This window comes from Silene latifolia, chromosome X (genome assembly GCF_048544455.1).
Source record: "Silene latifolia isolate original U9 population chromosome X, ASM4854445v1, whole genome shotgun sequence".
Lineage (NCBI taxonomy): Eukaryota > Viridiplantae > Streptophyta > Magnoliopsida > Caryophyllales > Caryophyllaceae > Silene > Silene latifolia.
The window spans coordinates 345287291-345357032 of record NC_133537.1 but is presented as its reverse complement, the minus strand read 5'-3'; the positions used below and the strand labels follow the sequence as shown (position 1 = coordinate 345357032).

At 39.9% G+C, this 69742-nt stretch overlaps 6 protein-coding genes across 13 annotated transcripts; 2 read left to right on the top strand and 4 right to left on the bottom strand.

Annotated features, from left to right (window-relative positions):
* Positions 1-20819: 20819 nt before the first annotated feature.
* On the bottom strand, positions 20820-36983 carry LOC141619813 (uncharacterized). 3 transcript variants are annotated; one of them, XM_074436837.1, is made up of 19 exons: positions 36692-36851; positions 36399-36572; positions 36132-36313; positions 35940-36045; positions 35434-35510; positions 34812-34934; positions 34333-34420; positions 33999-34188; positions 32706-32832; positions 31183-31263; positions 29136-29237; positions 28929-29024; positions 28676-28750; positions 27609-27728; positions 24409-24537; positions 23277-23354; positions 21828-21914; positions 21244-21330; positions 20820-21088 (listed from the first exon to the last, which is right to left on the bottom strand). In XM_074436837.1, exons 1-19 carry the CDS (start codon positions 36744-36746, stop codon positions 21038-21040), a joined length of 2028 nt encoding a protein of 675 aa, XP_074292938.1. In that variant the 5' UTR covers positions 36747-36851; the 3' UTR covers positions 20820-21037. The 3 variants fall into 3 exon arrangements, with proteins under 3 accessions (XP_074292938.1, XP_074292939.1, XP_074292940.1); XM_074436838.1 differs by having other exon boundaries at positions 34812-34868; XM_074436839.1 differs by lacking the exon at positions 34812-34934 and having other exon boundaries at positions 36692-36983.
* Positions 36984-38826: 1843 nt separating this feature from the next.
* On the top strand, positions 38827-45026 carry LOC141619811 (uncharacterized). 2 transcript variants are annotated; one of them, XM_074436831.1, is made up of 8 exons: positions 38827-38873; positions 40425-40951; positions 41031-41329; positions 41407-41535; positions 41830-41952; positions 43432-43539; positions 44502-44680; positions 44762-45026. In XM_074436831.1, the coding sequence occupies exons 2-8, from the start codon at positions 40549-40551 to the stop codon at positions 44883-44885; spliced, it is 1365 nt and encodes a 454-aa protein (XP_074292932.1). In that variant the 5' UTR covers positions 38827-38873; positions 40425-40548; the 3' UTR covers positions 44886-45026. The 2 variants fall into 2 exon arrangements, with proteins under 2 accessions (XP_074292932.1, XP_074292933.1); XM_074436832.1 differs by lacking the exon at positions 38827-38873 and having other exon boundaries at positions 40418-40951.
* Positions 45027-45358: 332 nt separating this feature from the next.
* Positions 45359-50067, bottom strand: LOC141619812 (peptidyl-prolyl cis-trans isomerase CYP40-like). Of its 4 annotated transcripts, XM_074436834.1 has the most exons (10): positions 49905-49992; positions 49643-49826; positions 49053-49553; positions 48885-48972; positions 48738-48790; positions 47556-47660; positions 46301-46376; positions 46122-46159; positions 45925-46038; positions 45359-45624 (listed from the first exon to the last, which is right to left on the bottom strand). In XM_074436834.1, exons 2-9 carry the CDS (start codon positions 49814-49816, stop codon positions 45985-45987), a joined length of 1089 nt encoding a protein of 362 aa, XP_074292935.1. In that variant the 5' UTR covers positions 49817-49826; positions 49905-49992; the 3' UTR covers positions 45359-45624; positions 45925-45984. The 4 variants fall into 4 exon arrangements, with proteins under 4 accessions (XP_074292935.1, XP_074292934.1, XP_074292936.1 ...); XM_074436833.1 differs by having other exon boundaries at positions 49643-50067; XM_074436835.1 differs by having other exon boundaries at positions 48743-48790; positions 49643-50064.
* A 4364-nt stretch (positions 50068-54431) lies between these two features.
* LOC141619808 (uncharacterized) lies at positions 54432-58919 on the bottom strand. Of its 2 annotated transcripts, XM_074436829.1 has the most exons (7): positions 58502-58919; positions 58248-58398; positions 57987-58161; positions 57831-57899; positions 57566-57741; positions 54757-54921; positions 54432-54544 (listed from the first exon to the last, which is right to left on the bottom strand). In XM_074436829.1, exons 1-6 carry the CDS (start codon positions 58756-58758, stop codon positions 54796-54798), a joined length of 954 nt encoding a protein of 317 aa, XP_074292930.1. In that variant the 5' UTR covers positions 58759-58919; the 3' UTR covers positions 54432-54544; positions 54757-54795. The 2 variants fall into 2 exon arrangements, with proteins under 2 accessions (XP_074292930.1, XP_074292929.1); XM_074436828.1 differs by lacking the exon at positions 54432-54544 and having other exon boundaries at positions 54546-54921.
* Positions 58920-59824: 905 nt separating this feature from the next.
* On the top strand, positions 59825-63037 carry LOC141619807 (serine/threonine-protein kinase SRK2E). The gene is made up of 9 exons (XM_074436827.1): positions 59825-60643; positions 60745-60819; positions 60902-61003; positions 61180-61233; positions 61331-61423; positions 61556-61648; positions 62034-62138; positions 62233-62331; positions 62558-63037. Exons 1-9 carry the CDS (start codon positions 60452-60454, stop codon positions 62849-62851), a joined length of 1107 nt encoding a protein of 368 aa, XP_074292928.1. The 5' UTR covers positions 59825-60451; the 3' UTR covers positions 62852-63037.
* A 281-nt stretch (positions 63038-63318) lies between these two features.
* LOC141619806 (uncharacterized) lies at positions 63319-66418 on the bottom strand. Its single transcript, XM_074436826.1, has 4 exons — positions 65713-66418; positions 64889-65059; positions 64683-64799; positions 63319-64389 (listed from the first exon to the last, which is right to left on the bottom strand). The coding sequence occupies exons 1-4, from the start codon at positions 66166-66168 to the stop codon at positions 63508-63510; spliced, it is 1626 nt and encodes a 541-aa protein (XP_074292927.1). The 5' UTR covers positions 66169-66418; the 3' UTR covers positions 63319-63507.
* Between the last annotated feature and the right edge of the window lie 3324 nt (positions 66419-69742).

The window sequence follows — 69742 nt, the reverse complement described above, 5'->3', positions numbered from 1 at the left end:
TCGGATTATCGTGAAAAATGTGTTAAAGCTCATTATTTGAGGTCAACTTGAACAGTTGATTCCGAAATCGAACAGGTTGATTCCTGAAATGAGCTCGGACGCGTGATTGAAAAACAGGAGAAAAAGAAATAGGTTAAGTACGACCTTCCGAACGGCTGAAATTGAAGTGTATAATACACGGTTTTTCGGGATTCCGGGGTCCCGGAATAAAATTCTCCGGAAATCACATAGAAAGTTCCTCGGGTCAGATAGAGCGGCCACGCAAAGTTTGAGCACCAACGGAAGAAATTTGGGGGTTCTGGTGTGCCACAAACCAGCATTCGCCGAAACTCGGATTATCGTTAAAAATGTGTTAAAGCTCGTTATTTAAGGATGAAATCGAACAGGTTGATTCCTGAAATCGAACAGGTTCATTCCTGAAATGATCTCGGACGCGTGATTGAAAAACAAGGAGAAAAAGAAACAGGTTTCGGCACGACCTTCCGAACGGCTAAAATTGAAGTGTATAAAACACGGTTTTTCGGGATTCTGGGGTCTCGGAATAAAATTCTCCGAAAATCACATAGAAAGTTCCTCGGGTTAGATAAAGCGGCCACGCAAAGTTTGAGCACCAACGGAAGACATTTGTGGTTGCCGGTGTGCCACAAACCAGCATTCGCCGAAACTCGGATTATCGTGAAAAATGTGTTAAAGCTCGTTACTTGAGGCTGAAATCGAACAGGTTGATTCCTGAAATCGAACAGGTTGATTCCTGAAATGAGCTCGGACGCGTGATTGAAAAACTGGGAGAAAAAGAAACAAGTTCAGGTACGACCTTTCGAACGGCTGAAATTGAAGTGTATAATACACGGTTTTTCGGGATTCCGGTGTCCCGGAATAAAATTCTCCAGTTCCTCAGGTCAGATAGAGCGGCCAAGCAAAGTTTGAGCACCAACGGAAGACATTTGGGGGTTCTGGTGTGCCACAAACCAGCATTCGCCGAAACTCGGATTATCGTGAAAAATGTGTTAAAGCTCGTTATTTAAGGCTGAAATCGAACAGGTTGATTCCTGAAATCGAACAGGTTCATTCCTGAAATGATCTCGGACGCGTGATTGAAAAACAAGGAGAAAAAGAAACAGGTTTCGGCACGACTTTCCGAACGGCTAAAATTGAAGTGTATAAAACACGGTTTTTCGGGATTCTGGGGTCCCGGAATAAAATTCTCTGAAAATCACATAGAAAGTTCCTCGGGTTAGATAAAGCGGCCACGCAAAGTTTGAGCACCAACGGAAGACATTTGTGGTTGCCGGTGTGCCACAAACCAGCATTCGCCGAAACTCGGATTATCGTGAAAATGTGTTAAAGCTCGTTATTTGAGGCTGAAATCGAACAGGTTTATTCCTGAAATCGAACAGGTTCATTCCTGAAATGAGCTCGGACGCGTGATTGAAAAACAAGGAGAAAAAGAAACAGGTTCCGGCACGACCTTCCGAACGGCAAAAATTGAAATGTATAATACACGGTTTTTCGGGATTCTGGGGTCCCGGAATAAAATTCTCCGAAAATCACACAGAAAGTTCCTCGGGTCAGATAAAGCGGCCACGCAAAGTTTGAGCACCAACGGAAGACATTTGGGGGTGTCGGTGTGCCATAAATCAGCATTCGCCGAAACTCGGATTATCGTGAAAAATGTGTTAAACTCGTTATTTGAGGCTGAAATCGAACAGGTTGATTCCTGAAATCGAACAGGTTGATTCATGAAATGAGCTCGGACGCGTGATTGTAAAACAGGGAGAAAAAGAAACAGTTCCTGATTTACGACCTTCCGAACGGTGAAATGGAAGTGTATAATACACGGTTTTTCGGGATTCCGGGGTCCCGGAATAAAATTCTCCGGAAATCACATAGAAATTTCCTCGGGTCAGATAAAGCGGCCACGCAAAGTTTGAGCTCCAACGGAAGACATTTTGGGGTGCCGGTGTGCCACAAAACCAAAGATTCCCAAACTCGGATTATCGTGAAAAATGTATTAAATTTCGTTATTTGAGGCTGAAATCAAATACGTTGATTCCTTAAAGTGAACAGGTTGATTCCTGAAATGAGCTCGGACGCGTGATTGAAGAACAGAGAGAAAAAGAAACAGGTTCAGGTACGACCTTTCGAACAGCTGAAATTGAAGTGTATAATACACGGATTTTCGGGATGCCGGGGTCCCGGAATAAAATTCTCCGGAAATCACATAGAAAGGTCCTCGGGTCAGATAAAGCAGCCATGCAAAGCTTGATCACCAACGGAAGATTTTTGGGAGTGCCGGTGTGCCACAAACCAGCATTCGTCGAAATTCGGATTATCGTGAAAAATGTGTTAAAGCTCGTTATTTGATTCCTGAAATTGAACAGGTTGATTCCTGAAATCGAACAGGTTGATTCCTGAAATGAGCTCGGATGCGTGATTGAAAAACAGGGAGAAATAGAAACAGGTTCCGGTACGACCTTCCGAACGGCTGAAATTGAAGTGTATACACGGTTTCTTCGGGATTCCGGGGTCCCAAAATAAAATTCTCCGGAAATCACATAGAAAGTTCCTCGGGTCAGATAGAGCGGCCACGCAAAGTTTGAGCACCAACGGAAGACATTTGGGGGTTCTGGTGTGCCACAAACCAGCATTCGCCGAAACTCGGATTATCGTGAAAAATGTGTTAAATTTCGTTATTTAAGGCTGAAATCGAACAGGTTGATTCCTGAAATCGAACAGGTTCATTCCTGAAATGAGCTCGGACGCGTGATTGAAAAACAAGGAGAAAAAGAAACAGGTTCCGGCACGACCTTCCGAACGGCAAAAATTGAAGTGTATAATACACGGTTTTTCGGGATTCTGGGGTCCCGGAATAAAATTCTCCGAAAATCACACAGAAAGTTCCTCGGGTCAGATAAAGCGGCCACGCAAAGTTTGAGCACCAACGGAAGACATTTGGGGGTGCTGGTGTGCCACAAACCAGCATTCGCCGAAACTTGGAGTATCGTGAAAAATGTGTTAAACTCGGTATTTGAGGCTGAAATCGAACAGGTTGATTCCTGAAATCGAACAGGTTGATTCATGAAATGAGCTCGGACGCGTGATTGTAAAACAGGGAGAAAAAGAAACAGGTTCCGGTACGACCTTCCGAACGGCTGAAATGGAAGTGTATAATACACGGTTTTTCGGGATTCCGGGGTCCCGGAATAAAATTCTCCGGAAATCACATAGAAATTTCCTCGGGTCAGATAAAGCGGCCACGCAAAGTTTGAGCACCAACGGAAGACGTTTTGGGGTGCCGGTGTGCCACAAACCAGCATTCCCCGAAACTCGGATTATCGTGAAAAATGTGTTAAATTTCGTTATTTGAGGCTGAAATCAAACACGTTGATTCCTTAAAGTGAACAGGTTGATTCCTGAAATGAGCTCGGACGCGTGATTGAAAAACAGAGAGAAAAAGAAACGAGTTCGAGTACGACCTTTCGAACAGCTGAAATTGAAGTGTATAATACACGGATTTTCGGGATGCCGGGGTCCCGGAATAAAATTCTCCGGAAATCACATAGAAAGTTCCTCGGGTCAGATAAAGCAGCCACGCAAAGTTTGAGCACCAACGGAAGACATTTGGGGGTGCTGGTGTGCCACAAACCAGCATTCGTCGAAACTCGGATTATCGTGAAAAATGTGTTAAAGCTCGTTATTTGAGGCTGAAATCGAACACGTTGATTCCTTAAAGTGAACAGGTTGATTCCTGAAATGAGCTCGGACGCGTGATTGAAAAACAGAGAGAAAAAGAAACAGGTTCAGGTACGACCTTTCGAACAGCTGAAATTGAAGTGTATAATACACGGATTTTCGGGATGTCGGGGTCCCGGAATAAAATTCTCCGGAAATCACATAGAAAGTTCCTCTGGTCAGATAAAGCAGCCACGCAAAGTTTGAGCACCAACGGAAGACATTTGGGGGTGCTGGTGTGCCAGAAACCAGCATTCGTCGAAACTCGGATTATCGTGAAAAATGTGTTAAAGCTCGTTATTTGAGGCTGAAATCGAACAGGTTGATTCCTGAAATCGAACAGGTTGATTCCTGAAATGAGCTCGGACGCGTGATTGAAAAACAGGGAGAAAAAGAAACAGGTTCCGGTACGACCTTCCGAACGGCTGAAATTGAAGTGTATAATACACGGTTTCTTCGGGATTCCGGGGTCCCGGAATAAAATTCTCCGGAAATCACATAGAAAGTTCCTCGGGTCAGATAGAGCGGCCACGCAAAGTTTGAGCACCAACGGAAGACATTTTGGGGTTCTGGTGTGCCACAAACCATCATTCGCCGAAACTCAGATTATCGTGAAAAATGTGTTAAAGCTCGTTATTTGAGGCTGAAATCGAACAGGTTGATTCCTGAAATCGAACAGGTTCATTCCTGAAATGAGCTCGGACGCGTGATTGAAAAACAAGGAGAAAAAGAAACTGGTTCCGGCACGACCTTCCGAACGGCTAAAATTGAAGTGTATAAAACACGGTTTTTCGGGATTCTGGGGTCCCGGAATAAAATTCTCCGAAAATCACATAGAAAGTTCCTAGGGTCAGATAAAGCGGCCACGCAAAGTTTGAGCACCAACGGAAGACATTTTTGGTTGTCGGTGTGCCACAAACCAGCATTCGCCGAAACTCGGATTATCGTGAAAAATGTGTTAAAGCTCGTTATTTGAGGCTGAAATCGAACAGGTTGATTCCTGAAATCGAACAGGTTGATTCCTGAAATCGAACAGGTTGATTCCTGAAATGAGCTCGGACGCGTGATTGAAAAACAGGGAGAAAAAGAAACAGGTTCCGGTACGACCTTCCGAACGGCTGAAATTGAAGTGTATAATACACGGTTTTTCGGGATTCCGGGGTCCCGTAATAAAATTCTCCGGAAATCACATAGAAATTTCCTCGGGTCAGATAAAGCGGCCACGCAAAGTTTGAGCACCAACGGAAGACATTTGGGAGTGCCGGTTTGCCACAAACCAGCATTCGTCGAAACTCGGATTATCGTGAAAAATGTGTTAAAGCTCGTTATTTGAGGCTGAAATGGAACAGGTTGATTCCTAAAATCGAACAGGTTGATTCATGAAATGAGCTCGGACGCGTGATTGAAAAACAGGGAGAAAAAGAAACAGGTTCCGGTACGACCTTCCGAACGGCTGAAATTGAAGTGTATAATACACGGTTTTTTGAGATTCCGGGGTTCCGGAATAAAATTCTCCGGAAATCACATAGAAAGTTCCTCGGGTCAGATAAAGCGGCCACGCAAAGTTTGAGCACCAACGGAAAACATTTGGGAGTGCCGGTTTGCCACAAACCAGCATTCGTCGAAACTCGGATTATCGTGAAAAATGTGTTAAAACTCGTTATTTGAGGCTGAAATGGAACAGGTTGATTCCTGAAATCGAACAGGTTGATTCATGAAATGAGCTCGGACGCGTGATTGAAAAACAGGGAGAAAAAGAAACAGGTTCCGGTACGACCTTCCGAACGGCTGAAATGGAAGTGTATAATACACGGTTTTTCGGGATTCCGGGGTCCCGTAATAAAATTCTCCGGAAATCACATAGAAATTTCCTCGGGTCAGATAAAGCGGCCACGCAAAGTTTGAGCACCAACGGAAGACATTTGGGGGTACCGGTGTGCCACAAACCAGCATTCGCCGAAACTCGGATTATCGTGAAAAATGTGTTAAATTTCGTTATTTGAGGCTGAAATCAAATAGGTTGATTCCTGAAATGAGCTCGGACGCGTGATTGAAAAACAGAGAGAAAAAGAAACAGGTTCAGGTACGACCTTTCGAACAGCTGAAATTGAAGTGTATAATACACGGATTTTCGGGATGCCGGGGTCCCGGAATAAAATTCTCCGGAAATCACATAGAAAGTTCCTCGGGTCAAATAAAGCAGCCACGCAAAGTTTGATCACCAACGGAAGATTTTTGGGAGTGCCGGTGTGCCACAAACAAGCATTCGTCGAAACTCGGATTATCGTGAAAAATGTGTTAAAGCTCGTTATTTGAGGCTGAAATCGAACAAGTTGATTCCTGAAATGAGCTCGGACGCGTGATTGAAAAACAGGGAGAAAAAGAAACAGGTTCCGGTACGACCTTCTGAACGGCCGAAATTGAAATTGAAGTGTATAATACACGGTTCCTTCGGGATTCTCGGGGTCCCGAATAAAATTCTCCGAAAATCACATAGAAAGTTCCTCGGGTCAGATAGAGCGGCCACGCAAAGTTTGAGCACCAACGAAAGACATTTGGGGGTTACGGTGTGCCACAAACCAAAGATTCGCCAAACTCGGATTATCGTGAAAAATGTGTTAAAGCTCGTTATTTGAGGCTGAAATCGAACAGGTTGATTCCTGAAATCGAACAGGTTGATTCCTGAAATGAGCTCGGACGCGTGATTGAAAAACTGGGAGAAAAAAAAACAGGTTGAGGTACGACCTTTCGAACGGCTGAAATTGAAGTGTATAATACACGGTTTTTTGGGATTCCGGGGTCCCGGAATAAAATTCTCCGGAAATCACATAGAAAGTTCCTCGGGTCAGATAAAGCGGTCACGCAAAGTTTGAGCACCAACGGAAGACATTTGGGAGTGCCGGTTTGCCACAAACCAGCATTCGTCGAAACTCGGATTATCGTGAAAAATGTATTAAAGCTCGTTATTTGAGGCTGAAATGGAACAGGTTGATTCCTGAAATCGAACAGGTTGATTCATGAAATGAGCTCGGACGCGTGATTGAAAAACAGGTAGAAAAAGAAACAGTTCCTGTTCCGACCTTCCGAACAATTTGAAATGGAAGTATATAATACACGGTTTTTCGGGATTCCGGGGTCCCGGAATAAAATTCTCCGGAAATCACATAGAAATTTCCTCGGGTCAGATAAAGTGGCCACGCAAAGTTTGAGCACCAACGGAAGACATTTGGGAGTGCCGGTGTGCCACAAACCAGCATTCGCCGAAACTCGGATTATCGTGAAAAATGTGTTAAAGCTCGTTATTTGAGGCTGAAATCGAACAGGTTGATTCCTGAAATCGAACAGGTTGATTCCTGAAATCGAACAGGTTGATTCCTGAAATGAGCTCGGACGCGTGATTGAAAAACAGGGAGAAAAAGAAACAGGTTCCGATGCGACCTTCCGAACTACAAATTGAAGTGTATAATACACGGTTTTTCGGGATTCCGGGGTCCCGTAATAAAATTCTCCGGAAATCACATAGAAATTTCCTCGGGTCAGATAAAGCGGCCACGCAAAGTTTGAGCACCAACGGAAGACATTTGGGAGTGCCGGTTTGCCACAAACCAGCATTCGTCGAAACTCGGATTATCGTGAAAAATGTGTTAAAGCTCGTTATTTGAGGCTGAAATGGAACAGGTTGATTCCTGAAATCGAACAGGTTGATTCATGAAATGAGCTCGGACGCGTGATTGAAAAACAGGGAGAAAAAGAAACAGGTTCCGGTACGACCTTCCGAACGGCTGAAATTGAAGTGTATAATACACGGTTTTTTGGGATTCCGGGGTCCCGGAATAAAATTCTCCGGAAATCACATAGAAAGTTCCTCGGGTCAGATAAAGCGGTCACGCAAAGTTTGAGCACCAACGGAAGACATTTGGGAGTGCCGGTTTGCCACAAACCAGCATTCGTCGAAACTCGGATTATCGTGAAAAATGTATTAAAGCTCGTTATTTGAGGCTGAAATGGAACAGGTTGATTCCTGAAATCGAACAGGTTGATTCATGAAATGAGCTCGGACGCGTGATTGAAAAACAGGTAGAAAAAGAAACAGGTTCCGGTACGACCTTCCGAACGGCTGAAATGGAAGTGTATAATACACGGTTTTTCGGGATTCCGGGGTCCCGTAATAAAATTCTCCGGAAATCACATAGAAATTTCCTCGGGTCAGATAAAGCGGCCACGCAAAGTTTGAGCACCAACGGAAGACATTTGGGGGTGCCGGTGTGCCACAAACCAGCATTCGCCGAAACTCGGATTATCGTGAAAAATGTGTTAAATTTCGTTATTTGAGGCTGAAATCAAATAGGTTGATTCCTTAAAGTGAACAGGTTGATTCCTGAAATGAGCTCGGACGCGTGATTGAAAAACAGAGAGAAAAAGAAACAGGTTCAGGTACGACCTTTCGAACAGCTGAAATTGAAGTGTATAATACACGGATTTTCGGGATGCCGGGGTCCCGGAATAAAATTCTCCGGAAATCACATAGAAAGTTCCTCGGGTCAGATAAAGCAGCCACGCAAAGTTTGATCACCAACGGAAGATTTTTGGGAGTGCCGGTGTGCCACAAACAAGCATTCGTCGAAACTCGGATTATCGTGAAAAATGTGTTAAAGCTCGTTATTTGAGGCTGAAATCGAACAAGTTGATTCCTGAAATGAGCTCGGACGCGTGATTGAAAAACAGGGAGAAAAAGAAACAGGTTCCGGTACGACCTTCTGAACGGCTGAAATTGAAGTGTATAATACACGGTTCCTTCGGGATTCTGGGGTCCCGGAATAAAATTCTCCAGAAATCACATAGAAAGTTCCTCGGGTCAGATAGAGCGGCCACGCAAAGTTTGAGCACCAACGAAAGACATTTGGGGGTTCTGGTGTGCCACAAACCAGCATTCGCCGAAACTCGGATTATCGTGAAAAATGTGTTAAAGCTCGTTATTTGAGGCTGAAATCGAACAGGTTGATTCCTGAAATCGAACAGGTTCATTCCTGAAATGAGCTCGGACGCGTGATTGAAAAACAAGGAGAAAAAGAAACAGCTTCCGGTACGACCTTCCGAACGGCTGAAATTGAAGTGTATAATACACGGTTTTTTGGGATTGCGGGGTCCCGGAATAAGATTCTCCGGAAATTACATAGAAAGTTCCTCGGGTCAGATAGAGCGGCCACGCAAAGTTTGAGCACCAACGAAAGACATTTGGGGGTTCTGGTGTGCCACAAACCAGCATTTGCCGAAACTCGGATTATCGTGAAAAATGTGTTAAAGCTCGTTATTTGAGGCTGAAATCGAACAGGTTGATTCCTGAAATCGAACAGGTTGATTCCCGAAATGAGCTCGGACGCGTGATTGAAAAACAAGGAGAAAAAGAAACGAGTTCCGCACGACCTTCCGAACGGCAAAAATTGAAGTGTATAATACACGGTTTTTCGGGATTCTGGGGTCCCGGAATAAAATTCTCCGAAAATCACACAGAAAGTTCCTCGGGTCAGATAAAGCGGCCACGCAAAGTTTGAGCACCAACGGAAGACATTTAGGAGTGCCGGTTTGCCACAAACCAGCATTCGTCGAAACTCGGATTATCGTGAAAAATGTGTTAAAGCTCGTTATTTGAGGCTGAAATGGAACAGGTTGATTCCTGAAATCGAACAGGTTGATTCATGAAATGAGCTCGGACGCGTGATTGAAAAACAGGGAGAAAAAGAAACAGGTTCCGGTACGACCTTCCGAACGGCTGAAATTGAAGTGTATAATACACGGTTTTTTGGGATTCCGGGGTCCCGGAATAAAATTCTCCGGAAATCACATAGAAATTTCCTCGGGTCAGATAAAGCGGCCACGCAAAGTTTGAGCACCAACGGAAAACATTTGGGAGTGCCGGTTTGCCACAAACCAGCATTCGTCGAAACTCGGATTATCGTGAAAAATGTGTTAAAGCTCGTTATTTGAGGCGGAAATGGAACAGGTTGATTCCTGAAATCGAACAGGTTGATTCATGAAATGAGCTCGGACGCGTGATTGAAAAACAGGGAGAAAAAGAAACAGGTTCCGGTACGACCTTCCGAACGGCTGAAATTGAAGTGTATAATACACGGTTTTTTGGGATTCCGGGGTCCCGGAATAAAATTCTCCGGAAATCACATAGAAAGTTCTTCGGGTCAGATAAAGCGGCCACGCAAAGTTTGAGCACCAACGGAAAACATTTGGGGGTGCCGGTGTGCCACAAACCAGCATTCGCCGAAACTCGGATTATCGTGAAAAATGTGTTAAAGCTCGTTATTTGAGGCTGAAATCGAACATGTTGATTCCTGAAATCGAACAGGTTGATTCCTGAAATGACCTCGGACGCGTGATTGAAAAACGGGGAAAAAGAAACAGTTCCTATTTACCTTCCGAACGGCTGAAATTGATAATACACGGTTTTTTGGGATTCCGGGGTCCCGGAATAAAATTCTCCGGAAATCACATAGAAAGTTCCTCGGGTCAGATAAAGCGGCCACGCAAAGTTTGAGCACCAACGGAAAACATTTGGGAGTGCCGGTTTGCCACAAACCAGCATTCGTCGAAACTCGGATTATCGTGAAAAATGTGTTAAAGCTCGTTATTTGAGGCTGAAATGGAACAGATTGATTCCTGAAATCGAACAGGTTGATTCATGAAATGACCTCGGACGCGTGATTGAAAAACAGGGAGAAAAAGAAACAGGTTCCGGTACGACCTTCCGAACGGCTGAAATTGAAGTGTATAATACACGGTTTTTTGGGATTCCGGGGTCCCGGAATAAAATTCTCCGGAAATCACATAGAAAGTTCCTCGGGTCAGATAAAGCGGCCACGGAAAGTTTGAGCACCAACGGAAAACATTTGGGAGTGCCGGTTTGCCACAAACCAGCATTTGTCGAAACTCGGATTATCGTGAAAAATGTGTTAAAGCTCGTTATTTGAGGCTGAAATGGAACAGGTTGATTCTTGAAATCGAACAGGTTGATTCATGAAATGAGCTCGGACGCGTGATTGAAAAACAGGGAGAAAAAGAAACAGGTTCCGGTACGACCTTCCGAACGGCTGAAATGGAAGTGTATAATACACGGTTTTTCGGGATTCCGGGGTCCCGTAATAAAATTCTCCGGAAATCACATAGAAATTTCCTCGGGTCAGATAAAGCGGCCACGCAAAGTTTGAGCACCAACGGAAGACATTTGGGGGTGCCGGTGTGCCACAAACCAGCATTCGCCGAAACTCGGATTATCGTGAAAAATGTGTTAAATTTCGTTATTTGAGGCTGAAATCAAATAGGTTGATTCCTTAAAGTGAACAGGTTGATTCCTGAAATGAGCTCGGACGCGTGATTGAAAAACAGGGAGAAAAAGAAACAGGTTCCGGTACGACCTTCTGAACGGTTGAAATTGAAGTGTATAATACACGGTTCCTTCGGGATTCTGGGGTCCCGGAATAAAATTCTCCAGAAATCACATAGAAAGTTCCTCGGGTCAGATAGAGCGGCCACGCAAAGTTTGAGCACCAACGGAAGATTTTTGGGGGTTCTCGTGTGCCACAAACCAGCATTCGCCGAAACTCGGATTATCGTGAAAAATGTGTTAAAGCTCGTTATTTGAGGCTGAAATCGAACAGGTTGATTCCTGAAATCGAACAGGTTCATTCCTGAAATGAGCTCGGACGCGTGATTGAAAAACAAGGAGAAAAAGAAACAGGTTCCGGCACGACCTTCCGAACGGCAAAAATTGAAGTGTATAATACACGGTTTTTCGGGATTCTGGGGTCCCGGAATAAAATTCTCCGAAAATCACACAGAAAGTTCCTCGGGTCAGATAAAGCGGCCACGCAAAGTTTGAGCACCAACGGAAGACATTTGGGGGTGCCGGTGTGCCACAAACCGGCATTCGCCGAAACTCGGAGTATCGTGAAAAATGTGTTAAAGCTCGTTATTTGAGGCTGAAATCGAACAGGTTGATTCCTGAAATCGAACAGGTTGATTCCTGAAATGAGCTCGGACGCGTGATTGAAAAACAGGGAGAAAAAGAAACAGGTTCCGGTACGACCTTCCGAACGGCTTAAATTGAAGTGTATAATACACGGTTCCTTCGGGATTCTGGGGTCCCGGAATAAAATTCTCCAGAAATCACATAGAAAGTTCCTCGGGTCAGATAGAGCGGCCACGCAAAGTTTGAGCACCAACGAAAGACATTTGGGGGTTCTGGTGTGCCACAAACCAGCATTCGCCGAAACTCGGATTATCGTGAAAAATGTGTTAAAGCTCGTTATTTGAGGCTGAAATCGAACAGGTTGATTCCTGAAATCGAACAGGTTCATTCCTGAAATGAGCTCGGACGCGTGATTGAAAAACAAGGAGAAAAAGAAACAGTTCCGTGCGACCTTCCGAACGGTACAAATTGAAGTGTATAATACCCGGTTTTTTGGGATTCCGGGGTCCCGGAATAAAATTCTCCGGAAATCACATAGAAAGTTCCTCGGGTCAGATAAAGCGGCCACGCAAAGTTTGAGCACCAACGGAAAACATTTGGCAGTGCCGGTTTGCCACAAACCAGCATTCGTCGAAACTCGGATTATCGTGAAAAATGTGTTAAAGCTCGTTATTTGAGGCTGAAATGGAACAGGTTGATTCCTGAAATCGAACAGGTTGATTCATGAAATGAGCTCGGACGCGTGATTGAAAAACAGGAGAAAAAGAAACAGTTCCGTCGACCTTCCGAACGGGTTTGAAATGGAAGTGTATAATACACGGTTTTTCGGGATTCCGGGGTCCCGGAATAAAATTCTCCGGAAATCACATAGAAATTTCCTCGGGTCAGATAAAGCGGCCACGTAAAGTTTGAGCACCAACGGAAGACATTTTGGGGTGTCGGTGTGCCACAAACCAGCATTCCCCGAAACTCGGATTATCGTGAAAAATGTGTTAAATTTCGTTATTTGAGGCTGAAATCAAACACGTTGATTCCTTAAAGTGAACAGGTTGATTCCTGAAATGAGCTCGGACGCGTGATTGAAAAACAGAGAGAAAAAGAAACAGGTTCAGGTACGACCTTCCGAACGGCTAAAATTGAAGTGTATAATACACGGATTTTCGGGATGCCGGGGTCCCGGAATAAAATTCTCCGGAAATCACATAGAAAGTTCCACGGGTCAGATATAGCAGCCACGCAAAGTTTGATCACCAACGGAATATTTTTGGGAGTGCCGGTGTGCCACAAACCAGCATTCGTCGAAACTCGGATTATCGTAAAAAATGTGTTAAAGCTCGTTATTTGAGGCTGAAATTGAATAGGTTGATTCCTGAAATCGAACAGGTTGATTCCTGAAATGAGCTCGGACGCGTGATTAAAAAACAAAGAGAAAAAGAAACAGGTTCCGGCATGACCTTCCGAACGGCAAAAATTGAAGTGTATAATACACGGTTTTTCGGGATTCTGGGGTCCCGGAATAAAATTCTCCGGAAATCACATAGAAAGTTCCTCGGGTCAGATAAAGCAGCCACGCAAAGTTTGATCACCAACGGAAGATTTTTGGGAGTGCCGGTGTGCCACAAACAAGCATTCGTCGAAACTCGGATTATCGTGAAAAATGTGTTAAAGCTCGTTATTTGAGGCTGAAATCGAACAAGTTGATTCCTGAAATGAGCTCGGACGCGTGATTGAAAAACAGGGAGAAAAAGAAACAGGTTCCGTGCGACCTTCTGAACGGCTGAAATTGAAGTGTATAATACACGGTTCCTTCGGGATTCTGGGGTCCCGGAATAAAATTCTCCTGAAATCACATAGAAAGTTCCTCGGGTCAGATAGAGCGGCCACGCAAAGTTTGAGCACCAATGAAAGACATTTGGGGGTTCTCGTGTGCCACAAACCAGCATTCGCCGAAACTCGAATTATCGTGAAAAATGTGTTAAAGCTCGTTATTTGAGGCTGAAATCGAACAGGTTGATTCCTGAAATCGAACAGGTTCATTCCTGAAATGAGCTCGGACGCGTGATTGAAAAACAAGGAGAAAAAGAAACAGGTTCCGGCACGACCTTCCGAACGGCAAAAATTGAAGTGTATAATACACGGTTTTTCGGGATTCTGGGGTCCCGGAATAAAATTCTCCGAAAATCACACAGAAAGTTCCTCGGGTCAGATAAAGCGGCCACGCAAAGTTTGAGCACCAACGGAAGACATTTGGAGGTGCCGGTGTGCCACAAACCAGCATTCGCCGAAACTCGGAGTATCGTGAAAAATGTGTTAAACTCGTTATTTGAGGCTGAAATCGAACAGGTTGATTCCTGAAATCGAACAGGTTGATTCATGAAATGAGCTCGGACGCGTGATTGAAAAACAGGGAGAAAAAGAAACAGGTTCCGGTACGACCTTCCGAACGGCTGAAATGGAAGTGTATAATACACGGTTTTTCGGGATTCCGGGGTCCCGGAATAAAATTCTCCGGAAATCACATAGAAATTTCCTCGGGTCAGATAAAGCGGCCACGTAAAGTTTGAGCACCAACGGAAGACATTTTGGGGTGTCGGTGTGCCACAAACCAGCATTCCCCGAAACTCGGATTATCGTGAAAAATGTGTTAAATTTCGTTATTTGAGGCTGAAATCAAACACGTTGATTCCTTAAAGTGAACAGGTTGATTCCTGAAATGAGCTCGGACGCGTGATTGAAAAACAGAGAGAAAAAGAAACAGGTTCAGGTACGACCTTCCGAACGGCTAAAATTGAAGTGTATAATACACGGATTTTCGGGATGCCGGGGTCCCGGAATAAAATTCTCCGGAAATCACATAGAAAGTTCCACGGGTCAGATATAGCAGCCACGCAAAGTTTGATCACCAACGGAATATTTTTGGGAGTGCCGGTGTGCCACAAACCAGCATTCGTCGAAACTCGGATTATCGTAAAAAATGTGTTAAAGCTCGTTATTTGAGGCTGAAATTGAATAGGTTGATTCCTGAAATCGAACAGGTTGATTCCTGAAATGAGCTCGGACGCGTGATTAAAAAACAAAGAGAAAAAGAAACAGGTTCCGGCATGACCTTCCGAACGGCAAAAATTGAAGTGTATAATACACGGTTTTTCGGGATTCTGGGGTCCCGGAATAAAATTCTCCGAAAATCACATAGAAAGTTCCTCGGGTCAGATAAAGCGGCCACACAAAATTTGAGCACCAACGGAAGACATTTGGGGGTGTCGGTGTGCCACAAACCATCATTCGCCGAAACTCAAATAATCGTGAAAAATGTGTTAAAGCTTGTTATTTGAGGCTGAAATCGAACAGGTTGATTACTGAAATGAGCTCAGACGCGGGATTGAAAAACAGGTAGAAAAAGAAACAGGTTCTGGTACGACCTTGCGAACGGCTGAAATTTAAGTGTATAATACACAATTTTTCGGGATTCTGAGATCCCGGAATAAAATTCTCCGGAAATCACATAGAAAGTTCCTAGTGTCAGATAAAGCGGCCACGCAAAGTTTGAGCACCAACGGAAGATATTTGGGGGTGCCGGTGTGCCACAAACCAGCATTCGCCGAAACTCGGAGTATCGTGAAAAATGTGTTAAACTCGTTATTTGAGGCTGAAATCGAACAGGTTGATTCCTGAAATCAAACAGGTTGATTCATGAAATGAGCTCGGACGCGTGATTGAAAAACAGGGAGAAAAAGAAACAGGTTCCGGTACGACCTTCCGAACGGCTAAAATTGAAGTGTATAATACACGGTTTTTCGGAATTCTGGGGTCCCGGAATAAAATTCTCCGAAAAACACATAGAAAGTTCCTCGGGTCCGATAAAGCGGCCACACAAAATTTGAGCACCAACGGAAGACATTTGGGGGTGTCGGTGTGCCACAAACCATCATTCGCCGAAACTCAAATAATCGTGAAAAATGTGTTAAAGCTTGTTATTTGAGGCTGAAATCGAACAGGTTGATTACTGAAATGAGCTCAGACGCGTGATTGAAAAACTGGGAGAAAAAAAAAAACAGGTTCCGGTACGACCTTCCGAACGGCTGAAATTGAAGTGTATAATACACGATTTTTCGGGATTCCGGGGTCCCGGAATAAAATTCTCCGGAAATCACATAGAAAGTTCCTAGGGTCAGATAAAGTGGCCACGCAAAGTTTGAGCACCAACGGAAGACATTTGGGGGTACCGGTGTGCCACAAACCAGCATTCGCCGAAACTCAGATTATCGTGAAAAATGTGTTAAAGCTCGTTATTTGAGGCTGAAATCGAACAGGTTGATTCCTGAAATCGAACAGGTTCATTCCTGAAATGAGCTCGGACGCGTGATTAAAAAACAAAGAGAAAAAGAAACAGGTTCCGGCATGACCTTCCGAACGGCAAAAATTGAAGTGTATAATACACGGTTTTTCGGGATTCTGGGGTCCCGGAATAAAATTCTCCGAAAATCACATAGAAAGTTCCTCGGATCAGATAAAGCGGCCACGCAAAGTTTGAGCACCAACGGAAGATATTTGGGGGTGCCGGTGTGCCACAAACCAGCATTCGCCGAAACTCGGAGTATCGTGAAAAATGTGTTAAAGCTCGTTATTTGAGGCTGAAATCGAACAGGTTGATTCCTGAAATCAAACAGGTTGATTCCTGAAATGAGCTCGGACGCGTGATTGAAAAACAGGGAGAAAAAGAAACAGGTTCCGGTACGACCTTCCGAACGGCTAAAATTGAAGTGTATAATACACGGTTTTTCGGAATTCTGGGGTCCCGGAATAAAATTCTCCGAAAAACACATAGAAAGTTCCTCGGGTCAGATAAAGCGGCCACACAAAATTTGAGCACCAACGGAAGACATTTGGGGGTGTCGGTGTGCCACAAACCATCATTCGCCGAAACTCAAATAATCGTGAAAAATGTGTTAAAGCTTGTTATTTGAGGCTGAAATCGAACAGGTTGATTACTGAAATGAGCTCAGACGCGGGATTGAAAAACAGGGAGAAAAAGAAACAGGTTCCGGTACGACCTTGCGAACGGCTGAAATTTAAGTGTATAATACACAATTTTTCGGGATTCTGAGATCCCGGAATAAAATTCTCCGGAAATCACATAGAAAGTTCCTAGTGTCAGATAAAGCGGCCACGCAAAGTTTGAGCACAACCGGAAGACATTTGGGGGTGCCGGTGTGCCACAAACCAGCATTCGGCGAAACTCGGATTATCGTGAAAAATGTGTTAAACTCGTTATTTGAGGCTGAAATCGAACAGGTTGATTCCTGAAATGAGCTCGGACGCGTGATTGAAAAACATGGGAAAAAAAAAAAGGTTCTTGTACGACCTTTCGAACGGCTGAAATGGAAGTGTATAATACACGGTTTTTCAAGATTCCGGGGTCCCGGAATAAAATTCTCTGGAAATCACATAGAAAGTTCCTCGGGTCAGATAAAGCGGCCACGCAAAGTTTGAGCACCATCGGAAGACATTTGTGGTTGCCGGTGTGCCACAAACCAGCATTCGCCGAAACTCGGATTATCGTGAAAATTGTGTTAAAGCTCGTTATTTCAGGCTGAAATCGAACAGGTTGATTCCTGAAATGAGCTCGGACGCGTGATTGAAAAACTGGGAGAAAAAAAAACAGGTTCCGGTACGACCTTCCGAACGGCTAAAATTGAAGTGTATAATACACGATTTTTCGGGATTCCGGGGTCCCGGAATAAAATTCTCCGGAAATCACATAGAAAGTTCCTAGGGTCAGATAAAGCGTCCACGCAAAGTTTGAGCACCAACGGAAGACATTTGGGGGTGCCGGTGTGCCTGAAACCAAAGATTCGCCAAACTCGGATTATCGTGAAAAATGTGTTAAAGCTCGTTATTTGAGGCTGAAATCGAACAGGTTGATTCCTGAAATCGAACGGGTTGATTCCTGAAATGAGCTCGGACGCGTGATTGAAAAACAGGGAGAAAAAGAAACAGGTTCCGGTACGACCTTCCGAACGGCTGAAATTGAAGTATATATATATAATAATACACGGTTTTTCGGGATTCCTGGGTCCCGGAATAAAATTCTCCGGAAATCACATAGAAAGTTCCTCAGGTTAGATAAAGCGGCCACTCAAAGTTTAAGCACCAAAAGAAGACATTTGGGGGTGCCGGTCTGCCACAAACCAGCATTCCCCGAAACTCGGATAATCTTGAAAAATGTGTTAAAGCTCGTTATTTGAGGCAGAAATCGAACAGGTTGATTCCTGAAATCGAACAGGTTGATTCCTGAAATGAGCTCGGACGCGTGATTGAAAAACAGGGAGAAAAAGAAACAGGTTCGGGTACGACCTTCCGAACGAGTGAAATTGAAGTCTATAATACACTGTTTTTCGGGATTCCGGGGTCCCGGAATAAAATTCTCCGAAAATCACATAAAAAGTTCCTCGGGTCAGATAAAGCGGCCACGCAAAGTTTGAGCACCAACGGAAGACATTTGGGCGTGCCGGTGTGCCACAAACCAGCATTCGTCGAAACTCGGATTATTGTGAACAATGTGTTAAAGCTCGTTATTTAAGGCTGAAATCGAACAGGTTCATTCCTGAAATCGAACAGGTTGATTCCTGAAATGAGCTCGGACGCGTGATTGAAAAACAGGGAGAAAAAGAAACAGGTTCCGGTATGACCTTTCGAACGGCTGAAATTGAAGTGTAAAATTCTCCGGAAATCACATAGAAAGTTCCTCGGGTCAGATAAAGCTGCCACGCAAAGTTTGAGCACAAACGGAAGACATTTGGGGGTGCCGGTGTGCCACAAACCAGCATTCGCCGAAACTCGGATTATCGTTAAAAATGTGTTAAAGCTCGTTATTTGAGGCTGAAATCGAACAGGTTGATTCCTGAAATGAACTCGGATGCGTGATTGAAAAACAGCGAGAAAAAGAAACAGGTTCCGGTACGACCTTCCGAACGGCTGAAATTGAAGTGTATAATAATAATACACGGTTTTTCGGGATTTCGGGATCCCGGAATAAAATTCTCCGGAAATCACATAGAAAGTTCCTCGGGTCAGATAAAGCGGTCACGCAAAGTTTGAGCACCAACGGAAGACATTTGTGGTTGCCGGTGCCTGAAACCAAAGATTCGCCGAAACTCGGATTATCGTGAAAAATGTGTTAAAGCTCGTTATTTCAGGCTGAAATCGAACAGGTTGATTCCTGAAATCGAACAGGTTGATTCCTGAAATGAGCTCGGATGCGTGATTGAAAAACTGGGAGAAAAAGAAACAGGTTCCGGTACGACCTTCCGAACGGCTGAAATTGAAGTGTATAATACACGGTTTTTCGGGATTCCGGGGTCCCGGAATAAAATTCTCCGGAAATCACATAGAAAGTTTCTCGGGTCAGATAAAGCGGCCACGCAAAGTTTGAGCACCAACGGAAGACATTTGGGGTGCCGGTGTGCCACGAACCAAAGATTCGCCGAAACTCGGATTATCGTGAAAAATGTGTTAAAGCTCGTTATTTGAGGTGAAATCGAACAGGTTGATTCTGAAATCGAACAGGTTGATTCCTGAAATGAGCTCGGACGCGTGATCGAAAAACGGGGAGAAAAAGAAACAAGTTCGATCACGACCTTCCGAACAATGAAATTGAAGTGTATACATAATACACGGTTTTTCAGGATTCCGGGGTCCCGGAATAAAATTCTCCGGAAATCACATAGAAAGTTACTCGGGTCAGATAAAGCGGCCACGCAAAGTTCGAGCACCAACGGAAGACATTTGGGGGTGCCGGTGTGCCACAAACCAGCATTCGCCGAATAGAAGCCATGAAGTCAGCAACCTTTTTGGCTTCACGAAAGCAACGTTAAATTATCACTTCATCGAACAAATGAAGGTCTAATTTCACATCTTTGATAATACAAGAGCTTTTCCAAGGAATTTGCCAAGTACTACGAAGTGAGTTAATAACACATAAATTATCACCCTCCACAATTAACTTTGAGATTCCTAAATGTTTAGCGGCTAAAACACCTTCTTTTAAAGCGAGAGCTTCCGCAGCAAGAATATTATTAGATCCGCACTTTTTTGCTCCTAACACAAGGACTTTACCATTATGATCTCTTATACAATATCCTAAAATAGCTTTATTGCCTTCTATTTCGAACCGTCAAAATTTATCTTTAGGAAATCATTTCTAGGTTTCTCCCACCAGATTTCTTCCCTACTAGAATTGATCCTAGTTGACTTGTCTTTTTCGGGATTGTTCAGATCCTTATGTCTAGTTTCATTCCAGATCTTAATGCTATTATTACATAAAATAATAATTTTACTAATATAATTGAAATGAACATTGTTAAAGATAATGTCATTTCTATAAAACCATGCATTCCACAAAATAAAGATAATTTTAAAGAAATCATCTTTTGGAATTAAATCTTTGAGATAATAGAGTTTCATAAGAAAACTTTGACTTGCAATATTATCATAATTTGACAAGAAATTATTAAAGCTAATAATATTCATGTCGAACGAATCAAGGGACATTCGGAAAAGAAATGATCTTTGTTTTCAATATGATGGTTGCACAAAACACAATTAGGTGGGACATTAATAGGACTTTTAAGAAATCTGCCTTTCGTTGGAGGACCATCAACACATGCTTTTCAAAGGAAAAACTTTAACTTTGGAGGAATATCCAATTTCCAAATCCAGTGAAATTCACATTTTTCAAGACTTTGATCGAACAAACCTTGAGCTAACCATGTTGCTGTTTTGGTAGAAAAATTTCATCTACAAACAACCCCAAAGGAGGATATCCGGAATATCATTATAAGGCAGTGGAATGTTAGTAATCTGATTAACAATATCGTTGTTTACTAAATTGGATAATTTACAAACATACCATTATTTATCAGAGGTAATGAATTAACCAAAAGATTAAGATCACACAAGTTTTTTCACACCCACTTACAAGTAATATGGTTAATGATGATAGTAACCGAGTAATTGATAAGTTGGGAGTATGTTAATGTGGAAGAGTAAGATGATAAATGAAAGTGGAACGAATAAATCTAGATGGCCTAAGGAGCAAAAGAACAGAAGGTGTTCACAAATCACGTATAAAATCTCATATATAGATCAGAAGGTTCCTAAGCATTACTCCCAATTATCTTTACAAAAGTCGTGCTGACTGCCTCCTCCAAGCTTATTACAGAGTATAGTATCTGCTGTTACGGCTAACAATGCAAAGCATATGTTGCATCTCATAGCTTTGTACATATTTCTAAATTTGAAAAATATTCTCCACAGAAGTTCCAGTTCTCATAACTTCGCTACAGCTTGACATAAGGTCGTATCGATGGAAACTACCACCTACAGCACCACGACATCAATCAGAAGTTTTGTACTTGCGGACAGCTACTTTCATCATAGTATGCACATAAATGGAACTTCGTGGCAGTTGCAAATGATAATACCTAAAAACAAAGTTGGAGCAGCGTTTTTTTTCTACAGACTTGAATACATACCTTCCCAATACTATTACCCGTGTGAAGATATTCAACAGCATCTGCAACAGAATCAAGCCCCACAAACTTTTTCGGGTCCAAACTAACCTGTAGCACAAATCAAATGTCAAGAAACAAGTTCTTATCTATACTAACCAGTACTACTGCTGAAAAGTAAAATGTAACTATGTTCTGAAGTTTATCCAACCAAAAACTAGCTTCTTTACTCTGGGATGAACATCCTCGCCCTTTTTTCCAAAGGAAATGTAGAATTTCATAAATTGTAACTTGATGAGATCCTCAATCAAAGGATACAGAGAAATGTTATCTGAGGATAATGCAATGCAGACGCAACAAAATACGGTTAACTATTCTTTACTCTTCAGTCTACCAATCCCGTATTAAACCAGTTGGGTTCTTGCGAGATCATCTCAGCTGCCAACAGTGTAACTGTGTAAGGCATACCATTTAAGGTATGGGTCCACCATTATAAATACAAAGAAAAATGGTTAAAAGCATAAATACACTAGCTGTAAATGGGAGGTCATAATAAATGAGGCGACAGATGCGGAAAAGCTAAGTTGTTAGACTGAAGAATTTAGTACCTTCAACATTCCAGAGGAGTATGCGTTATATAGCTTGTCCAGATGTTGTCGCCACAAATGACTATATTGCGGTAGAAAAAAACCAGCCTAAAACAGGGCAAGTTAATTCACATTTTATGGACTTTTAATTGTGAACTGCACAGCTTAGCAAAAAGAATCATAGTATGAGGGTGATAGATAATGCATAAGTGAGTTATGTGATGCTTTTGATGATAACAATGCTTATATAGTAGAGGCGGCTCAATCCCTTGTGTTAGAACTTAAAAGGCTCTGATTTGGTTTCTAAATGATATGTTTTCAAGGAATTCTGCTGTATGTATATTCCTTTCTAGCTTATTGTAAATGATATGACAGACACCGATCATTTGCATTCACAGAGCCTTTGACTTTCATATAGCCTTTGCATCAGCTTGCTACCCACTGAGAATAAGATTGTTCTTTGTGCTGCCCAATTGCAGGAACTATTCAGTACTCAAATCTGTGTGCTACTGTGCTCTAGTGCAGCTCGATTAGTCAGCGAGTGAGAGAGCTGAGAAACCTTGGGTAAAAAGCAGGCTAGGGCGCTTGGAACGGGACTTGAGCCAAGACAGATTAGTTTAAACTTCCAAGCGAGTTGCTTAAGAGTGGGCCGACTTAGAATTCTTCCTAAACAAACCAAGGGTTGACTTCGAATTCTTAACCGGGAGTTAGTGGTCTTATTTAAGCAAAAGAGTCTCCATGAAAAATCTCTGTGCAGTGTCATTATTTGGCTACTACCTTCATTTGTAGAATTAGCTCTGAATCAGTTCACACTAGTTACCAATTCATTCATTAAGGGTGTGTTTGGATAACAAAAATGGAGGGAAAGGGAGGGGAGGGGGAAGGAGGGAAGGGGAAGGGAGAGAAGGGAAGGGGAGGGGGAATGGAGTGTGGTTGTTTGGATACAATTTCCCTCCAAATCTTGCCTATTGTGGAGAGATTTTGATTAGGCTTGGAGGAGAGAAATTGGATCCCTACAAATCTCTCCCCCTCCATTTCCCTCTACCCTCATTTGCTATTCAAAGAAGGGATTTTAAATTCCCTACTCTCCCTCCCTTTCTTTTCCCTCCAAATCCTTCAATCCAAACACACCCTTAAGCATAGTGAGAAAAGGCAGCCTTGAACTAGTGGGAGACTATACGTCACATCACATGGAGGACATCCGATAACTTCAAAAATCAGAGGGGGAAAAATAACATGCTTTAGACACAGAGCAAGGCTTCCGACAAAGAGGATTATGCATAGCTTTAAATATTACAGGAAACAAAAAAAAACATGCTTTATTTTTTCAAGGGCTCGCTTTAAGCAGAGTAGTCAGATCTACTGAAGGAGTAATATGGAAGAAAAAATAAATATTTTAATGCACCATTCGGCATTCGGTGAACATACAATTCAAATGATATCCCCAAGTAAAGGAAAAAACACGCATACCACGGTTTGACTCTTTGCCAACAGTTTTTCACAAATTCCAGGATAATTTGAAGGCGTCCACCCATGTTCTCCTTGATACTGCACACAGAATGAATATCAGGCTATTTTTGATGTGAACTTAAATAAAATATATCTACTAGTTACTCTAACTCATCGAGTAATCCCATTTCTATTAGTTAATCTAACTGCACAAGCAGACAAAAGCTCTTGTGAGCATCTTGTTCTCATCACTAATACATTTCCAAATGAGACGGGCCTCCGGGAAAGGTGGAAATTTAAAAGGCATGCTAATATGTGTGTCATCACTCATCAGACAATACCCCAGTATCAACAGCATTATGTGTGTATAATAACACTAACTTTCGCTTTTGGGTGCATGTAGAACCAGAGAAAGGGGACTGTAGATTGAAGCTATCCAAGATACTCATCCCCAACAAGGATTTTAAAAGGGACTAAAACTAAAGAGGGGAAAAAGAGAATAAAAACAGCATAAAGAGGCAAACTACCATAGTATTTCGGTAATAAAATAAGATCAAATCAGTTAACATTTTTGAGGGGTTCAAAATAACTATCCAACAAGAACTCAGAAGTAGTCTTGAACTTTAAAAATTGCCCGACATCATTTAACCTCCCTCCATCCCAGAATAATCTTCTTTCATTTTTAATTCAACCAAAAATTATCTTCTTATTTTCATTTTTAAATCATCCAAAAATAATTTTCTCACTCTCCTGGTCCAATACTAAAAACTATTGATTTCGTGTAAATTTGTCCCCACTTCTCTCTATTTTCCATTATTCAATTATATAAGTTGGTTTGCGTCAACTTGTTAAATATAGGCGAACCTGCTGGAAATCGCGGAAATACATTACATATCCGAGTCATTATTATTCTCAACTAACTCAAATATAAAGAATATTAAATACTACAATTATTTCTAACAAATTACAAGAATATTTAATAATGTAGATGTTACTAAATCCCATCGTCAGCCTTGCCGTCTCGGACTCTCGGGTATTCATAAGATAATATTGGGATGCAGGGATTAAAATAAACTGACTGCAACTCTAGGAATAACAAAATCTAAACTGAAGATAGCAAGTACAACTGGCATATATTCAAACAAAAGCATACCTGAGATATCATTCCGATCACCACAAGCCGACCAAAGATTGCAAGAGCATTCAAGCACATGTCAAACATTTTACCACCGACTGACTCGTAGATAATATCAATTCCTTCGGGAAACTCCTTCTTTAAAACCTGGATAATAAAAATTTTCTTCTTTAAACACGCCCACGAGCTTCTTTTAGCAAACAAATGTATCAAAGAAATATATATGTGACAAGAATAGACAAATGAACAGTGCAATTCTTTGATGGAGAAAAGAAACATCTATCCCCCCACCCCGCCACACACACACACACACAAAATATAAAAGGACGTTGAAGCATCATTACAATAGGTGTTGCTTAAGTAAAATTAGTCGTGCAAGTAAAATTCCAGCAGCCGAGGTTCAATCAGTGTCGCTAATAATTTCTGTCATTGAAGAAAGATATTTATTTAAGACAAAATAAATCTGTCCGGGACAAGGGATTCTCTCCAACGGTTTCCAATTCATTAGAAGGAAAGTAACAACGGTTACTTCAACACAACCCATCACCCTCTACCTTTGGCTAAGTTAATCTAAAAGACAGCTCCGGAACACACTTGCAGACTAGAAACAACATAACCCAGCGCCTCAAAGGTTCCCACACATTGCCGGGTACGGAAGGTCAGATATGTGCAGCCTTAACTCTGTGATAGAAACACATAGAGGATATTTTTAGATGACCAGAAATGAGAATTGCACGGAGAATTGCGTTTAATGACTGCTACTTACGCATAGTCAAATCAGTAAGCCAATTTACAAGAGTGACTATAATCTGAAATTTCATGTATATCATTCTAAGACACATACACTTAAATACAGTTAAAGCTGCCCATTTCAAAAACAACTCCTCTTCTTCCCTCCCACATATACCAACACAGACAATCTGCAAAAACCCGCCCATGAATAAAACTAATACACAAATTACTTTTCTTGAATCTCAATTATTCTTTGCTGATAGCATACAAAAAAAAAAAAAACTCATAGTGAAGCAAAAGTTGTGATCCACAATTTCACATTCACTCTTTCCAACCCGTGACACAACTATTGGAGTGGGATCAAGCACCATACCAGGCCTAATGCTGTTGCAATACCTCATGTGCTTTAATCTTCTGCGATTCTTGTCTAAGTAAGTGCACTAACTTAAGAGAGGCCATCAGTTAACTAAAATCATTCATTGCCGGGGTGCGAAATGAATGGAGAAGGAATTGGCCTCATAAGGGACATAACAGAGGAGAAAAGAATCTCCAATGCAAACTTGTACATCTAAGGTTTCAAATGCAACGTATCAAGAATGGTAATTAACGCAATTGTGCTCTCATTGATATCTGGGAGTTGCAAATATGAGACGGCAAGGTGGCATTATGAAGATCAGAACAGACATATAGGAGAGCGAACATCGTAGCAAAACATTCATCACTCGCTCACATGTCTCACTTCTCCCCATTTCTGACTTTGTAAAGACCCAAATAGTAGGATCTTTGTGAATTTATAAAATAAACTTCAGCAGGGAAGCAAATGCTACAAAAGACCTAGCCAAAATAGTCTCATCCGTATGATTAAATATGTACAGTAACTCGTGGATTATAGAGGAAGTCTCCGAGGAAAGCATCACAACCACTTTCTCACAACGGCAGCATTTTAATGAACTATTTGACTAAACCCCAAACTCCTTTTAAAACCTCCTTCAGATTTTAGTCTACACACAGCTTTTCAACAAACAAGATCATCTCTTTTTTCTTACCAGTACCCAACTAGAAAACCAAGCTATTTGAGTATCCCCAATGTTATTTAAATAAATTGAAAGATAAAAAAGTAAAGAAGAGAGACAAAGCTTATTTAACATCATTACTCCTCACAATGAGAGCAGGTTCTGTCCACCCATCCAATCGGTTAAACGCCCTTGCTACTACCAGCACCTAAAAGGCTAAAAGGCTCAAGTCTAAGGATCTCCTTCTAAGGGTACAAACCAGCAAGTGACCAATTCATAATTTGGTAACCAATCATATTGCTAAATAACTCTAGCAAGTGTTCCCTATTAATTCCAGTAACCCGCATTTCAACGAATTAAATTTCATCCAAAACATCAATTTTAATTCATGTAGAATATACATCCATTAATAGAAACACAATATTTATTTGAGCAAACTACTAGTGAGTAATGTGGACCGTAAAGCCTCCTACTCTAAATTGTTGCTTTATCCATTATTCGTTCTAACACGTCATCAACCAACAGAACAAGAAAGAGGACAAGGGTCTTCTTATTTTAGTCCTCATGTGGAAGGGAACTGTTCCCTTGGAGCAACATTCACAAAGAAAAGTATCCATTATGTTGGAGCATCATTCCCTAAGAAAAACATGCATTTGACAAAAGGCCCCTCGTCCAATGTCTCCACACACCAGAACCTTTCATAACTAAGGAAACTCAACTCACCCAAATAAAAGCTTTCTCTCTCAAAGTCAAGCTTAAAGGATTATCAAGAATTTGTCAGCTTTCGCAAAGCACTCTGCGAGGGAGAAACCGCTAGATAAAAAAGGCTTAAACTTACTACCAACACTTTAGACATTTGTAAGCAAGCTTATAGGACGGCAATCATTAAATCCTTGCATCAAACCACTCTTCATATATGGTATTAAACCTCAATTAGTCTTGATCTCATAATTGGTCATAGTGAACCGAGCTCAGCTGTTGCATGACTGCATCATAAATGCAGTTAACAGTGTCCCAACAACACGAGTGAAAGCATGGCTACAGAAACAAGGTGAACATGTGTGAAAACATGATAATGGAGATTCTAAGACCTACTTCCCCACCACCACTCGAAATGAACAAGAAAAGGAAATACATTAAGATTGATGTAGAAAAAAAGAATATGATTGTGAACAGAAAGGTTACAATCCAAATACAACAGAACGTAACTCAAACAGGTGAAAACAATGGCAAGAGTATAGACAAAATGTATCCCATTGTTACGCGTTGCAACTCTGAAATTAAGTTGCCAACCCCAGCCCTTTAATTCATGCTTGAAATTCGGAATCATATACACATTAACCTCCCGCCCCTTTTTTTCTCACGATACAACCCAAAGAAGGAACAGAAATATATATAAACCACAATCAAACCTTAAATACATACTTGAAGTCATGTGGGTACTTCTAGAAAGAAAAAAGAAAGGTAGCTCACTGTTTTAATATCTTCATCTCTGTAGTTTATCACTCGATCAACTCCCAGGCTTTTTAAAAACATTGCCTTGTCTTTACCTCCACAAGTTGCTATAACCTTGTTCCCACCTAATTTTGCCAGCTGCACATTACACAACTGAGTATCACCAATAGACCTGGCCATTTTTGTGGGCGGGTTCAGGGTCGTTCTTTCCCAGCTCGTCCAAAACTTAAAAAAAAAGATAACCAACTCGCCAAAATCCTTCCCACAAGCCGGTTTAGGGCCTGTCAAAGCCAGCCTGGCCCGGCAGGACCCTAACTCGCCCAGTTGAGAGTCAGGTGACCCATCCACGGGTCAGCAGGGCCTGGCCAGATGCTGGCCCGTGGCCACCTCTAATTACCAAGTATATACCTGGAAAGATTTTCAAGAATAGAAGGGTTTATCTAGAAGAATTTCTAAGAAAAATTGAATATACATACTATCGAACTGATCATTAAATAACAATAGTATGCATAGATTAGAGGAAAATTGAAGGGAACAGATTGTTTTTCTTCTCTCCATCCCCTATATGCTAAGGCCTAAGAGAATAAGAAACTTGAAAAGTTTTCCCTCCAAAGTGCATTCACTTAAATACAATCTTTTCAACAAACTATAATCATCTCATTGAACTCTAAATTATAATAAAAACATAAACTTATATTATTAACTTTGTGACAAAAAAATATCATTGAACATTATTTGAGAAACTTTTAAAATGAAAGCATTAACTTTGAGATTAAATTTCATTAAAATACATGTTTCATGTCTTCAATTGTCTTGATTAGTTTTTCAGATCAAATTTGTTTTCTCAAATCAAAATACAATCAAATACAATGAGGTGAAATATGAAAATTATTGAGGTGCCAATATAAATAAATTTAGAAGTAATACACTAAAAAGTAAAACGCTATATATTCCGTGCATGCATTGCGCGGGATCTAAACTAGTTTAATATCAAGTGTTTAGATATGATGTTTATTCCTTAGTACAAATTAGCAACGGCGTGTGACCATGGCTCAAACGCCTTGCAATATACGAAAGAAAGAAACCTGCACAGCAAATTGTCCAGTCCCACCTGCAGCAGCAGTAATCATAACTGTCTTTCCTGAACCCATTTGTGCTGCCTACGGTTTCCCATTGAAACAATAACACAGAGTGAATAAATTGGCAAGCAAATAATAGCGCATAAAACAGAGTTATCACATTTTGACAAGCTTAAGTAGCAATTTAGCGGTTTAACAAATAAAAGGAGTAATTATAATAGCCATTTCAGATAAGATAGAAAAGTATGGAACGTTAGACCTGCTCAAGAGCAATTGAAGCTGTTAGTCCAGAGGTAAGCATAGCAACAACTTCAGGTTCAGGTTTGGCCACAGGAAGAATAAATTTGGATGGAACCTTGAGGGAAGAAAAAAATGAGAAATGTACATATAAACTAGTGCAAATCCAAGAAGAAAGAAATTGAATGAAGATTAAATGTTAAAAGAACAAATTAATGAAATGACATACAATCATAAACTCAGCATAGCTTCCATATGTCATTACTGCAGCAGCAGAACCAATTTTTAAGTCATTCACAGCGTCACCAACGGCAGCGATTATTCCAACAGCCTGCAAGGCATTACCCAATCCCCAAGTTTCATATACAATACAGGACTCAAATTCTAACACATCACACATGTGAAAAATTCACATCCTTTCTCTGTTCCTTTGTCGTGCCCTTTCTGAAGGAGCACAGCACACACCATTACCAAATGCTGGTGGCCATTATCAAGGCAGCAGAGTCAATGCTTAGCCTAGCAAAGGCTCTTATCCCACGAGCATTTTTTCAGCATGCAAAAAAACTTTAAAGAGATTGACGCTCATTACAAAATTGCTGAATAGATGACCAAGTTGTGAATGAACCTATAAATTTCTCAAATTCAACTTATTTAGCAGAATGATGCTTTCAAGGAGCAAGGATGACCCACAAGCAAAACTGCATTGAGAGTTGCATCAAAGACAGTTCAGTGAATCATTATGCTTTGTTCTATCAGAATCCTTAACCAAAGAGGCAAAGAATAATGCATCTTTGGCTCTATTTTGAAAAATCCTTAACCAAAGAATAATCCTTAACCAAATTTGGGGTGAAATTTTGAAAAAATTAAATGGCTTCTGAAAACAAAAAGATAAAGGATTAATTAACAAGAATAATCCGTACTATGGGTGTCCTTCCTATATTAATCCAAACTATACATTAACTTACAAAAATCCCAACTATTCTACACTCTTCCCATATTACACCGAAGTGACCTGCTGCCTGAATAAGAGGTAACCCTTTGCTTAAAAGATTTCAAGTCTCATTAGTTCCCTGTTCTCTTTCACGAATTACCATTCTTTAACCCAAAACACATGAATAACATGCCTTCTTCATCATCGCTATATCCATTACCACACCATTTTTACCACCATTCCAGTATTCCACCATTCACCCTTAACATCAGATCACCTCACCATCACTGCGCACGACTGCCTCACCCACCTAACCAGATTATTCTCCCACCACATCGCCATCCACCATCACGGCGCCCTAACCAGTAGACCGACAGGTCCGACACCACCACTTAATGCACCACTTTCCCGCCTCCTTTTAACTCCTCATATTTATAGCATCACCGTCCTTTCCTCTCCCATCTCCAAATCCTAATTAATAAAACAAAATTCCACATATAAATCACAAATTTAAAATTTCTATGTGGAATTTTCCAGATCTCTTCTAATTCCCAATTTTCTATCTCATACTAATCTTCTATACATAAAAATCGTTATTCATAATCACCAAAACCTTTGTTCAACTTTTTCTCTTCTTATAATTGGGTAACATCTATTTTATGGGTTTCTTATTTTCTGGGTCAATTTGTGAAGGACGGTGGTGGGAACGAAGGAGCGAGAGGCAAGGCGGTGATAGGCTAGTTAGGCGACACACCTGTGGTTCGAAAGTGGTTGTGGTTGAGGGGGTTGGGTGAGGTGGTATGGCTGGCGGTGTAGTTACGGAGGTGACTTAGGTTGAATAATAGGGATTACGGAGTATGAAGAATTATTTAGAGGCAGATATTAATCACTTGTATTATTAGGAAATTTTATTAGAATAACTACTATTAACAATGCCAGGTGAGCGCCACATCATGCCATGTCATTGCCACATATTTGTTAACCTGAAACAATAGGTCAAAAATCGAGGAAGTCTATTCTGAGAAAGGGATACCCAAAGTTGGGTTTATTTTGGAATTATATGTTGTTTGGATTATTTATAGAATATGGAGCATAGTTTAGATTATTGTTATGAATTAATCCAAAGATAAAAGGCCGAACATTATGAAACCCGAAAAGCAAAAGAATGGTGAGCAGTTTGTTCCAAATAATCATACAAAATAAAGGAACCATGAAAATGAACAACGATCGTTTTTCCCCCTCTTTCACATGAATAGCAGTATCATAGAAAACTGAATTTCTTGTCAACTATGCAACCTTCCAGCATCGAAAATGTATTGAAGCTCAATGAAAGATTCTTGCTCACCTCAAATCCAGCATCAAAGGGGAGGTTTCTAGCAATGTCTCCACCTTTGCCACTAAAATAGCGGCCTGAACTAAAATTGACCTGTACATCACAATGTTGATTAGGAAAATAGTAGTATAGTGAAACACATACATATGTTTATCTGAAAAACCTTAATCATAAAGGCCCATTAACATCACGAATGCACCAAATTTGACTATACAGGCAAGGCAGGACCGCAGGAACCACAAATTTCAAAAGGATACTAGAATTTGACGAAGTAAACTGCCAGTCACAATTAAGACAAAACAAAATCTGAATGCTATCAACTGAACAATAATCCAGCCCTCATCAAAGGAAGATTTAATCAATGAAAAACAAAATGAAGCGATCACGTGATATCCTCAAATGAGTAGAATAGGTAGGAATTTTCAGGACTGGAATGAAGGTAGCCACTCCCGTGGCGGTATCTTAGCAGATAAGACAAGTCAAAAACAGCATGGGAGTTGGTTACAAACAACCCAAGATACGGCCTTTTGGCGAAGCCATGTCAATTTTGAAAGTCCTTTTAGAGTATAGCCCACTCCACAGCTAACTAGGCTAGAAACAAATAGGTCGAAGTCAAATGAGTCGCTAGATTCTATATTTCAATGTAACCTCAGAAGGAGCAAGACTTTGCTGTGTATCTTAGTGGATGGGGGCGTGGGATAGGGCTTATCCTTTCTTACTTGGTAACTTCCCACCAAGATTTCTATTCAGCACATCTTATTGCAACCACTGGCTCTAGCTTGAGCATGTTCTCATCTCTATTGCAGATGAACGGCTGCTATAGGTGTGTGCTCGAATGGTTCTAGATTCTGCTGAGCCAACACTGACACTCAAAGACGACGTATGATTTTCCTTTCGATCTCTGGACACTTTCTTTTGTAAAGATTGCGGACTGTAAGAGCATGGAGGATGCTATCAGTTTTTACTGAAATCCAAAGAGCACAAACTAGCCACAGAGCTAATTACAGAAGCATACAGCCTAGAATGTTCTTTCCTTTTATACAGAGGCCTATGTAAGCTACCCACAAGTTTGCCTATCCGCTTTCTAGTTAGACCCGGCGCTATGCTCACATACAAAAGGCGAGTCTGTCAATTAGCAATGCCAAGATAAGAGAAAACGTCCAAATTGTATCGACGCAGAAATGATAAGGCTGGTGAGACTCCAAACCAAGCCTTCTTCAGATGATTACTATCACCTATCTTATCAAGCACCATCATCACATAAAAGTACAAGCAATCAATATAGAGCCTTGCACCAAAGAAGGAAAATTTGATGTGCAAATCAGAAAAGAATATATATACTGTGATCAATGTTATCACCAAATGAAAAAATCTGCACACTCAAAACCATACAAATAAAATTCTATGAATCACTCTGTTAGTTTATGTGGTGATTTCCGTTTGAGGAGAGCTAAAACCTAAAAATGATACCAAATGACCAGAGACATTTACAAGACTGAAAATGGAAAGCCAAAAGCACCAAAAAGAAAACTTACATCACTAGCATTAACCCCAGCGTATAAAATTTTCACTAGAACGTGATTTGGATTAATTGGCTGTGTCAATGGAGCACACCGTATCCTTGTAGCAGCACGGAAATTGTGATTCAAGGAGTCAACGACTCTGACAAACAAGAACATTCAGCAGGCATTAAGGTTCTAGCTATGATATTAATGTTCTAAACAACAATGAACTTGTTGAAAAATCACAAGGCACACTGAATCATGAAACAACTCTAGTCAAAATATGTAGGGTCCAAGATGAAAATGCTCACGTACACGGTCCGGTACTTTTGCCGGATCGTGGTGCACACCCTTGCGGCCTTGCCCACACCCATGGGAGAATGCAAGCAACAAAAGGTCTCGTGCTGTGAGGAATCGCCCACTAGCACACTTCTCGGGTGTCGAGGTGTGTGTCGGTAATCCTAGTCAGGATCGTGAAGTTGTGAACAGCCGACACATGAATGTAATAAAAGTAAGCAATACGATTATTGAAAGCAAGCAACAACGCCAACAAGCATTAACAAGCTTAAAGGTAGGAAGAGATTTTCATTGATAGTACATGACTTGTAGGAGGAAACATTGATGTGCATAATAGCCATACGTTTCCTCCGACTCAATTAAACTAAGTTAAACTAAGAATCACAGCCCATGATCCGACATATAGGAAGAAACCTAGGAGTATGACATTTACAAATCCTAAGAGTGCGAAAATAAAGTACGGAAATATAAATGCTGTGGGGCAGAAGTGTGCGGACCATCACACTTAGCCTCATAGTCTAAAGTAAAGGATTAGAAAGAAAATATTGGTTATTGAGTTTGGCTACAATAAAGCCTGAGATAGTAAGAAAATCACAATAAAGTCCTGAAAAATTGGTAATCCTAGTTTTTCCCACGTGAGTACGTGACACTAGATTGACAAAGGAATTAGTAACCATACTTAAAAATAAATAAGTCCACTGAGGTAAAGGAACCATACTTCAAAAGTCAACTCAACTTAAACAATCCTCAAGGAAGTTAGTGCTACGCCTACTATCCACCAACAACTTAGGAATCTGATGTACACAATATTTCAAATATTAAAAAACAGAGAAAATCGCCCTTTCGTATCAAAACAAACTTTCCATGGAAAGAAAGTGTAAATGGAAAGCAAACCAAGTGTTCACCGTATTTCGTTTTCGTACAAGTAGTAATTTACCAGCGCGGCAGCAGCATGAATATTCAGCCAAAAAACCTAATTACTAAGGATAGGAAACTTCCGTGCAGGATTGAAAGTAAGATAGTTCTCACATTTTTTTGAAGCTCTGAGGCAATTTAATATCCAATGGGTCAATTTGTAAGAATCTTCGACTCGATTTTGATGAAGATACTCGGTATTTTGCTTCTTCAGCAGGAGTTGGCCAATACTCCAGCCCTCTACGATTTGTTATCCATAAACAGCAACCGGCTTTAGTGTTGTCTGTGATGAGCTCTAAGGCACCTATATAGTTTAGGTGGATGATTGTCAGCAATTCAGCATAACCATACCTTTAGACTGATGCTAAGCTGAATTTCAGAATCAATAATAAGAAAAAGAAACATAAATATCTGGACATGTACTACATAGTGTATAATATATTAGTACCAGTCACCACCATTTTCATGGGTATGAAGCCCCCGACCAATGTTACAAATTTAGGATCCACCTTTGACCCTATATTAGTTTCAACAAACTGCACATACGAGAAACGTTAGCAAGCCACAACATCCAATGCAACCTAAAAATTCCTTGCAACTTGTAAGCATGTCAAAACTTTCAAGAATGGAACTGGCTGTCTGCCTGATCAGTGTAGTTGTTGTGCTGTAATCTCTATCACGTCGCATAATTATATATTTTTTTTTTATGAGAATAGATTATCTCACTTACGGACATCATTTCTCTGTATAATTATGCAAGGCTGAATAGTTGTGAATTTCTGTTCCTTCTATAACTTTCTATCTTTTCAAATGCATACTTCATAAGAAATCCTCTCACATACTTCACACATTTTTCAGCCACAATATTAAAAAAAATCATTATTGAAAGTAGAAGCTTAGAAAGACTCAACAACATTAGACTGGTACCTCGAGGTTTGCATTATCAGCTGCCACTTCACAGCACAGGTACCATAGCTGGTCAGCCTTTGCATTAAGCCATCGTATATCAAGGCCACATATGGTGTTACTAACCCATGTGTGCATATTAAGCTTTGCTAGCGAAGATTGAATAATCACACAACCATTATTCAGAAACGTTTTGTTGTCCGAATCAAGTAGGTAAGCCCGACACTAAATTAAATCAGCATACTACTTTGAAGCCTCAACAGGTCCATTAAGTGAGTTTCAGATGAGGCATGGACCATTTCTTTTTGCTGAGAATCAACCCATGTTGGGCACACAATTTTGTGGATCACCGACATGGAAATGATGGTATCTTTAATGCCCGGGGCTCAGGCATTTAACACATCTTGCAACCTACGTTACTTTGACTCTTTACTTTCAAGGCTAAACCCATATCCGACATGATACAGAAACAAACTCGTATCTCTCCAAGCAAAAACGGAGAGGCTCGCGTGGCAAACGTTAGAGAAAGAGACTAATATTTCACTTATAAAGTAATATGACATAAAGTTACGAGGATAGACTATTACATAGCTTTACGAAGTAAAAGTAATATGACGTAAAGCTACGAGGATAGACATCTTACTTCTGGGCAGAGTGCGTTCACACGAATTCCTTGACGTCTATATGGAAGAAGGGATCTGGTGAATAAAACTACACCTCCTAAAAGGTGAAGAAAAAACAAGTACTCAGGGTTTTAGTTGTTAAAGATTTCTTCAAGCACAACAAAGGAATCAACAAATAGTTAAAAAGTAGATGGGACGTGGGGATATCCCATAACATTAATAAGACAATGTCAAACAATCATCATATCTTCCAACTCTTTGATATTTAACCCCTTGTTTGGATAGGATAATTTAGGAGAGGAGGGGATGAGAATAGGGCAACAGAGCAAGATGTTTTCCCTTGTAATTTTTCCTATGTCTGATTTGGCTTGTATGAAGGAAAATCAACCAATTTGTTATCCAAACAAAAGAAATTACATCCCTCCCTTTCCCTCCAAATGAGAATAGGGCAACAGAATTATAAGCCCCTTTTACAATGACCTCGCTTAGACAGGAGTAGCAGTTTAATTATAGATGAGAAAGAAACCTTTAGAAGCAGAGTAAGCTGGATCCGCAAATGAGGGATAAAGACCAGCAGACGATGACATATTGATGATAACTCCTGGTCTTTTAGCAGCTTGCATTGCTCGAACCTGATAAAAACATAAAAAAATGGATGTGACGCTAGTACACTGAAATAGGAAGAAGTTGAGCTGGGGGAATGAAAAGGAAGAGGTACCGCTAAAATGGTAGAGTGAATGACGGCAACAAGGTTGACATTAATTGTACGTTTCCATGTAGCAGAGCCATCAGTTGGGTCGTTGTGTAATGGGAGAGCAGTATAAATTCCAGCATTATTAATGCAAATATCCAAGCCGCCATATGTTTGAAGGTGCTTGGCGAAAGCAGAAGACAGTTCACCTGCGAGAACAAATACTTCAATCGTATATGTCTGTCTGTGTTACTTCAAGGTTCTAAAATAAATAAGTAAATAAAATGGTGGTACCCGAATTGGTGACATCGCATCTGACGAAAAGCGCTGAGGGGAATTTAAGATTCTGATGAAACTTAGCATTTATCTTCTGAATCACGGCAGTCACTTGCTTCCCCTTCTCCTCTGATAAGTCAACCACGGTAACAAATATCCCTCTTTCTGCAAATGCTATGCTAATAGCTTCACCTGGATAATAATATTAATAATAATAATTGAACAAATCGATTTTATTTCAAGTATAAACCAAAAATAATGGATCCAGCCATAAGGGATATTGATTGATTGTATGAAAATAAAAACACTACCGATGCCTGAAGCCCCGCCTGTGACCAACGCTGAAAGCCCGGGTTTGAGTTCCATTACCACCGGCTACTAGTATCAATCAATAATTCAATATACTGATCCCCCAAGTCGCTTATGATTGCCAATCGCGTATTGCCGTAACTAGATATACTCGATTATTATAGACTTGTTATAGCCTATTGGGATATTTTATTAATGGTCCGGATCGCATTTTGGCAACATCTAACGCTTTTAAATTTACCTATAAAAATAAAAGCAAAATGGGAGTTAAAAGGTTTATTACTCCCTTCATTCAACTCCACATCACGGTATACTTTTTGCACACATATTAAGACAAGGGTTAAAAAATAATAAAAGGATAAGAATTAAAGTAAACGTGTTTTATTAGGGAGAAAATCAAATTGTAATAAGCATATGATACATTGATACCTGATTAAAAACCCCACCAAAATTTACAATGTTTAAAAACCCCCACCAATTCCCTCCAATAAACATCAAATCAGCAACTAGACTTTCACTTTTACAAAACTTGATTTCACCCTACATAATTACACATTCCTTCTTGAACAACAAAATTACACTTTACATCCAAATAATTTATAGTCTACAGTCCAAAAATTACACAAACATCAAATTATAAAGCCAAAAACAATTACAAATTCTTCATTCAGCAATGGTAGGCAAATGTCTTCAGAAAAAGGAAGGCAGGACGTGCCATATACTTGCTCCAACAATTAAAACAGGACAAGCTCAATCGTGGTGCATTAAAGGAAGCGGCTATGAGGTATGAAGTTAAGGATAGAACAATCTCTGATATTTGAAAACTTGCAAACAAACCAAGATTAGTTGGTGAAATGCTAAATGTCAAGAGCAAAAGAATTGGCAACAAGAATAGGAAACGCATACTACCTGACATGGAGCAAATAAAAGCACTGGAATGGGGTCAAAGAGACACCGTGGTCAGGGTGTCTGAAAACACATGAGTTTCAGTGGGAACAATCCACTCATGAGTTTTTGAAGGTTTGCTTAAATAGCACTCAAGCACACTACATCCTCAACTCACTGATGCAAACAAGATTCACATAATGAACCATGCTTTGAAGTGCTTAGTAGTTAAACAGGTAGTACAAAAATTTGTAGATTTAAATGCAATGCCAGTCACAAAGTTCAAATTTGCTGAGATAAACAACATTATACACATGGATGAGAAGTGATTTTACATTACCTATGATGGTCACAAGTTTTATGTGGTTGATGGTGAAGAGTTGTCATATATGAGTTGTCAATCAAAGAGGTATATCACAAAAGTCATGTTTATGTGTGCAGTTAGTAGGCCAATATATTCAGAAGATGAGGAGTTACTCTTTGATGGAAAAATTGGCATGTTCCCATCCACAAAACAACAACCAGCGGCAAGGGCAAGTAGAAACAGGCAAGGGGAACATTAGAGACAAAGCGAATTGACTCAATCACAAAACAAGTTACAAGAGAATGCATCATAGAACAAATGATACCAGCAATCAAGAGTAAATGGCCTGAAGGAGCAAGTAAACATATATTCATACAACAAGATAATGTAAGGCCGCGTATAAAGAACAATGATCCAGATTTCATGGTTGTTGCAAATGCAGATGGTTTCAACATTGAGTTAATTTTTCAACCTCCTAATTCACCGGATTTAAATTGTAATGACCTTGGGTATTTTAGGGCATTACAGTCAAAAAAAGCAGCTAGGTCAGTTGTTGATCTAGTGAATTCCGTTATGCAAGCATTTGTTGATTATAGTCCAATAAAACTCAACTACATTTTCACAACACTTTAATCAGTTATGGTCCAGATTATGAAATATAAGGGTCATAATGACTTTGCAATCCCCCATATGTCAAAGGAGGGTCTGTGACCCGTTTACATGTGACACGAACACGAACCCGACACGACCCGATCTGTTTGCCAGGTCTAATCACAATATTTACATACAAATGTTATTGATATACATAATCTAATGTATTTCTTCTTTATAAAAGTAATAGATTTAGGAGGTGAATAATTATACTTATACCAAACATGCAAAACGTACCTTATATATCAGTCTCCTATTCACTACTCCCCTTTTAGCCCCCATCTAAGCAAGTCCTTCAAAATAAGATATGAAAATTAACAACTTTACCCTTAAATTAAGAAAGCGCGAAAGTAGTAATTGACCCCCATAACTTTGTCTAATCGTGAGATTAAACCCCTTAAGTTTCAATTGGAGTGATTAGGCCCCTTAACTTATATACAAAGTGAAAATCAACCCCTTACTCAAAATCTCATGAGAAATTGATATCTCATACCACAAATACAAATATTTAACTTACTACATAATCAAATTACAGAAAATAATACAAATAACAGAATTATAATATATTCTTGTAGAAAAAAAAATTATATTTGGGAAAAAATGCTAAAAATTTAGAAAAGAAAATGAAAATTTTAAAACTCCTGAAAAAACTCTATATATATTTTTTGCATGTTATTTATGTTTCATACCGTTAACTTTTTTTTTTATATATAAATTTTTGTAGAAAGATCGTTATTTTTTGCCAAAATAATTAAACCAAGAAATAAACACTTTTGTAGTCGAAATAAAGTCTATTATAAGGGATTTCTCAAGTTTTTGGCAAATTTATTTTTTTTCCCCCTGATGGGGCATATTCTGCACCGCTGACCAAGTCAACATATTGAGCAAGGTCAAAGATGTCCACAGCAAGTCAACGACTTAGACAGCCTAGCCGATCGACCCATCGGCCATCGTCGGTCACTGGTCTCGGCATGACAACCTCGCCAAATGGGACACATACCCGCGTACTCATATCCAAAACCCCTCGGCGGCGGGTCACCAGCCGCCCGCCGGCCACCATAGGTCCCTCGGCCGAGGGGTAGATCAGTCTTTCCACCTGCTAGCCACTTGGCCACTTGGCCACTACGTGACAAAAGGTGAAGTCTATAAATACTCCTCAACCTTCATTGAGGAAAGGATCCCATCCAATCCAGAAATACACAACTTGACCTAAATACACTATTCATCTGGTATAATCTTCCTTATCTCTCTACAATATATTCCTAGCCAATTAGTATACAACTTATACATCTAAGTTTACTGACTTGGGCGTCGGAGTGGGTACGCTTGGCTCAAAGCCAAGCCCTCAGTTCGTTCATTGTTGCAGGAGAGGCCGAGAGGAACGATTAAGAAAGGGAGAATTCAACTCAAGACATCATTCAACAAGCCACGGGTGGTAACTATACTTGCTCTGGAATTACACCCGGAACACCCCCTTTTTTTTTTACAATTTTTGAGAATTGATAAAAAAATTTAGAAGAAAAACTCAGAAAGACCTTTTTAAAGAATTAGATTTTTAAATTTTTTTATAAAAAATCCTATGTTGTGTATTAGTTTCAAAATATATATTTTTACATTATTTTTTTCTTAGTTATCAATTTTTAAATTAAAAATATATATATATTCCAAAATCTAATTATATTTAAGGTTAAATATTTGTTTTGTAGTATGAGAAATTCAATTTCTCATGATATTTTGGAAAAGGGTTTGAATTACACTTTTTGTCAAACTAATAGGGCTTAATTACACTTTTTGTCAAACTAATGGGACTTAATTACCCAATTAAAACTTAAAGGGCTTAATCTCACAATTAAACAAAGTAATTGAGTCAATTATTACTTTCGCAATTAAGAAAGAGTTGAGATCCTAATTTTATTTTTGAAATTTGAGAAGTCATAGGACTTCTCTAGTTGAGCAAAGAAGAAAAGGCAAATAGAAGGTTGGGTGGGGTTGAATCGGTTGAGAGAAAGTACGGGGAGAATGGGCGGGGCGACAAGAGGGAAGAAGACGAAGATATCTCAAGAAGCGTTCGATGAATTAGTGAGAGAGAATGTTGAAGAATTGGGGTTGGATCGGAGTGAAGCCGTTGAAGATGCCATCGAAACACTTACTCTGCAGGGCGTGGATCTCTCTGGCATCATCACTTCCGATTCCGACACTCCTCATCCCGTACTTGAGACTCTAAATAAACTCAAGGAAGATGATTTATCAGTGACATTGCTCCACCATTTCTCTCTTCTCTGTGCTGCTCCTGACGACGCTGCTATCGCTTCTCGAAACGGCGCCGTTGAAACTCTCACTTCCATCTCTTCTAAGCTTTCCACCTCTTCCGATCCTAAACTTGTCATTTCTGCACTCTCCGCTCTATCTTCTTTGCTACGCGGTATGTATCATTTAATTAGTTAATTAATTAATTTCTTCTGTTTCATTTAATTGAATATACATACACTACTTACATACAGATGTCCAAAGTAATGAAACCTTTGCAAGGTGTGGTGGGCCTGATATTATCGTAGCTATTATCTTGTCAAAACAACAACAACAACAAGACTCAGTCGACTTGCTGAATGCTTGCTTTTCTGTGATTGCTGCCTCTGCAACCGGCTCTGAAATCCTCAAGGAATCCTTTGTTAACCTTAATGTCGACCAACTCATCATCAATGCTTTTAATCATATTCAACCGCCCACCATTCCCGCTGCACTTTATGACGCTATTCGTGTTTTACTGACTTCTGATGATCACCGTGTTGCTGCTTCTCAAGTACTAACACTTTTTTACTTTCCTGCTTTTTTTCTTTATTTTTAATACCAACAACTAAGTAATTCTTTTACTTTCAGGTCTTCGGATATGCTCGCCGATTTGCCAAGCTTGGAATTGCTGACGCTCTTGCCAACTCCCTTCGCCAGGGTCTTACTTCATCTAGCCTCGTTTCAGCATCTGTTGCTCTTAAGGCCGTTGTTGTCAATGTAATATATTCCTGTCTTTCATCATAATAACTCTTACTCCCTCTGTCCCGGTCATTTGTTGTCCTTTTCCATTTTTGGGTGTCTCAGTCATTTGTTGTCATTTCTATTTTAAGAATGAACTTGATGAGTAATTTGATCATTCTCATTCAATTTGTTCCACTTGTCATTTAGTTATTGACCCTCACCTCTTTCCTTGATCTTTGTGCCAAAACGAAAGGACAACAATTGACCGGGACGGAGGGAGTATTTTCAAACTTATTCTACAGATTTATACCTTGTTTTATGTGATCACAGGATGATATTTGCAGATCCGTCGCTGATAAGGGCGGCATTGATGCTGTTCTCCAATGTATTGATGACAGTGGTGAAGAATACAACACGGCTGTGGCCCGATCTTGTTGCTCTCTACTGTGTAAGGTATGTTGTACGCATACTTGGGTCATCCTCGTCACTAGTGCAAAGTTTTTTTGCCTCTGCAAAATCAAAATAATATCAGAGGCGCTTATTAAGGTTGAGAGACATTCCCTTGCTATCGTGGAATATAGGTACAGAAACTATGAAATGTTGCAAGTTTCCGTCTCTTCATATTGATCTAAAATCTAAACTAATCCTTTCTTGTTTCTCAATAAGCTAATTAATTACTCCCTCCATCCCAATTAATTGAATTCAACAAGCGCCTTCTTTATTTGGGGAGCATATGTGACTTCTGCGCCTGTATGAGTCCTACCTTATTTTTGCACGCAGTACTTCCCAGTTAGAAATGATTTCATCTTGAAAACATGTACTCTACCAGTCTCAGCTGATTAGGAATTCAATAGACCTTGTTGGATCTATACTTGTTCCATTAATTTTAATCTGTTTGATAGATTAAAGAAACATGGCTCTCTTAACTATCACTATGGGCTGGGGGCTGGGGGCTGGGGCTAGGGGAAGTGGGGAACCTCTTTTTTTTTTTTTTCATCAGAAGTAAACAGGAAAGTCTACCGTTTTTTTAGTTCTGTGAGAGAAGATATGAGCTTCCCTATTTAATTTACGAGGAATAAAACTAACAGAAAGATAACGAAAGGCATAGGAAAGATTAGGGATACACTTAATCACGCTTTCGGTGCTATGGTTTACGTCTTCAACCTAAAGAAGCTGCAACAGGAGCTGAAGATAGTCGGAGGAGATATCCACATGGAAGTCCTTCTCCCTATAGGCCCAGTCAAGAGTCAAGACACAACTTAATATCCAGTGCTTCTGTTCACAAGGGACCTTCAGCTCACAAACTGTGCCCTTATTGGAAAAAAATTCATTCCAGCCGTATCAAGCATAAGAAACCCTACACCCTCCCTCTTATCTTTTGTCCAAGCCGCATCCACTTTGATTCTTAAAGTTTGGTAACTCCCTTCGTTAGTTCCTTTCCTATAAGATAAGGAGGAAGACTCTCAGCGACTCTCTTTCTCTTCTTGGCAAGCTCACTAAAACCGGATTGCTTCCCTCCGTATTCCTAGATACGGGTATTTTCCTCCCATGCCCTGTATATATCAGCACAACTAGCTTTATAAACTAAAATAATACTACTGAAGGAAGCCATCCATCCTAGACCACCATATTTTCTAGACTTCTAGAGTCCAGATAATGTGTGGAAATGTACAGATCCCTCTGAAATCTTCCTTGAGTTTTAAAAGCTTTGCACAGACAACTTTTATTGTTATGATACAAGTATACAGCTGTTACTTTAACTGTTTAACGCTATAAGATCTAAATTGTGTCTGTGTTGTGTTCTATATTTTACTATGGCCGGACTGACTGGCTATCTGGCTGTCAGCCTATGATTTGTACATCTCTATTGTACCAATCCATTAATTGTATCATCAGCTTTATTCATCGTTATCTGATGTATGATGTGAATAGTTGGCAGGAAGTGACCATAACAAGAGTGCTATAGTGGAGAAAAGAGGTATAGATAGACTGATTAGACTCTCTGCTAGATTTGCAGATGATCCCTCGGTGATACAAGAGGTAATGAATGTGCATGTGCTACCTCTACTGATGAATTTGTTTTCTGGTCTTTCTTTGGCTGCAATCTTGTTCAGATTATTGGCATATAAAAATTATGTAGAATTTTGTTTTGGTCATCTTCGATTGTATGAAGGTCATCTGTTATCCTGCTTTAAAATTGCACCTTTTTTTTTTTTCATTTTTTAAGCCACCGATGTACTTGTTGAGCAAGGTTGGTACTGTTAAGTGAGACAGCAATTAGTCTCACTATAGACGGATATATCCGTCTAAAGTGAAAGACGGGTCAAATATGCTTAAAGTGGTGACATTTTTGGGCCCCACCATGCAATTTGTTCCTTGTCTTATGCTTAAAGTGGGTGAATATTTGGCCCGTCTATAACTATAGACGGATATCTCCCGTCTATAATGAGAATTTGTGGTCAGACAATATCACAATAGGAATGGAATTTAAGAACTCGTGGAAATGAATGGCATGAAAGAAATCCTTGGATATCTATGCACCGCTCATCTGCTTTCTTTATTACTATACCAAATTACTTATCATGTCATTTTCTTCTCAGAGGTCGCCAGTTGCTTGGTGATTACAGGACTGAATTGTGTATCAGGGTTATCCTCTATTAGATTCTGATAATGTGTCATTTTGTGCATACATATTGAATAACATGCTGTTCAAATATTAATGTACACCTCTGTCAAAAAAAAAAAAAAAAAAAAAAAATATTAATGTACACCGTTAAAGTCATAGTTCTCAATATATAGATTTGAAGCTTAGTGTGCTATGATAACGGAACCCTTGTAGTTTTTTTTTATTTGGTATCCCATATTGCATTTGGATACTCCCATGAAATATATTATTATGCCGTGCTCGACCTTATACTTTCTTGCATACTGGTAATGGTGACTTGTTTTTGCTGTTTAATTGTGGTGGATGGTAGAACAGTCATAATTATATGCTTGTACAGGTTATGTACATTATCAGCGTGCTTTGTCTAAGATCTCCTAATCACGCAACTCGTGCTATGGAAGCGGGAGCAGGGGATTTAGCAATACAAGTCATGCAGACATTTCCAGCTTCTCAGCAACTGCAGAAGAATGCTTGTCTCATGATACGAAATCTTGTTGTCAGAAACCCAGAAAATAGGTAAATGCCAACTTGTCCAGCTTCATTGTGATGCATTGGTAAATGCCAGGGTGCTTCATATTTCTTTCAATCTATAAACAGGAAAAATTTGCTCGACAACGGTGTGGAGCAAATCATTAGAAAAGCCAGAAAAAGCCATGGGAATTGCAAGGATGCTGCAACTGACGCACTTCGAGATTTGGGGCTTGCTAATTACAACTTATAGTTTGTACGGTTTACTAAACTTTGAATGATCACCTTCTTTTTCACTGGAACTGGTTGCAAAAATTTGTATACTACAATCTGAGCTCAATTATGCATGGTTTGCTGATATGATCAGAGAATTGAGATGCCCATTCATTTTAAATCTCTTTATGCTTTTTTGTGCATTTGATCACCCGCCACTAGAAATATCACTTCTTTTCCAGTGGTAAGAGTGGAATTCTGTCTCCTTGAGCATGAAACAAACTTCACTGCCCATTTGATTTGGCTTTATTAATGCTTTATTGCGAATTTGATCAAATAAAAATTTAATGGTCAAACTAGCTATTGTATCCTAATGAAATTTTAGAATCAATAAAAAATGTCACCAACTTCACTTTTAATGAATCCATTGTGCTACCTTGTCATTTAGAATGACTAAATTATCTTCACTCTCTTTCATCCGCTAAAACTTGCTGCTCAAATAACCCAAATGAATGAAATAAAGGGAGTACTTCATTCATCTGCCAGATGAAGAATAGGTCACATAAAATTTTGCAGCTCATTGGTTCACCAACATTCTACCAAAAGAAGCTTTAGACATGAGTTCAAAATGCTGATACAAATGGATTGAATAATCAAAACTCAAAACTGCATAAAATTCAGTTGATAAAAAACCGTTGTATTTTTCTTGTTTCTCCTTTATGTTTCGAGAGCTTGCGCAGGCGTCATCTGAATTGCCTCCATCGTTAGTTCAACGGAAACTGTACCCCACAACGGACAAAAAACATTAGATTTAGGCAAGCTAATGCATCATTATCCAACGCATTAGATACTGCTCTAAAATCTACAAAACACACAGAATTGTTCAGCATACAGGGTGATGCTGTTGGTAATGCGTTAATCTAGAAATTTATTGGACATCTCATAATAGCTCACAAAGCTGGATAAAAATACTGTAACCAAATTGCTCAAATCACTTGCTCTTTAGAAAAAATATAAATCAAATAGCATATATACACAAAGATTCAGATCACAACCTAATACAGAGTACGGAGTAGTACCTTTTTAGAAAAGGAATCTGACTGAGTCATGATCACACCATAGATGAAATAGTGGGAGAGTTACAGGAACATCTTAGAGTAGGCTTTTCGCTCTTGATTACGTCTATCAGCAATCTGCATTCAAACCAATCCCCTGTAAAACTCCTCTTACCTCCTCTGTTCTCTCTTTTAGTTAATAAGCTAGCTGTAGAATATACCTTCTTCTTGGTAGCCGCCAACTCCCTCTTAATTCCAGCTGAACACAGGTAGTTCTATTTAGTATTTATGAAATAAACAGCTCTTGATGCCAAATGGCACCAGACAAATTTTATGTATAATACTTCCTCTGAAAAACAGCAAACAAACAACGTAGGTTTATACAATCACTATCCCTTACCATCACTGGGCTCCAGCTCCAATGCCCTCTGGAAACTTTCTACTGCAGCATCTATGTCATTAAGTGCCATATGTGCCTGGGGAGTAACCACATACATATTTCATTCAAAAGTCAAAACACGAGCAATTCCAATTCCAATTCCTACGATTAGTTGAACAGCAAGAACCACAAGAGCTCAAAAAGCTACAGAGATAATAGTGTAGAAAATGTCAACAACCAGTACGTACATATGTGACACATACGGTCTTATTCTTGTTATATTTGATTTTCATTTTTGAAATTTAAAATTTCGTATACAATAACAAGAACATTACCCCGGTGCCTCAATGGCTCCCGCAAATTGCGGGGTAGGGGGAGGGGGGGTTCAGATGTACGCAACCTTACCCTTCTGTTAGGAACAAAAAGAGGTGGTTTCCAAATTACCGAAGATGAATAAATTTAAAATTTCATATAATTCATATTTGTATTCCTTCTCTTGTCTCTATCCTTCTAAGCTTTTCCTTTTTTTTTTCACCATATCATACTCATAATTACATTTGACGGCTAATCTTAGCGGCCCCAAATCAATTTGGACCAAGGCTTTGTTGTCGTTGATTCTTGACATGCCATATCCTTCATTTCTTCATTACAACTACTATTATAACTACTTAAACATGTAAGGCTCTAGGCCTCCACAAAATCATTGTTCATCTTGAATATGGCATTAAATCAGAGTATCGGTCGTGATCTTGTTAACTATCCCAAATCACGGTTGTGTGCTATAATGCGGTGGCAGCTCCAATCTCGCAGTTTATTGCAGCCTTTTTTATATAGGTCAAACAAGCTCTATCAGTCTACCGCCAGCTTTATTAGTCATGGGTGAACCAAATATCGCCAATAATCGGCCTTATCGGTCAAATATCTGCCGTATTGTGCAACAATTAACTACTTTTGGCAACCCCTTATAGATCGGAAAATATCAGCGCTAAAAGCTGAAAATCCATTACGCAATAGCCGATTCAATAGCATGATCTTGAATATAGATGCGCAGATAAGCACAACAGCATGCCGGTGTCATTTTAAAATATTGCTGCCATAGAGAAATGAACGGTACAATAATGCTACAAGGGTACGTCAATAGGGATGATGGATGTTATATTGGATGATTCATTTCCATTTCTTGAGAAACTGAAATTAAATTTGAGATGTAGCAATACAATCAGGGCCCATCTATGGCTCCAAAATATACATTATTCCTCATTTTACAAGAGCTAACCTGTCCTTGGCGGAACAAAGCTTTCACATTGTCATCACCATCACGCATGGCAAATTCAGTGTCCAATAAAGCGCCTTTTAAGTCCCCCAGCTTCAACTTGCAAGCCTAAACATGCCATAAAAGAAAAGAAATTGTGAGCTTAATACTACTCATTATACTATTTTTGTTTTTACCATGCCATAAAGGAAAAGTGGCTTTTTTTAATGCTATGAAGCTCTACATAACTCAAAATTCCATCAGCCTTGGGAGCGAAGAGGTAGCGGAACATTTTGAACGCAAGGGCCTTCCCTTTGAGCCGCTGTAAGCTTGCTTCGCATATGCAGAACAAATCAAACTCTTGTACGCCAATCACCCTATGTTCCTCATGCGTTTCACTTTCTTAAATTTTCTTTCAAGTACCAGGCATGGGTAATTGGGTACTGAACTACTGACACTATGAAATTTTAGGGCAAAAGCATGATTATCTAATTCAAAAATATCCGAGTCCTATCTGTCCTGTTGAAGGAAAAGTACCCATTATAGTTGTAGCCGAGTCCGAGAAACATAGTAATCACCTTTAAAGCTTCAAGCTTGTCTCACTAAAAGCGGACAGTTGGTTGGGTGACATTTCTCCCTTTTAGATAAACCATCAATGTAATTTAGAGGTTTTTCGTGTATTTGAAAACCAATTATGTCTCACAATTCTTCATCTAATAAACCACATAACTATGATGCCTTATCGACAATTATCATGAACATTTTAGATGTGTTTGGATGGAGGGATGAGAAATCCATTGTTTGGATAACAAAATGGAGGTGAAGGATTTGGAGGGGAGGGAAAATGAATCCCTTCATTTCCCTCCTCCAAGCCAAATTATTTCCCCTCCAACAAAGGAAAGATTTGGAGGGAAAATTACCTCCTCTATTCTCCCTCCCCTCCTTTTTTGGTATCCAAACAAGGCTTTTATGTTCACTGCAAGACCTTGTTTGGATACCAAAAATGGAGGGAAAGAGAGGGAAGAGAAGGGGAGGGGGAATGATGATAGAGTTTTCCCTCCAAATTTTTCTTTTGTTGGAGGGGCATTTATTTGACTGAGGAGGGAAATAGAGAGATTCATTTTCCTCCACTCCCATGTTGCTACCCAAACAAAGGGTAAAGGTACAAGTGAAAAGTGGACGACAATTAGCAAAATGACAGCTTACAGAACTGTTGGTGAAAATCTGGGACTTGATCTTTCTCAAGGCTGTACTTTTATCTGCAAGGAACAACATGCGAGTAAGACATATAAATGGATGTGGAAAATAAATCCTGACAGCAATATAAAAAGAGACGCTAGTAAAAGAAAAGACCTTGGTCAATGCCATCTTTTTCCCAGCATTCGTCTAAATAGCGTAATGCCTTCCTGTATTTCCTTAGAGCCATTGTGTAGTCTTGTTTCTGGGGGGAAATGAAACAAAGGGTGAGAGGGAGAGAGCAGAAAAAAGAGAAAGCAAAGAAAGGTTGATTAAAAAAGGCACCTTGAAAGATTGGTTTCCAAGGGACTTGATAGAATCAACAGCATGAGTCCACCAAGAGAGGTGAAGAGGGAGTTGGTCGAGATCAGCAGGCCAATCAGGAAAAGTGTCACCATCGTTGAAGAAATTAGAGGTGCCGTCATCGGAGCCAGGAGGAATGTATCCAGATTGAGAGATGATAATATCCTGAAGGGGACGCTCATTGTCAGCAGTATTAAGATGCTCGATAGAACGGACAACACCCATGCCTTTGATAACTCTGCCAAAGACGACATGCTTTCCGTCAAGATGTGAAGTGCGGGTGGTAGTGATGAAAAACTGAGAGGAATTGGTGTTAGGACCAGAGTTAGCCATGGACAAGATACCCTTGCGTTCGTGTTTCAGGTCAAAGTTCTCGTCATCGAAAGTCAAACCGTAAATGGATTCACCGCCGGTACCATCAGAAGCGGAGATATCACCTCCTTGGATCATGAAGCTTTTGATAACACGGTGGAAAGGACAACCCTGTGTTGTTGTGTAGGATAAAATGAAGCCAAGGTTGAAACAAGCTCATAAAAGGAAGCATGTATATATTTATATTTAAAAATGGAAACCTGAAAATGAAGAGGGACGCCGGTATGAGGACCAATTCCCTTCTCGCCGGTGCAGAGAGCCCTGAAGTTCTCCGCAGTCTTGGGAACGACGTCGTTGAATAGCTCCACGACTATTCTTCCTTCAACTTCTCCGCCAATGCTTACATCCAGGTAGCATCTTATTCTCTCTCCCATCTCTCTTTCTCTATTCAATCAATTTCCCCCAATTTTATTACAAACCCTAATTTCAACTAATTACTTACTTACTTACTTACTTACTTACTGGGGAAGCAGGGTAACTGAATTGGTGGAGAAGCAGTTGCTTTGATGATCGGTTCACCCTTAATCAACGACGTCGTTGAATAGCTCCACTACTATTCTTCCTTTTTCTGGCTTTTTCTTACGGAGAACTTCTGAACTTGCGTACTTGCATCTGGCTTGATGTCAGCTCACCCTTAATCAGCTTGTTCAGCTTATTTCTCACAGAATTAACTTTTACCTTAATATTAAGAGAAAATTGTTGATTACAGCCTTTTAAAAACCACTTTTTGAAAATTACAGTCTTATATAATTTTTTTTGTAAATTACATCCATAATAACACTTTTCTTCAAAAATTGCGCCAAGTTGAGGATTCCGGTGATTTTTTAAAAAATATGACCGATATACCCTTGTGTTGTGTTATAGCTTACTTACCCAGATTTTCTACCTCTCTCATATCATTTTACCCTGAAATCTTATATCTTCCTCATCACTCTCTAAAAATTTCCCCTAATTTCTACTTGGAAGAACACCATAATTATTTTCTATTTGAACAAAATCCATTCCCTACTCAAATCCATTCCCCATTCCCTTTATCGAAATCCATTGCCCATTTCCCCTAATTTCTATTACTAAAATTGAATTGAATTTTAGGGTTTATATCTAAAATTAGTTTTTGGTCTTATTTTGATTTTTCATAAGCATTTGGTAGGGCTGCTAACCCCGGATCAAAGCATGCATATGCGCCAAAGGATACCGGTATGTGTGCCAAAGGAGTAGTAGCAGAAAGGGCAATAGATTATTACGACTGTTTTCTGTAAGTCATCGGATTAAATAAATTAATCATTAGACCGACGATGGTTTAGGGGTAGCTGTATGAGTTGGTATATTCTTCTTTTTATTGTCTATATTTGAGGTATTATTCTTATCATTTGTCTCATTCAATTAAATTGATTAGAATAGATGTTGAAGAAAGGGGTAAATTGGAAGATTTATTAGGTAAGGATGTTGAAGAAAGGGGTAAATTGGAAGATTTATTAAGTAAGAATGTTGAAGATATGAAGAATTAAAAGAGATGATAGCCAAATGAAATGTGAAGAACATAAGAGAATATAAAAGATGATGGTAAGGGCAATTTCGTCATAAAAGATGAAGTTAAGTGACTCAAATTCAAATTTGCATCAATTTTCCGCCTGAGTATATGTTTTGGATGTAACTTCTGATCAGAAGTAATATTATGAATGTAATTTACAAAAAAAATTATATAAGGCTGTAATTTTCAAAAAGTGGTTTTTAAAAGGCTGTAATCAACAATTTTCTCTAATATTAATACGGTTTTTCTAAAATGTGCCTAAGGGCACATGTTAATAATCTTAATATGGTAAGATTAACAATATATTTTTACTAATTATGGTAACAATGAGTTTATAGTTAAATATCTCATGAGAATATGTTGTTAATCTTACCATATTAAGGTTATTAACATGTGACCTTAGGGCACATTTTAGAAAAACCCATATTTTAATAATACAGTTTTCAGTTAATTCTAAGTTTTGACCTTTTTCGTCTCAAATTTTGTAACGTTGAATTAATCTTTATTAACTTCTTTTATTCCAAATCTTTTAAATAACAATGAATAAAAATGGTGATAACAAAGCTTGTGAGTGTTGGGACTAGGTGATCATCTCAATGTGTAAACAAGTACTCCCTCCCTCATGGTCATTTAGAGCATCTGTAAAGGTGGGAAAATAGCTCCTCATATGCACCCTCTCTCCTCATATGGGCATCCTCATTGTTGCATCAACCTCCCCATTATTTGAGGCTCCACTGTTTTTAGGGAAGGTCCCCAAAAGAAAAACAAGACAATTTGTGTTACTTTTGGGGAGGTTCCCAAATGTTTGTGTGTGAATTGGGGAGCTTCATTGTTGCATAAATGTAGTTATGAAATGGGGAGGGTAAATGAAAAAGTTAGTGGAAAATGAGGTGGACGAATAAGAGAAGGAAAGAGAAAATATGGGGAGCTCCATTGTTGCGGATGCTCTTATTATCTATCCATTTCGGCACAAACACTAATAAAATGAGAAAAAGAAGAGAAAAATAATGATAAATAAATGAGCTATCTCACATGTCCACTTCCCCATATCATATACCCCACTTATCCACTTGCTTAAATTTACCAAAACTAAAAATAGATAACAATTGAGTAATACACCCCCAAAACGGAAATAGATAACAATTAACCGGAACGGAGGAAGTATTTACAATGGTCCTGGTAAAGTAAAACCGAGCCCAAGGGATCCTTGCGGGCCGCGCAGCGTAACCTTCAACGCCCAACTAAGAGCATCCGCAAAGGTGTAGAACTACCTCCCCATATGCACTTTTTCTCCTCATACGAGGAACCTCACTAATGCACCAACCTCTCCATAATTTGAGGTTCCGCCATTAATAGAGAGGGTTCCCAAAAAAAAGCAAGGGTAAATTATGTTCTTTTTGGGGAGGTTTCCAATTTTTTATAGGTAAATGGGGAACCCCATTGTTGCATAAATGTGATTATAGATTGGGGAGGGTAGATGGAAAAATTAGTGGGAAATGAGGTGGACGAATAAGAAAAAGAGAGATAAAATATGGGGAACTCCATTGTTGCGGATGCTCCAAGTATAGATGAAATAGGGTGTGAAAGTGGAGAATTCGCAAGCATCCGCAAAGGTGGGAAAATAGCTCCCCATATGCACCCTCTCTCCTTATATGAGCATCCTCATTGTTGCACCAACCTCCCCATTATTTGAGGCTCCACTGTTTTTAGGGAAGGTCCCCAAAAAAAAAGTAAGACAATTTGTGTTACTTTTGGGGAGGTTCTCAAATGTTTGTGTGTGAATTGGGGAGGTTCATTATTGCATAAATGTAATTATGAAATGGGGAGGGTAAATGAAAAAGTTAGTGGAAAATGAGGTGGACGAATAAGAGAAGGAAAGAAAAAATATGGAAAGCCCCATTGTTGCGGATGCTCTAAATAGCCATCTTCTTTTAGAGTTAAGCGCATATGACAAGAATTCCAACATTGTTGTTCAATTGGTCTCCCTTGTGACGGGTCACCATTTGTGGCGGATATTTTGTGAGTTAAAATGGTAACAAAATGAGTTAGTGGAGAAAGGGGACCACATGAATAGTGTTACAGAGAGAGAAAAAATGGGTACTTTGTGAGGTAAAATGGTATCCGTCACTCCAAAGTGACGGATATTGTTGGTCACAAATGAGATTTTGTGTTGTTTACTTCTTCCTAAAAAGACTTGGTACTTTCAAACCTTACAATTAAGGCATTAATCTTTTATTTCAGTCAAGTTGTTAAAAGCATCATCAGTGCCATTTTACAAACCGCAAATTCTTATTTCAGACCGTCATATCCGTCTAAAATGGTCAGACGGATACCATTTTCTCTCACAAAAAGCCCATTTAGGGTGTGAGTGGGAAAACACATGGGGGTGTCCCACCACCCATGTGCTTCTCACTTGTAAGAGGTCTTATTGTGGTCTGAAATAAGGCGGTTTTAAGCAAGACGGACTGTTTACAAACCAATTAATGCACCTATCTAAATTCAAAAGGAAATTAGAGTTTAATTACTACTCCATCCATACCAAACCAATGATAACATAATAAAAAATGGGACTTTTCAGAAAAAAGGGTAAAAATAGGGGCAAATATGAAAACTAAGCTGAATATAAAACGGTATAACCTCCTACATGGCTCAAATTAAAATGTATAATACACGATTTTCAGGATTTTAGGGCCGCTGAACAAAAATAACCGTAAATCATACGAAGAGTTCCTTAGGTCAGATAAAGCAGCCACAAACTTTGAAAAGTAATAGAGAATATTTGAGGGTGCAGTCAAGTATCAAACGAAAATCAGGTACTCCTTAAAAATAGACAAATATTTCTTCTTTAGGGCTGAAAAACGAATACAGTAGTCAGTAACTCATGAAGTAACCCAGACACGTGGTAGAAAAACTGAGAGGAAAATAAACATAACCCGGTACGACCTTCCAAAAGGCTCAAATTAAAGTCTACAATACTCAAATTTCGATTCAGGGTCCCGAAACAAAAATGTCCGTAAATCATACGGACGAATCCCCGGGTCAGATAAAGCAGCCACACAAATTTTGAGAAGCAAAAGAGGACATTTGAGCTTGCCGATATACGATAAGTTAGTCTCGGACGAAAATCGAATACTCCTTAAAAATAGTTGAATACTTGTTATTTGGGTTGAAATCGAATACTGTAACTCACGAAGCGACCTTAGACAAGGGGTAGAAAAACTGAGCGGAAAAAAAAACATGACTCGGTACGACCTCCCAAACAGCTCAAATTTAAGTGTATGAGTACATGGTTTTCGAAATTTTAGGGTCCCGAAACAAAAATATCTGTAAATTATACGGACGGTTTCTCGGGTCAGATAAGGCAGCCACCAAAATGTGAGAAACAACAGAGGAAATTTGAGGGTGCTGGTACGCGATAACAGAGGACGTTCGGTTACGGTTCGACTTGTAGCCGAACCGTATGTTCGGTTCCCCGTACAAATCTCGCAGTTCGGTTCATGAACACCCCTAAGTGATCTCACTTCATCGCTTCTATCCATAAAAAGTTCAAAGATTCCAAACACAGCTTTATCTGAAGTTCGAAGTAAAAGCAAAGGTGTAGAGAAGAATGGTTACATAATTTCATATAGAACCGAAAGTAAAAGAACTAATTACATCCATCCAGGTCACTAGTCAAGGTGAAAGAATATAACCAACACAACTAACCTACGTAAACCTAAGTTTTAGCAGACTAAAAGAAAAAAAAAAAGGACCTGTCACAGTTGAACAAAATTGCTCACCTACCTTCCAGGTGACTACATGAAAGGTCAGATAGAGCTCAGCTTATTGCTCCACCTTGCTCAAATGAGTTTTCAGATACTTGCTCATTGAAAACCCATGGAATGTATCCACTTCAAACAGTTCTTTTAGCTTTTCGTCACATAGTATTTGCCTCTTGTCTGACGGATCCTTCAATACAAGCAGCACAGAAAGGTCAGTCAACAGATCACTCAGCTAATAAACAACTACATCGTCCCGTCATTTGTTTCCCTTTAAATTCGGTATAAAGATCAATAGATCCCTTATCCACTCTTCCTCCCACATCATGACATCAACATGAAAGTACATCATTTGAGGGGTGATGGACATGGGGAGGAAGGAGCGGAATGGGGTTGTACGATAAGCATGGTGTAATTTGGCAATTTGATAATAGTGACAATCTTTTTCAAAGTGGAAAGGTAAACATATGATTGACCTATATCAAAGTAGAATTGGTAAATAATGGCTGGAAGTCCGGAACAGAGGTTTTATCTACACCTGAGTTTATTTGGTTCAACAACAAAATTAGCAATATTCTATTGGATGATTATAAGTTATAACTACATTCATTCCTTACTACCGAGACAGCTTGCACACATTACGCTCATAATCTGATCATTTAGTTGTCTACTTGTCTTCACCTCCCCCAATCTCTACATCATTACCACCACCATCACTAATAACCCTTCCTAAAACTTCAGCCCAGTCCTCAGAAAAGTACCCTTTCTCCGCTATGAAAATCCTTCAACCCTTCAACAAAGTACCACCATCACCACGCCGTACTCTTACGGAGACAATGATCCACTCCATCACCCACAAAAGCCACTGAAATAACCGACTCCATAAAACCCAGCTCAAAAATAGAGGATAATGGTGGTAGAGAACGGGCAAAAGTTGGTGAACTGATATGGCGACTGAGGGCTAGAGAGAAAGAAATTAATAATGAAGGTTGGTGCCTTGTTGAGTTGTTGGTCTGCATTGGAAGGAGGGCTGAACATATTAAAGAGAAGAGGGGAGGGAGTAGTGTGACTGACATACTGATATCCAAGGGAGAAAAAAAAAACAAGATGCAGAGGTTTATGCTATTGCTCCGTGACAACGGGCAACCAAAGAATGAGGAATAATGGAGGACTAAAGGGAGACGTACTGGATCTGATGACCTAATGGATTAATGTTCTAACAGCTTCAGATATACTGTCAAGTGTCAACACAGAGAAGACATAAAGAAATAAGGGTTTTTCTACGATGTACCCTCTAATTTTTTCATTTTCTATCATATACCTCTCCTTTTCTCATTTATACCATATACCCCTGTACTTCGTTAGTTTTTGTACAACATGACCCAAGTTAATTTTTCCGTCTAACTTCCTGTTAATGTGATGATGACAAGGACTGATGAGGTGGATTTATTTTCCCTCAATCTCACAAAAACTTCCCTTATTTTTTCTACTAACCTATGCATTTAACTTCATCTTCTTCTTACTTCCATTTTAGTTGATTTCTTCATGTTTTCTTGGCAATCGACACCCTGCTCAGCAGCTTTCACCATACTTGAAATGGTATTATATAGATAATTTGTTTCAGTTCCTTAAATTGATGTTCCAGAATATTCAAGTGGGTATTAACCAACCATTAGAATTTGCTTTCTCCAAAATGCAGTTGTTCACAAAGACACCATGCATTTCAATTTTCATCCACCAATAATATTGATTCCATTTGACAAATGTAGCTGACAGAGTAAGCCATTGGTTCCAACTTCGACAATAAACTAAAACTCATCCTATTCAACTTAGGAATTGTTAATTTAGATTTTAGACTGAGCTAATGTGCAATCACCTGTTTTCATATTCTACTTCTCCATCCTTCAAATCCTAATCTGACTCCAAAGTTTTAACCTTTCGCATAGTATATATTCAATTTCGAAAGAAATAATGAAAAAGAACAATATAAATGGAAATTATAAGGGCACAAAGTCGTCTTTAACGCACCGTGAGAAAATTGAATAAATTGAAAGAACACTAAAAACACTAGCATACATAGCTGAAACTTTAGAGAAAATGATCATATATGACTTGTAGCAGCTTATTTAGCGTGAAAATCATTCAACAATTAAAATAAAAAGTAAGTTAATCAGAGGAAGATGAATAGTTTACAAGGGTTTGATGAGGTGTGTAAATGTGTCTTTGGTGGATACTGGGTTGTACGTTTCATTAAAAAATGAACGGCCTTGTCATCATGTAGGAAATATCTAGTCATCATCTTTGTCATCAACTTAACCGAAAATTAAGCTTAGGTCACGTTTTATACTAGTAGGCTAAGTAAAGGTATAGATGATTTACACAAAGGAGGGGTATATAATAGAAAATGAAAAAATTGAAGGGTACACCATATAAAAACCCAAGAAATAAAGAGAGAAGACGGGTAGAGACCTATGGGGCAATGGCAGCTTCAAGTCATGGTATAAAACTTTTTTTTCCCTTTTAACAATAGCCTCAATGAAAATTTCAATGCAACCATTGACTAGCATTATACAGTTGATTAGTTAAAGCAGGAACTAATGGAGCGGGAACACCACAGAACCTTCTAGCTCGAAGAGAACTATTGCCATCAACTATATTGTGACCGCCTTACAGTTAATAAAGGAGCACACAATCACATGATAGTTTATCCAAAAAGGTTGCTTAATTGCATTGGTGAGCGGATGAATCCACGTATCCATGAGACAGCTAAATCATTTTTATGGGGCTTTTTTTGTTAATACAGTTTGTGAATCATTAGCAAGAGAAGAGAATACCTGGAGATCATTTTGCTTTATGTATCCCCAAATTCTCTTGACAGCTTCTGGGCGGGAAAGGGTAGTTTCGCCAGTACCAAGAAATTTGACAAAAGCCTCTGACAAGTGCAGTGGCATAAGAAGAGCAGAAGTACCCCCATTGTGTTGTTTTGCTTTTCCCTTAGTTTTTTGGACATCTAAAAAAGTAGGATGGCAGTAAATGAAGTTGTAAGTGGGAAGAAAAAGAGGAATTAGGAGTAAAAATGCAGTGGTATGAAGAGTATACCAGTGTCATGGTCGTCTGTCTGGCGTTTACGCTTCTTCTGTGGAGGAGGCGCAGAAGTGACAGAAGATTCTGCAAAAGAATGATGGTCATATACAAAAAAAAGAGATGAGAATGAATAGGGGTGGTAGGAAATAGGATGTGGGGTGGTAGTGGTACCGTTGGGAATCTGTAATGGCCAGATATGTTTGGAGAGAACTTTATTCATTTGGAACATATTGATCTTATCAACACGGAAAATGGAACGTAGCTTGTCATCACACTTGATATTACGCCTGTTACTGGGGTCTTGCAAATCGTTCTCACGGATATATTCCCACAGTTTCTTAACAACCTATGAATGAATTAATGAATGAATGAATAAATGAATGAATAAATGAATGAACAAACGAATGATAATGAGATAAATGAAAGAGTGACCTGAGTTCGAGCCATCTCGGAAACTTGGAAGAAATCTTCAAGGGAAGGGGATAGACTGCATAATTTGGCAAAACCCCCACCACCTCTCTTCTTCTCCGTCTCCTTCTTGGGGGTTTCCTCCTCCTCATCCTCTTCCTCCAAGCTGTTAGATCTATAAATGAATTTGTGAATTAATAACTACTCAATCAATACAACAAAAGGTACTATTGCTATTGCTGATACCAGTATATGAATTCATATTGCATGGTACCTACCTTGGACTGGTGGTAGCTTCTTCTTCTTCATCATCATCATCACCATCATCTTTATCTTTATCTTCATCATCTTTATCTTGATGTTCCTGGTGAATAATATCGTCAATGAGTTGGGATATAAACTTCTTCCTGTCAGACAAATCAACACCAAAGTCGCTCTCTAATTGCCGCCGCACTGCTCCAGCCGACGTCGTATTCAAGTCCGACTTCCTCAATATTTCCCGTAACCTATTCACTAGCTCCGACTCCTCTACCATTTTCCCCCTTTCTTCCTTTTTCAGATTATCATTAACATTAATTTTTAATTAAATTAATTAAGGGGTTGGGTCGTCAAGGTTATACTTCCAATTTTCTAATGGGTTTCTTTGGTTACTTACACCTCTCACACACACATTTGTAATCCTAAAAATCATGGATAATGGCCCATCAACTTCTCACTTTTCGGATATCTTAAAACACAAATTCAAATTATACACGGAGATATCCGTCTATAATAAAAGACGGGTCGAATCTTTCGCATAGCGAGGCAAGTCGGAGGGAAGTGAAAACCACTTTAAACTTACTAATGTTACTCGGTTTCGTCAATCTTCACTACTCACTCGAAAAGTATGTCCATGGTAATAAAAACTAGACATCCAGAGATATTAGGTGTACTTTACGAGTTCTGTCATAAACATACAAAATGAGTTGTATATTATTCTACATCGTTTTAGGGAGTTTTAAGCACCCAATAATCACTTTAAGGCATACTCGCCCTATTGACGAGATTGTTGCAAGAAAATAAAACTTGATGATAGCTTCAAAACTCGCCGGATCTACAGGCTATTAGAGTATTAGCCATGGTTTACATGTCAACTAGGCCTTGGAATAGAATGCCTCGAAATTGCATTGTCGTCCGTTTATCCAATAAAAAAAAAAGTGTCTCAATGGAACATAAAAGACATGCTTTTGTAATAAGGACATATATAGGCTGATTTGAATACCTAGCAGTCATTAATCATTATAAGGGCATAACCGCATAAGGCATACTATGACAATGTTTTGGCAAAAATTCTCATCAAATTCGGAAGAACGGAGAAATGTAACGATTCTAAAGGTTATTATCTACATTTTCTTGGTCGACTGGTTCCAAATTAAAAGGGCATAGTCTATAAAAATGTACATAGTAATAGATAAGTATATGGTTAAAAATTGAGACATGTAGATATTTAAAAATACTTTTCTATCCGTGTCGAATAAACAAAAGAAGCTACTATATTCCAAGTTATTTTAAAAATTTGATTAAAAAAAAATATTTAACAGAGTGTTGGGCACGTGTTAGTCATTTTAAGGCATATTAGCGCGATTGAAAAGATTTTGGGAAAAAAAAGTCAACGTTTTAGAAGAATGTAAAAAACTGTGAATTCTTTAGTTAAAGGATTAATTTAGGTGTAATATGGCCTTTATCCTCTTTGCTTGTTTATTTTCCGTTTGAGGGGTATTAGAGGAATAAATTGGGAAATAAGGATAGAAGAATGAGGTGGGAGTTTATTAGCAGAGCATATCAACTGTCAGTGACAGAGAAGCAGGAGACCCCAGGGTTTCCACATAAAAAATCTTGCTTCAGAATCTGACATCATTTTCTATTTTCAGCATCCTCCATTGATCCCAATTTAAACAATAAAATGCAGAGACAGCAGGTAGCTGACGTGATGGGCTAATTTGGTTTCAGACATTCACGAGACCCCCCAGACAAAGTTGTGTAATTAATTTCTAAGTTTGTTTAAAGTGGAGTTTCACGGGATTCCCTTTGCTTTCATATTGAACTAAGCACAATACCCCCAGGTTGTGATCGATTTCCCGACACGTACACTCCTCCATCACGTCAAAAAGATTTCTACTTTTTTGCTGGGTTTGTTTGAATTTGATCATTAGTAGTAGGAGGTTAAGTTGAGTCGGTGTGAAAGAGCAATGGAGCGTGGCCCTGTAGAAGGCGGTAACATTAACCATGTTACAAATTCAGACATGCCCATCATGCATGACAGTGATCGTTATGAGCTGCTTAAAGACATTGGTTCGGGCAACTTCGGGGTTGCCCGTTTGATGCGAGATAAGAACACTAATAACCTTGTTGCTGTCAAATACATTGAGAGAGGTGACAAGGTCTGTCCTTTAATTTCTCCTTTCTCCTTTGTTTGGATGGATTTACTTGCATTGCATTGCATACTACACATGTTGAATTTCTTATATATGTGCAACTGCAGATAGATGAGAATGTGCAGAGGGAGATCATTAATCATAGGTCATTGCGACATCCCAACATTGTCAGATTTAAAGAGGTATGTATGTATGTATGTACAACAACACTCAGTCACCTCACTCTTGTTTCTATTTCCTTCTAACTTGATGATGCTTCTTCAGGTTATATTAACTCCTACTCATTTGGCTATTGTCATGGAATATGCTTCTGGAGGGGAACTCTTCGAACGGATATGTAATGCTGGAAGGTTCAGTGAGGATGAGGTTACTCTTTATTTGCCTTTTCATCTCTATAATACTCCATCATCCCCAATCATTTGTTTACCTTTGACTAAAAAAAAAAAAGAAAAAAAAAAAAGGTAAACAAATGAATCGGAGACAAAGGGAGAATCTTTTTCTACAAAAGTCGGTGCTCATGCTGATTCTCATCAATCAAGTAGGCACGGTTCTTCTTTCAACAATTGATTTCGGGGGTCAGCTACTGTCATGCTATGGTACGTCTACAACACTACTAATTGACTATTTGTGTTCTTTGTTTTGTTTAAGCTTTCATCTTGACTGACTACTTGTTGTTACATTTTCACTTGTTAGCAAGTTTGTCATCGAGACTTAAAGCTGGAGAACACTTTACTGGATGGAAGTCCAGCTCCTCGTTTGAAGATTTGTGATTTTGGGTACTCAAAGGTAATTGCTTGAACCCTCTTTTGTTGGTCGGTCTACTCCATGTTATCTCAGTCCAAAGTATAGCCCGACACTATAGTCTATGGGAAACTTCGATAAAGGAAAAGACACTTATTGGTATTTGTTTATCTTCAGTCCTCGGTTCTGCATTCCCAACCAAAATCAACTGTTGGAACTCCTGCATATATTGCACCTGAGGTCTTACTCAAGAAAGAATATGATGGCAAGGTGAGATGCTCTCGCTAACTCAACATATCTTGTGTGATTATGGTGTTTTATTCCATGATTCATTTCAAACGTTTTTTCAAGTTAAGAATCACAATCTAGCTTCTACTTGGGTACTACTTTGACAACAAGGATGATGCTGGAAATATCACTGAGACACCACCCACCCCCTGTATGGCAGCTTATCTGAACAAGAGCTATTTAGTTGTTAAACCATTGTCAAGATCCAATAATTCAAAAGGTACCATGTGTATTCAGCATCAAACAAATGTCTAATTGAATAAATCTTATGATGGCGCATGGTGTGCACAAGTGTGGAAAGAGCTTGCCTAGAATATACAGTATCAAAGTAGATTTCTTCTCGGTTGTCATTTTCCCTTGTGATCAGATTGCAGATGTGTGGTCGTGTGGGGTGACCTTATATGTTATGTTGGTTGGGGCATACCCATTTGAAGACCCAGACGAACCTAAGAATTTTCGTAAGACAATACAGGTTGGTCATTCACCAAAATGACTATATATTACACTCAGGTGGCTGTTTGGTTGCCTCTCTGACTCTTACTGGTTTCTACTTTCTACTGGTGCAGCGAATTTTAAATGTCCAATACTCTATTCCTGATTATGTCCATATATCTCCAGAATGTCGCCATTTGCTCTCGAGAATATTTGTCGCTGACCCAGCAAAGGTAAGTTATTGATCTGATCCAATCAATTTCTTGTCACCTTTGTATGTGTGACTCTGTGTCTCAACATATGCTAGTTTGATAATGGTTACCAAATTATGATTCCTGATGCTTTTACAAAAAATGACACTGGCCTTGTACTCCTAAGTTACTATCAACAGAATGATTGTCATCAAATACTAAGTTACCAATGCTAATATATGCTGACAATGCCTAACCTTTGTCAAAGAGGATCACCATTCCCGAGATAAGGCAGCATGAATGGTTCCAAAAGAACCTACCAGCGGATCTCATGGATGAGAAGGCGACAAATGGTGAGTATGAAGAACCTGATCAGCCAATGCAAAGCATAGATGAGATAATGCAAATAATATCAGAAGCAACTATACCTGCAGCTGGATCTCAAAGTCTAAACCAGTATCTCACTGGCAGCTTGGACATCGATGATGATATGGAAGAGGATCTTGAATCTGATCCTGAGCTCGACATGGACAGCAGTGGAGAGATAGTATATGCTATGTGATCACGTAAGAAGACGCTGGATGTAATTGAAACAACCTTCAAAGAAGGGACGGCATTAGCTACCAAGAAAGCTCATTTCTCTTTTCTTATTTTTTTTGTAATGCAATGTACTCTTGTATCATGTGTTGAACATTACCATGCTCCACTGGGACGAAAAAAACCTTTACCATGCTCTGCCCATCATCTCAGAACAAGAATGTTATACTGTTTGCCTTTTCCCTATTTTTGGTTGGGTAGAAACTAAGAGATATAACGACTGTTTTCATATGAAAAACAATATATAGTGTGATTCTTTTATGTCAATGAAAAAAAAAAAAGCATAGATGGGAATTTGCTGAAGGGTTAATTATGATAAGACGATTTCGATTTCATCTCAATGTTTCAGTTCAATTTTCTGAGTAACCTTTCAAAGAAGAATCTCAAATTGTACTGTATTCTTCCTCTATATCATTCTGCTGGAATGGGCAATAAACTAATAATGTAGAATCATTTTTTATACCCCATTGGCAACATCAACTAGATCTAAAGAGTTCCAAAAAGTGCAGGTAAGATCAAGTCTAAATCACAAAGCTACAGCCGCAGAATAAGACTGTGCCACAAAAAAGTCAACATTGATCGACAAAAACTGGGGACAAATACAGCAATCAAGGGAAATGATCAACTTTGCGGTTTTTCTTTTTCATCTGCAGCAGCAGCACCACCACCATCTGTTTTCTCAACTCCGTAAGAAGATGGCTGAGGAACCCCATTAGTTCCTTGTGGCTGGATTTGAGGAGGCGCCTGGGGTGGGGTAACAGCTGGATATGCATCTTGATAATAACTTGCTTGGGCAGGTGGAGGATACCCACTTTGACCATAATAAGAGTAAGACGCCTGGTTTGCCACTTGACCCTCTTGTTGCTGTCCATAAGCTGTTTGTGGATAACCAGTCTGACTGTAAGGTGGCTGAACAAGTGGTGCACCAGAATAGGTAGGAAAAGCGCTACCACCATTAGGTTGAGCAGGTGTTGCCTGATCATAGCCAGTAGCATATGCAGGTGGAGGCTGAGACTGAGCCACTGAACCATCAGGCTGTCCAGACACTACTGGGCCTCCATACCCTGATCCGTCAGGCTGTCCAGACGTAGCCGGAGGCCCATAGGCAGAATTTGTAAAAGGTTTAGACTGATCTGGTGGTTGGACTTGTCCTGATATGTCCTGCCCATAACTTAGCGGCTGCTGTGGGTATGCTTGATTATAATTGTAGCCTGCAGTTGATGGCATTTGGCCGTAGTTGTAGGCCATACTTGGCGGAGCTGAAGCAGGCAGAGGCTGTCCATATGTGTTATAGCCAGTAGAGTGATGCTGGGGCGTGTTTGTCTGGTGAGGGGGGTAGCCAGCATAATAAGGTGGAGGTGGGACTGCGTATGTAGCAGGCTGTGTATAGCCGCCATATGCTGGTGGCTGTTGTGCAGGGGGTTGACCCGGGGGAGTCCAAGTTGTAGCGGCGTAAGCAGGGTGTGTGTAGGCATTAGTAGCAGACAAAACCTTCAACCGATTCTGTGATTCACATTTTGACACAATAAGAACATATTGAGGCGTACATATTGAGAGAATCAAAACCCTAAAAGCGTACTTGGTTCCCAGTGAAGTAAAGTGAAAAAAAACGAGTAACTAGCAAGAGTTGGTTAGAAAGTGTGATTATATAGGGGTTGAATGATTTAAGTATTGAGTAACTAAGATAGGCAATACATAGAAAACATTGTAATGTGTAATTAAAGCAGTTGCAAATGATGAATCCAAGACAGAGCAGAGTATGAATGAAATGGGTTAAAAGGGAGGGAGCAGCTTACTCCGCTAATAACTTCATTGACCAACTCTTTGGCAGAGTCAATCTGATCCTGAGTTCCGTTAATATATACGTTTCTTTCGGTGGAAGTATCACCCGGGGGAAGGTGAAGAGGAACAACCTGGAAAAGCAGGAGAAAAGCAGAGTTGAAAAGGAAGTAGACAAGGGTAGAATGAAAGGAAGAAAGTAAAGTAGAAAAGTAAAGTAAACCTGGATGCGAGCACCGGAGGTGGATTGCATGGTTTTGATGGTTTCACCACCTTTGCCAATGACTAAAGCAACCTTGTCATTAGGAACTTTGATGACAAACTGTTGGGCACCTGACTGGAGAGGAGGGAGGGGGACTCTATTACCAGACGGACCAGAAGAAGCAGCGTCCGCCTGCATATTACATATAATATAATAAAATAAAATAAAGGGATATTCTACCGTGTACCCTCGTGGTTTTCGGTTTTCTACGTTGTACCCCTCCTTTTTTTATATTCCATAGTGTACCCTTAAACTCTATACATTAGTCTATACCATGACCTTATTTATTGTCATTGCCAACTTAGTTTCTTAAATGACCTATTAAATCGTCTATTTATAATTCCAGTTACTCAATAACCTACTCATTTACTTATTAGTTCGCCGAATTACTCATTAGCCCAAGAAATAGTATATGAAACTAACTAAAAGTTCAAAAAATCTCCATTATCATGTCATGAATCATAACAGATGTTTTTAATAGCAGTTGGTGCTTATTAAAGGTCATCTGTGATATTTCTCATATAAAATGGCGATACAACATTAATAGTCGGAATAAAGGTGAAAGTACGGTCGTTTGATAGTGGTAAAGTTAATGGAGAGTTAAACGAGGTTATGATGGAGAAATAAGGAAGAAGTTTAGGGGTACACTGTAGAATTAAAAAAAAGGAGGGGTACAACATAGAAAACTGAAAAACTCGGGGGTACACCGTAGAATATCCCTAAAATAAAATAATGGAAGACACAAGCAAGCAAGCAACAATAAAAGAAAGAAAGAAGAAAAAGACCTCTGCAATGGTTTCAGTAATAAGGTGTTGAGCACGAGCAATCTGGTCAGGAGTACCCATCAATTCAACATCACGAGTCAAGGCACAAGGATCAGCGTCATTGTCTCGAGTTATCTGAATACGAGCACCAGAACGAGCCTGAAGGTTCTTAATCATATCCCCACCACGACCAATAATCACACCTACTTTCGCATTTGGGATTGATATTTTCTGACTGCTGGGGTTGATGTTATTATTAGTCATAGGAGTGTAGGATACTGCAGCAGCCACTGTAGAGGATGAGGATGAGTAGTCAGGTGTTGCGTCTGTGGTGGTTGTTCGAGGTCTTTTAGTATCACCGCCACCGCCACCGCCGACAGCCGCATCCGATATTAGACGAGCAGCGATTGCCTGAGCTTTCTGCTTCGCCAACTCTATTTCCTCATCTATCTTCCTCTTTCCTCCTACGGATTCCATTCTATTCTATTTCTATTCTATTCTATTCTATAGATAATAGAATAGATCTCCGTCACCCCCTTTACTATTTCCGATATCTCTATCAGGAGAAGATACAGATTGATTGATTGATTGATTTAGGAGGATTATGATTTAATACATTGACGACGTTGTACTTATGGCCTCCCTCTGCGCTCTAACTGTGTTTTAGGGCTCAACCTCTATTTCAATTGGGGATCCCACTCCACCCCCAATTTCACCCCTAAGCCCCTTACTCACTTTATCCTACCAACTTATACTCCCTCCTATTTCCGATAAAATATGGTGATTAAAATAAATATTGTGGATAGAGTGATTAAAATAACTGTTCCGGGTGTAATTCCAGAGCAGTTATACGTTACTACCCGTGCTTGTAGAATGACGTCTTTTGTTAACTCCTCCTTGCGATCTCCTGAAACAATGAGCAAACTGAGGGCTCGGCTTTGGGCCGAGCGAACTCACTCCGACGCTCAAGTCAGTAAACTTAGAAAGATAAGTTGTTGTTACTTGGTGAAGTATATATTGTAGAGAGATAAGGAAGATATTACCAGATGAATAGTGATTCTTAGGTTAAATTGTGGATATCTTTGACCTTGCTCATATGTTGGTAGTCGTGGTGCGAGAATATGCCCCATCAATTTGCCCCTAGCGTAGTCTATGCCGTGGTATGGGCTCCGATGTATGTTGAGCGTATATTCTGCGCAAGACAAATTTTTTCTTTCGAAACTTCTTCTACCTCGGCGTGGCCCTGCTTAGGCCGTACCATATCCCCCCTCCATATGGTTGTGTAATGGACATCCGATGTGGAAAAGGCAATGACGCCGGCTGAGACCAGGGTGGAGAGTGCCGGTTGTTTCTGATTGCCCCCTGGCCGATGCTGACAAGCTTGGTTGATCATGTGGCCGGCGGAGAAACGGATACCTAGGAATTTGTTGAGGAAGATGAACAGGCAGAGAGATATGAAGGGGCGTGTTGAAGACGCTTGGTCACTGTTGCATTGATTGACGTTCAACTGTTGCAACGATTGACATTCCGTGGCTGCATGCCTGACACGTGTCTGTTTGTTGATTGGCTGACGTTTCATGGCCTGTGCCTTGATTGGTCCTTCTTCATGGGCTTTCCTCTATAAATAGGGTACTTAGTCCCTGAAATTGGGCACCAATTTCATTCTCTCTTAAAATTTTCTTTCCTCCAAATTTTCAAGGGCTTTTCTCTTTTCTAATCTTCAGTGTCGTTACTTCGGCTAGTGTTTTTCTTCAAGGTAAACAAACAAACTTTTTTCGATCTCTTATTTTGTTGAATAACTGTTGCTACCATGTCTTCTACTGAGGCCGGACCTAGTAATCGTGCGCCGGGGGGTTCCCTGTCGCGTCTGGATGAAGAGGAGGCACTGGCCGCCGTCCCGCTAAGGTCCGGGGGTCTGAGGTCTCCTTCTCCCGAGGTCGACCAAAAGGTTTTGGAGGACTGGGAGGATGATGACGACGATGATGATGATGGTGTTGGGAGGACTCGTCCTAATGAGGGGAGGCAGTACGTCATGGACCACGGCGAGGCCTGTAAGGTCCGTCTGGACCGTGTCTGGACTCATAAGTTCGCCAGTTGTTCCGGCGAGACATTTTTCGAGGGCCATTTCCACTTTGGCAGGGGGTACAAAATTGTTATCCCTGAGGAGGGCCAGGCCATCTGTTGTCCTCCACCGGGTTGCACCGGCGTATACATCCGGCACTTGGAGTACGGGCTCCGATTTCCGCTGAATGATTACGTCATGGCTATCATTAGAGCCATGAACGTCGCCGTGGCCCAACTGCACCCGTTGGCTATTGAAAGAAAATGAACTTAGCTGATCCGAAACAACCCTTAATCGAGACGCCGTGTAAGACACTGCCCTAAATCAGTTAGACCCCCACACAGGTGCTCCTTGGGTTCCGTGGTCACCGATTCCAGGGTTAACGCCTCCTTCCGCACAATGTTGCACACCAAGGGCGGAAGCGGGAACTGTTCTCAGTATTAATAGTATAGAAAAGGACGAAATAGAGAAGGAGAATTTTTTAGTTTTATGTGTGTATAAAACTGAGGAGGAAGAGGATTTATATAGTAGCCAAGAGGCTCCTCCAACAGTCGAAAAGTGAATGCCATTGATTCTGCAATTTAATTGTCATAAATCGTGTAATGAATTGTATTGATTGCGGAATAAAATCTCAACAGCTATAAAAAAGAATCCGAGGAGAAAATTCGGACCAGTAGCAAAAAGGGGCCCCACCACACCGCACACGTGTCACGAGCCGGCCGGACGGCGGCGGCGGCGCGCGCGTGGGGAGACTATAGTCTACCCACTATAGTCTAGTTAACTCTAGTTAACTCTCTTCCATATATAAATACAACACTCCCCCACTATTCTTCCAATGTGGGATAAGTGTTGTTTTACTTAAGCTTTGGAGCAACCAAAACTCCAACAATCCCCCACTTGGTCCAAACTTAAGAAAACAAAAGAAATATAAGAAAAGCTATAATCAGGTGAACATAGTCTTGAACCTGAAAAAGGATGAAGATGAGAACAGTTCCCTCGAGTAACTTATGGCCCCATGAAAAACCTTGTCTCATGATTGCATTAGAGAATAGCCTACATCTATTCTCATAGGAGGCGGCCAACACTCCACAATCACGTAGGTGAGTCCATCAAGTGTGTACTGCACACACCACTCAAACCGTGAGATATGGAACTCATTAAGGACTACCACCGTCCAACCTAACCTGCAGAAACAAACATGCTAAAAGGGATAAACTGAATAACCTCCTTTATTCATCAAGTAAAAGAATACAAGCAATGCTCGACGATTTCGTTTGACCTCATTGAATCTGTAATCCAGTTGGGTATCCATCGTAAAAGCACTACGTAGGTGGGCTCAATCCCATCTTTTAGCGGTTTACGAAACTAGTTTCTGTTTAAGGCCTTTGTCAGTGGATCGGCAATATTACTTTCCGACCTCACATAATCTAAAGAAATAACACCAAACTTGATCAAGTTACAAACAATATTATGCCTTAGGCGTATATGCCTACTCTTGCCATTATAAGCCTTATTCTTGGCTACATGAATGGCGATTACGAGTCACAATGTAGGGGCACAGATGGCACGGGCTTTGGCCAAAGAGGAATGTCCGCTACTAAACTTCTCAACCATTCTGCTTCTCGACCAGCCAATTCGAGAGCTATAAATTCCGATTCCATTGTTGATCTCGCAATACACGTTTGCTTGGATGACCTCCAAGATACAAATTTGCTCTGCTAAAGTAAAAACATAACCACTTTGGTAGAGTGTATATCCTTACTCTCCGAGATCCATTAGCATCACAATATCCCTCCAAAACGGAGGATAACCACAATATGATAAACCAAACTCAAATTTGTACCTTTAAGATATTTAAGCAAACGAACTAATGCACTCCAATGATCATGACCGGGATTATGAGTATATCTACTCAATCTCCCAACAGAATATGCAATGTCAGGACGAGATGAACACATAAGATACATGACACTACCAAGGATTTTAGCA

Bases quoted from the DNA above. Each gene is read 5' to 3' on its own strand.
- LOC141619813 (XM_074436837.1), bottom strand. From the start codon at position 36,746: ATGGAACTCAAACCCGGGCTTTCAGCGTTGGTCACAGGCGGGGCTTCA. The intron at 27,729-28,675 runs GTTTCTTTCTTT...TGTAATGTGCAG, and splicing joins CTGGACAATTTGCTGTGCAG to CTGGCAAAATTAGGTGGGAA. The intron at 21,915-23,276 runs GTATGCGTGTTT...GCCCTGTTTTAG, and splicing joins TGGCAAAGAGTCAAACCGTG to GCTGGTTTTTTTCTACCGCA.
- LOC141619811 (XM_074436831.1), top strand. From the start codon at position 40,549: ATGGGCGGGGCGACAAGAGGGAAGAAGACGAAGATATCTCAAGAAGCG. The intron at 40,952-41,030 runs GTATGTATCATT...ACTTACATACAG, and splicing joins TCTATCTTCTTTGCTACGCG to ATGTCCAAAGTAATGAAACC. The intron at 41,330-41,406 runs GTACTAACACTT...TTTTACTTTCAG, and splicing joins ACCGTGTTGCTGCTTCTCAA to GTCTTCGGATATGCTCGCCG.
- LOC141619812 (XM_074436833.1), bottom strand. From the start codon at position 49,816: ATGGGAGAGAGAATAAGATGCTACCTGGATGTAAGCATTGGCGGAGAA. The intron at 48,973-49,052 runs GTGCCTTTTTTA...ATTTCCCCCCAG, and splicing joins TTGGAAACCAATCTTTCAAG to AAACAAGACTACACAATGGC. The intron at 46,377-47,555 runs GTTAGCTCTTGT...GTTACTCCCCAG, and splicing joins CTTTGTTCCGCCAAGGACAG to GCACATATGGCACTTAATGA.
- LOC141619808 (XM_074436829.1), bottom strand. From the start codon at position 58,758: ATGGTAGAGGAGTCGGAGCTAGTGAATAGGTTACGGGAAATATTGAGG. The intron at 57,900-57,986 runs GTACCACTACCA...ATTCTTTTGCAG, and splicing joins GCCATTACAGATTCCCAACG to AATCTTCTGTCACTTCTGCG. The intron at 57,742-57,830 runs GTATACTCTTCA...CTACTTTTTTAG, and splicing joins GACAGACGACCATGACACTG to ATGTCCAAAAAACTAAGGGA.
- LOC141619807 (XM_074436827.1), top strand. From the start codon at position 60,452: ATGGAGCGTGGCCCTGTAGAAGGCGGTAACATTAACCATGTTACAAAT. The intron at 60,644-60,744 runs GTCTGTCCTTTA...GTGCAACTGCAG, and splicing joins ACATTGAGAGAGGTGACAAG to ATAGATGAGAATGTGCAGAG. The intron at 62,139-62,232 runs GTTGGTCATTCA...CTACTGGTGCAG, and splicing joins ATTTTCGTAAGACAATACAG to CGAATTTTAAATGTCCAATA.
- LOC141619806 (XM_074436826.1), bottom strand. From the start codon at position 66,168: ATGGAATCCGTAGGAGGAAAGAGGAAGATAGATGAGGAAATAGAGTTG. The intron at 65,060-65,712 runs GTCTTTTTCTTC...TGTAATATGCAG, and splicing joins TTACTGAAACCATTGCAGAG to GCGGACGCTGCTTCTTCTGG. The intron at 64,800-64,888 runs GTTTACTTTACT...CTGCTTTTCCAG, and splicing joins CCTCCGGTGCTCGCATCCAG to GTTGTTCCTCTTCACCTTCC.